Here is a 72,089-nt window from a genome sequence, read left to right as displayed (position 1 = left end):
TTTCAATTGGAAACTTTATATTTGATGTTAATTCTCTCCTATTTACTTCAATGGAAATTTTGGGCAAAATCCATCATCTTCTTACATGTAAAGCTGATCAAAGGATGCTTAACAGGAATCCTATACAGTGTAATGAGTGGATGTGCATGCAATAGTTCCAGTTATTCCCTTTGGTCAAATCCATTCCTTTGGATACTTGTTCCTCTCTATTTCCCAATCTATTGCATCTAGTTTTCCCTTTGTTTCCTTGGCATTTAGGAACATTATAGTTGATGTTAATTCTCTCTTATTTGCTTCAATGGAATATTTTGGGGAAACTCTATCGTCTTCTTTATATGTAAAGCTGATCAAAGGATTCTTACCAGGAATCGATACAGTGGAATGAGTGAATGTGCAGGCAATAGTTCCAGTTATTTCCTTTGGGAACATCCATTCCTTTGGATACTTGTTCCTCTCTATTTCCCATTCTATTGATTCTAGTGTTCCTGTTGTTTCCTTTTCAATTGGCAACTTGATATTTGATGTTAATTCTCTCATATTTGCTTCAATGGAAATTTTGGGCAAAATCCATCATCTTCTTTACATGTAAAGCTGATCAAAGGATTCTTAACAGGAATCCTATATAGTGGAATGAGTGAATGTGCAGGCTATGGTTCCATTTATTCACTTTAGTAAAATCCATTCCTTTGGATACCTGTTCCTCGCTATTTCCCATTCTATTGAGTCTAGTGTTCCTCTTGTTTCCAATTCAATTAAGAAATTTATAGTTGATGTTAATTCTCTCCTATTTGTTTGAATGGAACTTTTTGGTCAAAATCCTTCATCTTCTTAATATCTAAAGCTGATCAAAGGATTCTTTACATGAATCGATACAGTGGCATGAGTGAATGTACAGGCAATAGTTCCAGTTATTTCCTTTGAGAACATCCATTACTTTGGATACTTGTTCCTCTCTATTTCCCATTCTAATGAATTTAGTTTTCCCTTTGTTTCCTTGGCATTTACGAACATTATAGTTCATGACAATTCTCTCCTATTTGCTTCAAGGAACATTTTCGGCAATATCCATCATCTTCTTTATATCTATAGCTGATCAAAGGATGCTTAACAGGAATCCTATACAGTGGAATGAGTGGATGTGCATGCAATAGTTCCAGTTATTCCCTTTGGTCAAATCCATTCCTTTGGATACTTGTTCCTCTCTATTTCCCAGTCTATTGCATCTAGTTTTCCCTTTGTTTCCTTGGCATTTAGGAACATTATAGTTGATGTTAATTCTCTCTTATTTGCTTCAATGGAATATTTTGGGGAAACTCTATCGTCTTCTTTATATGTAAAGCTGATCAAAGGATTCTTAACAGGAATCCTATACAGTGGAATGAGTGAATGTGCAGGCAATAGTTCCAATTATTTCCTTTGGGAACATCCATTCTTCTGGATACTTGTTCCTCTCTATTTCCCAATCTATTGAATCTATTTTTCCCTTTGTTTCCTTTTCAATTGGCAACTTTATATTTGATGTTAATTCTCTCCTATTTGCTTCAATGGAAATTTTGGGCAAAATCCATCATCTTCTTTACATGTAAAGCTGATCAAAGGATTCTTTTTTTTTTTTTTTTTTTTAATTTTTTTATTATATATATATATATATATATATATATATATATATATATATTATAATATTATCCCTTGTATTCATTTTTCCAAATTACCCCCCCTCCCTTATTCCCTCCCCCCGACGACAGGCAATATCATACATTTTACATGTGTTACAATATAGTCTAAGTACAATACATATGTGTGAATATCATTTTCTTGTTGCACAATAAACATTAGAATCCGAAGGTACATGCAACCTGGGCAGACAGATATTAGTGCTAACAATTTACATTCCCCTCCCAGTGTTTCTTCTCTGGGTGTATCTACCTCTGTCCATCATTTGATCAAAGGATTCTTAACAGGAATCCTATACAGTGGAATGAGTGAAAGTGCAGGCAATGGTTCCAGTTATTTCCTTTGGAAACATCCATTCCTTTGGATACTTGTTCCTCGCTATTTCCCATTCTATTGAGTCTAGTGTTCCTCTTGTTTCCAATTCAATTAAGAAATTTATAGTTGATGTTAATTGTCTCCTATTTGCTTCAATGGAAATTTTGGGCAAAAGCCTTCATCTTCTTAAAATCTACAGCTGATCAAAGGATTCTTAACAGGAATCGATACAGTGGAATGAGTGAATGTGCAGGCAATAGTTCCAGTTATTTCCTTTGGGAACATCCATTCCTTTGGATACTTGTTCCTCTCTATTTCCCAATCTATTGAATCTAGTTTTCCCTTTGTTTCCTTGGCATTTAGGAACATTATAGTTGATGTTAATTCTCTCTTATTTGCTTCAATGGAATATTTTGGGGAAACTCTATCATCTTCTTTATATCTAAAGCTGATCAAAGGATTCTTAACAGGAATCCTATACAGTGGAATGAGTGAATGTTCAGGCAATAGTTCCAGTTATTTCTTTTGGGAAAATACATTACTTTGGATACTTTGGATACTTTCTAAAATTAGATTCAATAGATTGGGAAATAGAGAGGAACAAGTTTCCAAAGGAATGGATTTTCCCAAAGGAAATAAGTGGAACTATTGCCTGCACATTCACTCATTCCACTGTATCGATTCCTGTTAAGAATCCTTTGATAAGCATTAGATATAAAGAAGATGATGGATTTTGCCCAAAATTTCCATTGAAGAAAAGAGGAGAGAATTAACATCAAATATAAAGTTGCCAATTGAAAAGGAAACAACAGGAACACTAGACTCAATAGAATGGGAAATAGAGAGGAACAAGTATCCAAAGGAATGGATTTTACCAAAGGAAATAAGTGGAACTATTTTCTGCACATTCACTCATTCCACTGTATAGGATTCCTGTTAAGAATCCTTCGATCAGCTTTAGATATAGAGAAGAGGATGGATTTTGCCCAAAAAGTTCCATTGAAGCAAATAGGAGAGAATTGACATCAACTATATAGTTCCCAATCGAAAAGGAAACATCAGGAACACTAGACTCAATTGAATGGGAAATAGAGCGGAACAAGTATCCAAAGGCATGGATTTTCCCAAAGGAAATAACTGGAACTATTGCCTGCACATTCACTCATTCCACTGTATAGGAGTCCTGTTAAGAATCCTTTGATCAGCTTTAGATAAAAAAAAGATGATGATTTTGCCCAAAATGTTCCATTGAAGCAAATAGGAGAGGATTATCATCAACTCTAATGTTCCTATACCAAAGGAAACTTCAGGGACACAGACTCAATAGAATGGGAAATGGAGAGGAACAAGTATCCAAAGAAATTGATTTTCCCAAAGGAAATAACTGGAACTATTGCCTGCACATTCACTCATTCCACTGTATATGATAATTGTTAAGAATCCTTTCATCTCCTTTAGATATAAAGAACATGATGGATTTTGTCCAAAAAGTTCCATTTAAACAAATTGGAGAGAATTGATATCAACTATAAATTTCCCAAATGAAGTGGAAACAAGAGGAACACTAGACTCAATAGAATGGGAAATAGAGAGGAACAAGTATCCAAAGGAATGGATTTTACCAAAGGGAATAACTGTAACAATTGCCTGCACATTCACTCAATCCAATGTATAGGATTCCTGTTAAGAATCCTTTGATCAGCTTTAGATATAAAGAAGATGCTGGATTTTGCCCAAAATTTCCATTGAAGCAAATAGGAGAGAATTAACATCAAATATAGAGTTGCCAATTGAAAAGGAAACAACAGGAACACTAGAATCAACAGAATGGGAAATAGAGAGGAACAAGTCCCCAAAAAAATGGATTTTGCCAAAGGAAATAACTGGAACTATTGCCTGCACGTTCACTCATTCCATTGTATAGGATTCCTGTTAAGAATCCTTTGATCAGATTTAGATATAGAGAAGAGGATGGATTTTGCCCAAAAAGTTCCATTGAAGCAAATAGGAGAGAATTAACATCAACTATATAGTTCCCAATCGAAAAGGAAACATCAGGAACACTAGACTCAATTGAATGGGAAATAGAGCGGAACAAGTATCCAAAGGAATGGATTTTCCCAAAGGAAATAACTGGAACTATTTCCTGCACATTCACTCATTCCACTGTATAGTATTCCAGTTAAGAATCCTTTGATCTGCTTTAGATATATAGAAGATAATGCATCTTCTAAAGAGGGTCCAGTTGAAGCCAATAGGAGAGAATTATCATCAAGTATAATGTTCCTAAATGCAAATGTAACAAAGGGAAAACTAGACTCAATAGAATGGGAAATAGAGAGGAACAAGTATCCAAAGGAATGGATTTTCCCGAAAGGGAATAACTAGAACTATTGCCTGCACATTCACTCATTCCACTTTATTGATTCCTGTTAAGAATCCTTTGATCAGCTTTAGATATTAAGAAGATGAAGGATTTTGACCAAAAAGTTCCATAGAAACCAATAGGAGAGAATTAACATCAACTATAAATTTCCCAATTGAAGTGGAAATAAGAAGAACACTAGACTCAATAGAATGGGAAATAGAGAGGAACAAGTATCCAAAGGAATGGATTTTACCAAAGGGAATAACTGGAACCATTGCCTGCAGATTCACTCATTCCACTGTATACGATTCCTGTTAAGAATCCTTTGATCAGCTTTAGGTATAAAGAAGATGATGATTTTGCCCAAAATGTTCCATTGAAGCAAATAGGAGAGAATTATCATCAACTATAATGTTCCTAAATGCCAAGGAAACAAAGGGAAAACTAGATTCAATAGATTGGGAAATAGAGAGGAACAAGTATCCAAAGGAATGGATTTTCCCAAAGGAAATAACTGGAACTATTGCATGCACATTCACTCATTCCACTGTATACTATTCCTGTTAAGAATCCTTTGATCTGCTTTAGATATAGAGAAGAGGATGGATTTTGCCTAAAATGTTCCATTGAAGCAAATAGGAGAGAATTGACATCAACTATATAGTTCCCAATCGAAAAGGAAACATCAGGAACACTAGACTCAATTGAATGGGAAATAGAGCGGAACAAGTATCCAAAGGAATGGATTTTCCCAAAGGAAATAACTGGAACTATTGCCTGCACATTCACTCATTCCACTGTATAGGAGTCCTGTTAAGAATCCTTTGATCAGCTTTAGATAAAAATAAGATGATGATTTTGCCCAAAATGTTCCATTGAAGCAAATAGGACAGGATTATCATCAACTATAATGTTCCTATACCAAAGGAAACATCAGGGACACAGACTCAATAGAATGGGAAATGAAGAGGAACAAGTATCCAAAGGAATTGATTTTCCCAAAGGAAATAACTGGAACTATTGCCTGCACGTTCACTCATTCCACTGTTTAGGATTCCTGTTAAGAATCCTTTGATCACAAATCACTATTGATCAGAGAAATGCAAATTAAGACAACTCTGAGGTATCGTTACACACCTGTCAGATTGGCTAAGATGACAGGAACAAATAACGATGAATGTTGGAGGGTCTGTGGGAAAACTGGGACACTGATGCATTGTTGGTGGAGTTGTGAAAGAATCCAACCATTCTGGAGAGCAATCTGGAATTATGCCCAAAAAGTTATCAAAATGTGCATACCCTTTGACCCAGCCATACTACTACTGGGCTTATACCCCAAGGAACTACTAAAGAAGGGAAAGGGACTTGTATGTGCCAAAATGTTTGTGGCAGCCCTTTTCATAGTGGCTAGAAGCTGGAAGATGAATGGATGTCCATCAATTGGAGAATGGTTGGGTAAACTATGGTATATGAATTTTATGGAATATTATTGTTCTATAAGAAATGACCAACAGGAGAAATACAGAGAGGCCTGGAGAGACTTACATCAACTGATGCTAAGTGAAACGAGCAGAACCAGAAGATCATTATACACTTCAACAATGATACTGTACGAGGATGTATGCTGATGGAAGTGGATTTCTTCAACATAGAGAAGAGCTAATCCAATTACAATTGATTAATGATGGACAGAACCAGCTACATCCAGAAAAGGAACACTGGGAAATGAATGTAAACTGTTATTTTTACCTTCTGAATCCAATTCTTCCTGTGCAACAAAAATTCGGTTCTACACACATATATTGTATCTAGAATATACTGTAATATATTTAACATATATAAGACTGCTTGCCATCTGGGGGAGGGGGATGGGGGAGGAAGGGAAAAAATCTGAATAGAAGTAAGTGCAAGGGATAATGTTGTAAAAAATTACCCATGCATATGTACTGTCAAAAAAAATGTTATAATTATAAAATAAAATTAAAATTAAAAAAAAAAAAAGAATCCTTTGATCAGCTTTAGATATAGAGAAGAGGATGGATTTTGCCCAAAAAGTTCCATTGAAGCAAATAGGAGAGAATTAACATCAACTATATAGTTCCCAATCGAAAAGGAAACATCAGGAACACTAGACTCAATTGAATGGGAAAGAGAGCAGAACAAGTATCCAAAGGAATGGATTTTCCCAAAGGAAATAACTGGAACTATTTCCTGCACATTCACTCATTCCACTGTATAGTATTCCAGTTAAGAATCCTTTGATCTGCTTTAGATATATAGAAGATAATGCATCTTCTAAAGAGGGTCCAGTTGAAGCCAATAGGAGAGAATTATCATCAAGTATAATGTTCCTAAATGCAAATGTAACAAAGGGAAAACTAGACTCAATAGAATGGGAAATAGAGAGGAACAAGTATCCAAAGGAATGGATTTTCCCGAAAGGGAATAACTAGAACTATTGCCTGCACATTCACTCATTCCACTGTATACGATTCCTGTTAAGAATCCTTTGATCAGCTTTAGATATTAAGAAGATGAAGGATTTTGACCAAAAAGTTCCATAGAAACCAATAGGAGAGAATTAACATCAACTATAAATTTCCCAATTGAAGTGGAAATAAGAAGAACACTAGACTCAATAGAATGGGAAATAGAGAGGAACAAGTATCCAAAGGAATGGATTTTACCAACGGGAATAACTGGAACCATTGCCTGCACATTCACTCATTCCACTGTATACGATTCCTGTTAAGAATCCTTTGATCAGCTTTAGATATAAAGAAGATGATGATTTTGCCCAAAATGTTCCATTGAAGCAAATAGGAGAGAATTATCATCAACTATAATGTTCCTAAATGCCAAGGAAACAAAGGGAAAACTAGATTCAATAGATTGGGAAATAGAGAGGAACAAGTATCCAAAGGAATGGATTTTCCCAAAGGAAATAACTGGAACTATTGCATGCACATTCACTCATTCCACTGTATACTATTCCTGTTAAGAATCCTTTGATCAGCTTTAGATATAGAGAAGAGGATGGATTTTGCCTAAAATGTTCCATTGAAGCAAATAGGAGAGAATTGACATCAACTATATAGTTCCCAATCGAAAAGGAAACATCAGGAACACTAGACTCAATTGAATGGGAAATAGAGCGGAACAAGTATCCAAAGGAATGGATTTTCCCAAAGGAAATAACTGGAACTATTGCCTGCACATTCACTCATTCCACTGTATAGGAGTCCTGTTAAGAATCCTTTTATCAGCTTTAGATAAAAATAAGATGATGATTTTGCCCAAAATGTTCCATTGAAGCAAATAGGACAGGATTATCATCAACTATAATGTTCCTATACCAAAGGAAACATCAGGGACACAGACTCAATAGAATGGGAAATGGAGAGGAACAAGTATCCAAAGGAATTTATTTTCCCCAAGGAAATAACTGGAACTATTGCCTGCACATTCACTCATTCCACTGTATATGATAATTGTTAAGAATCCTTTCATCTCCTTTAGATATATAGAAGATAATGCATCTTGTAAAGAAAGTCCAGGTGAAGCCAATAGGAGAGAATTATCATCAAGTATAATGTTCCTAAATGCAAATGAAACAAAGGGAAAACTAGACTCAATAGAGTGGGAAATGGAGAGGAACAAGTATCCAAAGGAATGGATTTTCCGAAAGGGAATAACTAGAACTATTGCCTGCACATTCACTCATTCCACTTTATCGATTCCTGTTAAGAATCCTTTGATTAGCTTTAGATATTAAGAAGATGAAGGATTTTTACCAAAAAGTTCCATAGAAACAAATAGGAGAGAATTAACATCAACTATAAATTTCCCTATTGAAGTGGAAACAAGAAGAACACTAGATTCAATAGAATGGGAAATAGAGAGGAACAAGTATCCAAAGGAATGGATTTTACCAAAGGGAATAACTGGAACCATTGCCTGCACATTCACTCATTCCACTGTATACGATTCCTGTTAAGAATCCTTTGATCAGCTTTAGATGTAAAGAAGATGATGGAGTTTGCCTAAAATGTTCCATTGAAGCAAATAGCAGAGAATTAACAACAACAAAAAGTTCCCAATTGAAAAGGAAACATCAGGCACACTAGACTCAATAGAATGGGAAACAGACAGGAACAAGTATCCAAAGGAATTGATTTTACCAAAGGGAATAACTGGAACCATTGCCTGCACATTCACTCATTCCACTGTATCGATTCCTGTTAAGAATCCTTTGATCAGCTTTAGATATACAGAAGATAATGCATCTTGTACAGAAAGTCCAGTTGATAAGATGACAGGAACAAATAATGATAAATGTTGGAGGGGATGTGGGGAAATTGGGACACTAATACATTGCTGGTGGAGTTGTGAAAGAATCCAGCCATTCTGGAGAGCAATCTGGAATTATGCCCAAAAAGTTATCAAAATGTGCATACCATTTGACCCAGCAGCGCTACTACTGGGATTATATCCCAAAGAAATACTAAAGAGCGGAAAGAGACATATATGTGCCAAAATGTTTGTGGCAGCTCTTTTTGTTGTAGCTAGAAACTGGAAGATGAATGGATGTCCATCAGTTGGAGAATGGTTGGGTAAATTGTGGTATATGAATGTTATGGAATATTATTGCTCTGTAAGAAATGACCAGCAGGAGGAATACAGAGAGGCCTGGAGAGACTTAAATCAACTGATGCTGAGTGAAATGAGCAGAACCAGAAGATCACTGTACACTTCAACAACAATACTGTATGAGGATGTATTCTGATGGAAGTGGAAATCTTCAACATAAAGAAGATCCAACTCACTTCCAGTTGATCAATGATGCACAGAGGTAGCTACACCCAGAGAAGAAACACTGGGAAGTGAATGTAAATTGTTAGCACTAATATCTGTCTGCCCAGGTTGCATGTACTTTCGGATTCTAATGTTTATTGTGCAACAAGAAAATTATATTCACACACATGTATTGTACCTAGACTATATTGTAACACATGTAAAATGTATGGGATTGCCTGTCATCGGGGGGAGGGAATAGAGGAAGTGGGGGTAATTTGGAAAAATGAATACAAGGGATAATATTATAAAAATATATATATATATATAATAAAAAAAATTAAAAAAAAAAAAAGAAAGTTCAGTTGAAGCAAATAGGAGAGAATTAACATCAACTATAAAGTTGCCAATTGAAAAGGAAACAACAGGAACACTAGACTCAATAGAATGGGAAATAGAGAGGAAAAAGTATCCAAAGGAATGGATTTTACCAAAGGGAATAACTGGAACCATTGCCTGCATATTCAGTCATTCCACTGTATACGATTCCTGTTAAGAATCCTTTGATCAGCTTTAGTTATAAAGAAGATGATGATTTTGCCCAAAATGTTCCATTGGAGTAAATAGGAGAGGATTATCATCAACTATAATGTTCCTATATCAAAGGAAACATCAGGGACATAGACTCAATTGAATGGGAAATGGAGAGGAACAAGTATCAAAGGAATTGATTTTCCCAAAGGAAATAACTGGAACTATTGCCTGCACATTCACTCATTCCACTGTATAGGAGTCCTGTTAAGAATCCTTTGATCTGCTTTAGATATAGAGAAGAGGATGGATTTTGCCCAAAAAATTCCATTGAAGAAAATAGGAGAGAATTAACATCAAGTATATAGTTTCCAAAATCCATCATACGGTGGAATGAGTGAATGTTGATTATTTTTTGCACTATTGTGTCAAGGATTTTTTTTTTCATATCTTTCAGGTAGTCCAATTGTTGTGTCACAGTTCTGTTTTAATATCCTGACACAGTTTCCCTAATTGTTCTATTCAGTTACTCTGCCTCAGGCAATAATCATTCCCTCTTAATATTTGATGGGATAAAGGTCTTTATCTCTTTTAGACATTATTAGAATATCAGGAGCCTCTCCAGTACTTCCCATTATGTCATCCTCAGTACTTCCCCCCATTAGGTCATCCCCATCCAGGCACCTCTCCCACTATGTCGTCCTTGTTATCCTATAAAACAATCTTGTATCTGACATTCACTGCTGGATTCTTGGAGATGATAGTCTCATTCAGCCCTGGGACAAAACCATGGATCCATTTGGTCCCAATATATCTCTCTATTAAATAAATTATTAAATACTCTTTAATCTCTATCTTGCTCAGTTTCTCCAGGATTGCATTTTGGAGGCCTCAGCGAGATGTTAGAAAATAAGCAGGTTTAGAGACAAGAGACTTTCTGGTCTCTGCTTAGGCCTCAGGGTGGCGGGGGATCTGAATTCTTGGCCTGGAGAGGCTGGCCCTCTGGATTTTTTTTTCCAGAGCCTCTGGGAAAGAGAGCAGTTTCCAGCCACAATAGCCTGATGGTGGATACCCCAATTTTGGCCAAAGGAGAGTAAGTGTGTCTGATTACCTTTTGGAGTACCATCTGGTTCTGGTTAAGTCTTAAGACCTGTTCTGTTTTTGTCTGTATGCTAGCATCTAAATTCCCAGAATAATAAAATGCTGACGGGCACAAATTCTGGGTGTGGTGTCTTCTGGACACAGGGGGCACTACCTGGATGTCTAAGACACATCTGGTTCTGTGTGCCAGTTGGCACAACTCTGGGCATTCTTTTTTTAAAGACGCATCTGGCAAAAAAAAAAAAAAGGCTCCATTTCCATTATGGGAGGGAAGACTCTAGAGCTGACAACTTCCCTCAGCACTATTCTTTCTAGATAGCCCTTGGTCTGTGTTAAATGTTTTGATTGTGCAGTCTGTGTGTGTTCTGTGCTTTGTGTTCTGTGTGATTTATTCGTCTGTTTTGTTAATGTAAGAGTTCTGTTAAGTTTAAGAACAATGATCAAGAAGTTTGGGAATTGGCTATTTCAATGTTGCAACTGTACTTAGTATAATTACTTCTGAACTCCAGCTGAAGAAAACATTTGATTAGAAATTTTAGGATGATTTTAAATTTGGAAAATTTAAATTTGTTCTGAGCATTCTTTTGGGCAGTTTTTAAATTGTGGGAAATAATTTTACTGTTGCCTATGCAAGGTAGATTTAGTTATCTTTAAGTAAGATCTTAAAAGAATAATAGCTTGTTAAAGAAATTCTGTTAACTTGCCTGAAATGGATCACCTGCCTCTAATTAGGCAAAGTATGTAGCAAAAAGGATCTGACTTTTCTGAAGGCTTCAACTCTGGCCAAGTTGGAACTTAGGAGAAGTCCATTGGGAATAATGGCCATGTGAGGCCAGAGGGAGAGAAAGAAAAACTATGCTGTTTCATTATTTGAAATATGATAGGAAAAGCAGTTTTATATTATTGGGAATTTAAAACTGTAATTGATTGGATTTTAATTAAAATATAGGTTATTAAAACAAAATAGCTTCATTGGAAGGTCGTGTTACTTAGATGGTATGTTGCTTTCTAGAAGTATTGGGTAATTTGTAAACTATAAGTTATGCTTTAAATCCAACTCTGCTGGACATGTGGGTTTTATGGAATATTGCCCCCCCCCCCCCGCCCCCAACTGATTTCTGCTACTTTAAAGTTTGGGTGGGGTAAGGATCTTTTGTCTTCAAAGGTGAAGATTAAACTCACCTTCCACTGCTCTCTGCCACTCCCACCCTGCCTCTTTGGAGGTGGAGTGCAGGGAAGGGCAGCCACCTGGAATCCTCTCCATCCCCTCTCCCTCTAAACTGTGTTCTAGCCGGTTTTGTTTTGTTTTTTTTTTTTTGTTTTTTTTTTTGTTTTTTGTTTTTTTTTTTAATCAAGTTGTAGCCACTTGGTTCTTGGCTAAAAGAAGCAAACTGATTTGTATAAATAAAAGGTTATGGCAAATATCTGTTTAGGATTTATCCAAAACTGGTAAATGGGATTTGTTATTGGAGGTAAAATTTTTTGGGCTTGTAATTATATCCCTGCATTTTTTTCCTCCTGTAACTGATTTCTATAATATGAGCAATAGTCAATAAGAAACTGTTAATGCAATTCAATTATGTCATACCTTGCCATTTCCAATCTGGTTATCTGTAGTCATTATAAGTTTCTAACTAATGAGAGGCCACATCTTGTAGCAGTCCTTGTGGATCATCAGCCTTTCTATCTCAGACTGTTCTAACCTTTGTCAGATTTGTAGGGTTTTTTTTGTTTGTATATTTGGTCAAATTACAGATATATTGACTTGCTTCTAGGACCTCAATGAGCTTTGATTGTCAGCACATCACACCACACCCATCACTCTCCCTGGACTGAGCATCTCCGTCCATCTTCAGCAGAAAGCAGTTTTTGAAAAGACCATTGCTCCTGTTCCTGATGTAATTTGGAGAGTGGGAAAGTGGTTGAACTATTGTTAAAATTCTAACTGTATTACTATGTAATAAGACTTGAGAATTTTGGTTTTGTAAGGTTCGATGTTGAAAAAATCAGCCATGCATATGTTTTGCTTTAATTATTAAAAAAAACAAAACAAACAAAAAAAAAAAAAAACAGGAGCAAGGAAGTAAATTTATAGGGAAAAAGTAGAGAGACCAAGTTTAGTGTCACTGATATACTAATTTTATGACTTAAGAGATAGAGTTGAAGAATGGTCTGGTTCTAACATTGTGATGTAATATATCTTCTAGAGGAAACAACAATGATTTTGAAGTCCCCCTGACTTAGGGGGGGCTTCTGTTCTAACAATAAATCAGTAATCCTAAATCTTCTAGCTTTTGAGTCTCCTCAATTCATTGCACTTCTGACCTCAGGGTAGTGATAATCTATTGGCCACTGAGAACTAAATTTCAGAGACTACTTCCTAGCCCTATCTTTGGGCCATACAATTAGCATGCCAATGATAGAAAACTGGATAAAGGTGTCTTCTCTCTTTGTATTTTACTAATTCCTGTGGAGCCTAGTCCCCTGTTTTCAGCATAAATCTTTTGCCCCTTAATTTGGAGACCGAATTTTGCGAATTCTTTCACCATAGCTGTGACACCCCAAAATATTGTTGGGGTGCTTTATCCCTCAACAGATGCATGACCTATAATTCTCTGGGCAGAGGTCAGGGAAAGAAGAGAGGATACCTTCAGGAGGTGTTTTTAAGGCATGAAACATCATTAGATTTAGTGGTGTGTGGTACGGAAATGGTAAGGGGTCACCATTTAATAAAAAAGCTGGAGAGAGCTCTAGAGAAAAGCAAAGTTTATTGTACATTCTCGCGAGAAGGGCGTCCCACTCTTCGAGTAGACTATCGAAGAGAGGAAGCGCCTCCTGTGGGCAGGACAGCACCTTTAATCCCTAACGCAAAACGCCCCTTCCCACCACTGACCCTCATCCTCATTGGCTGAGAGTCTTACATTCTAAAAGCGAGATCTACCCATGAAATTGAACTTGACCAATAAGTACATAGTTGCCCATATTTGGATGAAATAGGGAGATGTCATAGGAGGGGAAGGCAATGCCCTTCAGAGTTCTTCAGGCCTACTCGAACTCTGAAGTAGATGAAGCCTTACTCGATTTTCACAACTGTCTTGAAAGATCTCACCTCATCTCATTCAGTCCCTCCTCTTATTTTATACACTGAGATCTCTTCAAATTTTTGTAACATAATTTCACATTCCCTATGAATTCCTCACTTCCTTCTGGTTTCTGTTGGCCTTGGGCCACCGGCTCCACCCTTACCCTTTTAACAGCATCTATTTAACAGACCCTTCAGCTTTCTCTTCCAACCTGATCAGTCCAGATGATGAGTTTTGGACAATTCTGGTTATTAATCTGATCAAACAAGGGATGTAGATAGGGAATAATATAACACCACTAAAAGCTATAAGGCCCAACCAAAGGAGCTGCTTCCACCAGCTTCCCAAACCAGGACCATCTAGAAGTATTGAACAGTGAGGTCCAAGTCTGTACAGGAACATGAGCAAGTTTCCTAATGTTCTTAGTGATTTCCTTCACTAGATTACCATTGTTATCAATCTTTATACAACATGTGGATAAATTTAGTCTAGCACAAACTCTCCCTTCCTCAGCCAACAAATAATCCAGCACAAGTCTATGTTGTAAAACAGCCTCTCTGGTTTGAGTAGCTTCATCAGCCAAAAGATGTAGTGCCTCAGCTGTCTGATTGGTGATAATCTCTACAACTGCCTGAAGCCTAATTATCCTGTTCAACATGTATATTGGAGTTCTATATCCCCAACTTCCATCTTGAGCCCAGGTCGCTGGCCCATACTCTTTGACTATTCTTTCTGGAGGCCAGGCCTCACCCCAACCATTTGCATCTCCAGTCCAAGTGATGAAGGTATCTAAACTCCGTTTCTCCCTTCCCAAATTATCATACAACTGAATCCCTAAATATTGGTTTGCCTGTTCGGGAAGAAAGAAAACTTTTGGCCTTATTAGTCCAATATAACAATTCCCTGTCCAATTGAGAGGCAGATGAGTATAGGCAGTTAAACCACAGATCCAATAATGACCCTTTAGAGCAGGTTGTTCCCTTGGAAATGTCTGAGCTATTCCTTGTAAAAGGGTAATATTGTTGGTCTCTCGTCCCTAGGGGGCTTCCCCCACAAAGGGGTCATACTGGCATTTTCATAAACCTTGCTCTTTTCTCCAACTACAATTGGCAACTGGCCACTGGCCTGTTAGATTAGAGGTACTCCAAAATGTGGAAAACAGAGTCCCATGTTGCCCGGGTGTCCCTGGGGTGACATTATACCAACCCCATTGGTAACTGTACCCAATGTATATGTTCCCTTTCCTCTTATTCTCTTTTATACATCTCAATACATCCCATTCTACTTCACTACACTCAGCAGTAGTGACTTGTTGATAGCAATATCCCTGCTCTCCTATTTCTGGGAGAACATCCAAGGTACAGTCTTTCTAGTCCTTCCTCAATTGAGGATTCCTCCCCGTATCCCGCCAATATTTAGACATTTTTGTACAGTCAATTGTCTTTGGCCTCAGGTCTGTTCTCGAATAGGTCCACTCACAAACACTATTTCCCAGCTTCAAACCTCGTCCTGTCTGATTTAAGCAGTATTTCCCTTTCCTATCTTCGGTCACTGATCACTGATGTTTCTCTTCTAAGTTCCAGAAACCGGTCCCATTATGAATTTGGGATCTGTTGCTAAGGATCCAGGCTGGGCTTAGGGGGACAGGTACCCATGGCCATTGGTTCAATTGTTGGGATCCACCACAGATCCAACAATTTGATAAGTTAAATGTCCTCCCTATATTCTGCATGAGCAGGAGAAATTGGTTCTCATCTCTAGAAGGTAAAGGTCTAGTTTCTATGGCTATCATAAGGAAATAGATAAACCCAACGCTAAGGGGGAGCTTCATAATGTTCAACTATTATAACACCGTGTTGTTAAGGTGAACTTCCCAAAGGAAAATATATCAAATCACAAACAGGCAAAGAGACCCAAAGTAAGAAAAGAGAAGTCATACAGTTACAATGCACTGGATTCAGAATCAGTGTTCCCATTCAGTGGAGGTCCCCTCCTCTTATGTAATTGGAGGTCTTCCCTGTCTTCAACTGTCCACTCTGATAAAGGTGGCGCCACAGGTCCTTTTGTCCTGGTGTGGTGTGTCCAGCCTCGTTCCTGGGTGCGAATCACAGTATCTGAAGTCAGTATCACTTGGTAGGGTCCGTCCCAGCACGGAGTCAGCTTCTCGTCCTTCCAGGAACGGATCAGCACCCAATCACCAACCTGAATTCTATGAACAGGGAAACCTAGAGGAGGAGTCTGAGCTATTAGCCCTTTTTGTTGAAGTCCTTGCAAATGTTCCAGCAATGATTTAACATATCTCTTAACAAACAAATCCTTAGTTTCTAAAATAGGGTCCCAGTCTCCCTTAGGATAAGCCTGGAAAGGATGACCATACAATAATTCATAAGGTGAAAGCCCAATATCTCTACGCGGCTTGGTCCTGATTCTGACCAGAGTGAGAGGAAGGCATGGTAGTTGGGTCTCTAAAGAAAACTTAGTCAACTGCCGTTTTATTTCTTGGTTCATCCTTTCTACGTTCCCAGAAGAGGGAGGATGCCAAGGGGTATGGAGATCCCAAGTGATTTCTAAGGCCCTAATCAGATTCTGCAATACCTGGGCAGAAAAATGTGTTCCCTGATCCGAGTCTATCCTCTCCACCATTCCGTACCTAGGAATAATTTGTTCTAATAAGACCTTACTTACTGTCGAGGCAGTTGCTCGGCTGGACGGGAATGCCTCCACCCATGAGGTCAGATGGTCCACTATGACCAGCAAGAACTTAAGGCGACCCACTGGTGGCAGCTCAGTAAAGTCCACCTGGATGCTTTGGAATGGTCTGATTCCAGGAGGTCGTCCCCCTTTTGGAAGCTGGCGTTGGGCAACCCTGTTAGTCCTTCGACAAACAAGACAACCATCCACCAGTTGTCGAGCCATAGTATATAGGCCGGGGGAAACATACCTTGTCAGTATAGCATCACACAGGTTTTGGACATCCCAATGACTGCCCTGGTGCAGTTGCTGAAGGACTTGCCTCATACTTGCTTTGGTCAGTACCTCTCTGCCATCAGGTAAGAGCCATCGTCCTTCCGAGTTCTCAACTGCTCCGAGAGTTGAGGCTTTCTCTTTTTCCTCCTGAGTAAAACTAGGAGAGGGTAGACTAGGGGAAAGTACAGGTATCAAAGCCATTATATGAGAGATTTCCTGATCTCCGGCTCCCTTGGCCTCCCGGTCTGCTAATCTATTTCCCTTTACCTCAAAAGAATTTCCCATCTGATGTCACTTTACATGTATTACTGCTATATTCCTAGGAGTCAGAATGTTTTCCAGTATCTCTCTGACTAGTGTATGATGAACCAGTTCTTTACCTTTACTGTTTACAAATCCTCTTTCCTCCCAAATCCTCCCAAATACATGCACCACACCCCAGGCATATTTAGAATCAGTATATATATTCCCATCTTGGTCACACAATAATTTTAACGCTTGATTTAAAGCATACAATTCACAGCAATTCACAAGTTTGAGCAGACCAATGGGCAGGTAGACTGCCCTTGGTAACAGTGTAAGTTCTAACAAACCCATTTCTTTTCCCATTTACCATCCTAGAAGAACCATACATAAATTCTAAACAAATATTTATCATAACCTTGTGTTGATAACAATAAGGAATTTGTCCCAATGAGTTTATATCCAAGTAGATCTTTCATAAGTGAACATTATTCATACAAATCAGTTTGTTTTTAAAAACATCCAATACAAATACAATCATATACAGAATGTCTAATGACACACAAGAGAATTCAAGAAGTTTTGATTAGAGATTCCCATTAACTTGTAATGGGAGAGACATTCTGCTATTCTGAAACATAAGGTCTTATCAAGTATTCTGATAGAGGCAGGGGGGGTTTTTGCAGAACTAAGAGGCAAGGAAATTGAGGCAGGACTGAGTCAGGACAATAATTCAAAGTTAAAACATAAGCTAGCCAATCATAGTCTAGCAAATTTTCAGCTAGAGTCCCCTGTAAAGGCCTTTTGTCTCCGCAGCCTTCTCCAAACCCCGCATCTGCTAAAATCAGGTGTGTCTAGCTATGGACAGGTAAAGAGCTTTTTCAACTTTTTGCAGCCTCTCCCTTATCTGTAGAGACAAGAGAGCGAGACAAAAGGAGACCTTTTGTCAATCGCAGCAATTCTTAAAAGAATTGTGCCAAGCATAGAGCTCTAACAACGATCCAGGCCAGAAGCAGCCTGGATGTCCGCTGCAAAAAAAGAAAAAAAATCTTTTACCTTTTCCAGAGTTCCATTCAGTACCCAAATTATGTCTATTTTTCGAGGTCCTTCATCAGGGAACCAAAATGATGAGGTAAGCAAAGAGTAAGTAGTTTCCAATTAGGCCTGAACTGAAATAAGACATCAGTTTTTCCCAATTTTCTGACCAGTTGAAATCTCAGTTTCCCTCCCCCCCTGTTTACAGAAATTATCATATTATACACAACAGACTAGTAAATTTCCCAAAATAACAATAGTCATACAGTTTTATACAGCAATAGTTCTGTTCTCCAGGGGACAAAAAGGAAGCAGGATTAAAATTTTTGCAAATAACCCTATCAAATTATCAGATCAGATTAAAATAATCTTTAAACAAGGAGACTATCACGCATGTAAATAAATATTGAATAACTTGTTTTCAGAAAACTTCAGTTCCAACTCCTTAGAACAGTTATAGACTTGAAAAATAAAAATAAAACATTCAGTTATCAACACCATATAAATGTAGGCTTTTCCTTTAAACAGTAGAAATAATTAATATCTAAATCAGCAAGGAGGTGCAGTTATTAAAAACAAAAAACCCCACTATACTTAATGGGAGGAGGGACCTCTCCACGTGGTCACCCTTCCCCCACACCACCATGCTTCCCGACCCAATATATCATAGCTCCATTTAAACTATTACTTTTACAAATCAATCTTTCCTGTCCCGTCTTTAAGTAAATATATATGTATATATTTTTAAACTTTACACTTCAATGTTTGCATGTAACTGACCCAAATTTCATAAAAGTTAATACATGCCCAACACAGCTGACAAATACTTAAGGCATAGCTCAGTTACAAATTACCCAATACCTCTAGCAAACATAACATCTAAGTAGGGAGATACAACCACAACCTCCCCTAAGTAAGCTACCAGCATTTTGTTTTAAAAACCTATGTTTTAACTTAAAATCCCAATCACAGCTTTAAATTCCCAATAATATAAAACTACTTTGCTATCAGATTTAAAACAATGAACTTCACCAAATAGCGGTTTCTTTCCCCCCGGCCCACGTGGCCCTGCTGCAGTCAGGACACGTGGGAGGAAGAGGAAGGAAGCCACCATCTTCACTGGCTCAATCCCACATACTTCCCCGTGTACAGGGTTTCTGATCCCAATTGGGATCTACTAACAGCTATTTCTGGTCAGCTGAAACGACCCCTGCTTCAAAAGACCTCGTTCTCCTCCCCGCCCGAAGGCCCCTGGAAGGGCTAATGGAATTAAATCCTCTCAGGTCCTTCCTTTCAGGTACCATTTAATCCTTTTGGCACCACCAGTCTGCAACAAAACAACAATACCTTATCCACTTTTTCTTGCTTTTTATTTTTCCTCATATTTTGGCAGTTTGTTCCAATTACTTAATTTATCTCCCAAGGGACTATCTACCGGTATTTTCTGATATTTTTCTCATTTCTCTCTGAGAGGGCTGGCTGGGACTAGGCCACACCCATTGAATTTGGAAGGAGTTTAACAGACTCCTAAACGCCCAAACACGCTAACCGTCACCGGTTAACTCAGTCACCCAGGAAGGCCTAGCTCTCTTCCTGTCTACCGTCTACAGCCCCCTCCAGAATCTATAACTAGACTCAAGGGGCTTCACAGGACGCTTACCTCCACTGGGTTGCTGCGCAGCAAATTTCTTGACTGATCTGTCCTCCACCAACCGGTTGGGATTTTCACCGCGGAGTTTCCGTTGCTTTTCTCTGAGTTTCTCCACTTCGGGTCCACTCTACGTCAGGGAGCAAGGAGAAGCCCCTGGATGCTGGCGGGCTGCCTAAATCAAGGCAGGGCGCCACCCCACTAGCACCCAGGAGTTCACTTACTCACCAAGTAAAGGATCCGGACTAGCCCCCAAACTGTGTGGTACGGAAATGGTGAAGGGTCACCATTTAATAAAAAAAGCTGGAGAGAGCTCTAGAGAAAAGCAAAGTTTATTGTACATTCTCGCGAGAAGGGCGTCCCACTCTTCGAGTAGACTATCGAAGAGAGGAAGCGCCTCCTGTGGGCAGGACAGCACCTTTAATCCCTAACGCAAAACGCCCCCTCCCACCACTGACCCTCATCCTCATTGGCTGAGAGTCTTACATTCTAAAAGCGAGATCTACCCATGAAATTGAACTTGACCAATAAGTACATAGTTGCCCATATTTGGATGAAATAGGGAGATGTCATAGGAGGGGAAGGCAATGTCCTTCAGAGTCCTTCAGGCCTACTCGAACTCTGAAGTAGATGAAGCCTTACTCGATTTTCACAACTGTCTTGAAAGATCTCACCTCATCTCATTCAGTGGTGAAAACCCAAATTTGTTCTATGACCATGTTAACTTTAAGCACCTCGTTATTGTTGCTCATTAGTCTCAAAAATAGGCCAGGAATATTTATGGCCTCAGCATCCCAATCAAATAGAGTAAATTGGGATAGAATATCCTCATGGAAAAAACATATCATTTCTAACTATACTCCCAAGGCCAGGTGCCCTTAAAATTATTGCTACATCCTCCCTAAGAGCTGCATCACATCAAGGTTACCCCAATTTTTTTGAGTCCTACTCTAAATTTCAAGGTGCTCTAGAAAACCCAGACTTTCTGTGAGGTACTCGGGAATCAATTAGCACACTGGGTTCCATTTCTGAGGATGTTACTTGTTCCCAAATTCAGGCTACAAAAATGGGAATTTAGGGTATGTTAAAATCTGCAAAATTAAAAACTGATTTCAGCACACTTTGTAAGATTAGAAAATGACTCATCCCTGAATCTGTCAATTAAGGAATTAAAATGACTTTTATCTTGTCCAAAAGACACTGTTTGTGTCTGTCTCTGCTTGTTGCATTTGTAAAATTTCTGTTCCTTTTGTGCTTTGAACTAGTCTTTATTCTGTAGAAAAAGAAAACTTTTGGGAGCTCTACTTACAAAAGAAAAGACTTAGCTAAAATAGCCAGGTAGAAGACAAAAAGCTTTTAGAAGCTGTACATGAGGATCCATTAGCATAACTAAATAAGTTCTTGAGATAACATTTTAGCAGATTCTGGAGGATTTGAGATTAATCCTTTTAAGACTTCAGGAAACAATACCTCTTCTGGGTTTGGGAGTACCATTCTGTATATCCTTCTATGGAATTCTTTTGAGAATGGCTCATATCCTCCTGCATAACCTCACTTTCATAAAAAAGTCCTGGCTAAGTCAGTGCTCTCTCTAGATGGAAGAATCTCTCCTCTTACCATAGCTCAGGGGAGATGCAAGTGGCAGTGAGGTGTTTTTGGCAAAGAACACTAGCCAGCCTGTCTTTGATAAGCCCACCTGATGAGGTCCTAAGTAACTAGGTGGGAGAAAGACTGAAGTACTGATAAGATTACTCCCTGAGGCAAGCAGGATAGGGCATGAATGGGGATCAGTTTAATCTTATAGTCCATGTGGAAGTCATGGATAGTCCCACCTTATTGGGTCTATTCAGAAATCCAAGTTATGTCAATCACCATGCCCCCTCCCCCCAGGTTAAATTTCCCTATCAATCTGTCCATGGCTCATGCCATCTTTGCCTTTTGGGGTTAGCCTGCAACCGCATTTTGCTTCATGTTATCTTTCCTTTTTATTCCCCCCACCATACCTCCTGATGTCTTTATTATTCTCCTCCTTCTCCTTCTCCTCCTTCTCCTTCTCCTTCTCCTTCTCCTTCTCCTTCTCCTTCTCCTCCTTCTCCTTCTCCTTCTCCTTCTCCTTCTCCTTCTCCTTCTCCTTCTCCTTCTTCATCTACTTCTCCTAACTAACTCTAAGGATTTAAAAGCCTGCAAGTCAATGGAGTACTCCCACTTCATTCATATTCCTTCAATGACTTCTTCTAAATTCCTTTCCTTGGTAATCCTATTGCTCTCCCAAATATTTACCATTTCCAGTATCTATGGCATTTGTTCATTTTGCCCATAGTTTCTTCTCCTAACTAAACCTACCTTTTGCCAAAGAGAATGGCCTCTGTGAATTCTTCATATTGATGAGAGTAAAACTCTGATGACCTGAGTGTAAAATCACCTAAAAAAAAAAAAAAAAAAAAAAGTTCTCTTTGCTCTACAAACCCAAATTGTATCTTATATCCTCTCGGAGCAAAATAAGCTTTCTTGGGGGAAGTCACAACTCTAGGCAAGATTTCACATTCACCTGAGATTTCCCTTAGACTCCAGCAATGGGTCTTTAGAAAATGACTCTTTGTAGATCACTTCTTTCTTGAGAATGATATGCCCGCCAAGAAAATCTCTCTTGGTGTTTCTTTAACAATAAAGCTTTTGGTTTAGCAAATTTCTCTGCTCCAAACTCACGCCTTGGAAAATGGAACCCCACCATTCCTGCCTAACTATACATCGGTACTCTCATCCCTCATCATTTGGTGGCCCATCTATGAGATTTTCGTCCATGAGGGTTTTTCCAGTTGAGGTAAGCCTATGGTGCCACCCTTTTATAGCGGGGGACAGCTTGAATTTTTCAGGCTCGCATAGAGTTGTCCAGAGCCTTGCGCATTCGTGCAGATTTGTCTCTCTCAGGACGCTTAGATAGCCTTCTGCAGGGTGACACATAGCCCTCTTACTGAGGAGAGCTTTTGTCACATCTTTCTCTCTTTGGGAATGTCTAGAGCAGATAAGAGCTATAGAGTTGGGAAAGCTTGGGGCTTGTAGCAGGATGGGTCATCTTCTTTCCTCCATTCCTAAAGATTCTCACTTAGGATGTCTCTTAAAAACTAGGGGCACATTCGGCTTGAGAGATTTAAAATAAAAAAAAGCTCATCTATTTTTGCAATACTATCTGGCCACAATATAGCCATAGACAATGACTCAATCAATTTCACTATTATTAGGAAACTAGACTTGTTTTGCAGGAGACACAGTAGATGGACTGAGATTCCCTATGCTCAGACCTTCATGGGTCTCTCTCAGGATCCTAAATTAAGATTAAATTGCAGAATGTTGCTAGTTAAGTTTACTGCAGGGAAACTAGAGATACTGATTTCCTGAATGATCCTCTCTTTTCCACTCCTTTGGGGGATTCAAGGAACGTCTGCCCTCCCACCCCTCCCCCAATGCAGCCCCTAGCAGGACACTCCCAAATCGCCTCCAGAGCTTCCCCCTTATCAGATGTGTGACCTCAGATCCCATGCATTCATGCCCCTCTTCCCCAGAGTTGTACCCTGGGACTATCCTACTCCTTAGTCCTCCCGCCTCCTTCTGAGACCACCCTGCACCCAAGCCTCTATCATTTTCTTACTCCTCCTCATATGCCTGATTCAGCAGCTGCTGCTCAGGACCTTGATTTAGCTATCTCCTCTAAACTCTGCCCCTTGAAGGAAGTGGCCAACCCTAGGAGGGAGGTGGGGGGGGGGGGACTTTTAGAGTGCAAATGCCTTTTCCATGTCAGATCTTTCCCAAATTAAGGAGAAACTGGGCAGATACTCTGAGGATCCCACCAAATATATTGAGGCATTTAAAGTCCAATACAATCTGTCCTGTGAGATACATAGGAGGAGAAAAGGAGGATCTGGGACCTGGCCTAGAAGTTTGGAGATGACTTGGCTGCCTCTTCCCCTGGTAGATATCAAGAAGGGGCCATATAGCCCTTTTTGTAGTGGCTAGAAACTGGAAAACGAACGGATGCCCATCGATTGGAGAATGGTTGGGTAAATTATGGTATATGAATGTTATGGAATATTATTGTTCTGTAAGAAATGACCAACAGGATGAATACACAGAGGCTTGGAGAGACTTACATGAACTGATGCTGAGTGAAACGAGCAGAACTAGGAGATCATTATACACTTCAACAATGATACTGTATGAGGATGTATTCTGATGGAAGTGGATATCTTCAACATAGAGAAGAGCTAATCCAATTCCAATTGATCAATGATGGACAGAATCAGCTATACCCACAAAAGGAAAACTGGGAAATGAGTGTAAACCGTTAGCATTTTTTTGTTTTTCTCCCCAGGTTATTTTTACCAATTCTTCCTTTGCAACAACAACAACAAAATTCGTTTCTGCACATATATATTTTACCTAGGATATACTATAACATATTTAATATGTATGGGAATGCCTGCCATCTAGGGGAGGGGGTGGAGGGAAGTAGGGGAAAATTCAGAACAGAAGGGAGTACTAGGGATAATGTTGTAAAAAATGTTATAATTATAAAATTAATTTTTAAAAGTCTATTTGGAAAAAAAAAAAAAAAAAAGGGCCACAGTCGTGCTCGTCTCAGACCCTGAGTGGAACTATCAGGAGGGGAGCAGGGACAGAGAGAAGAAGGATCATCTCCTAACCTGCTTCATTGAGGGCATGAAAAAGGGGATTAAGAAGGAGGTTAATTATGACAAGTTTAGAGAGATCACCTAAGCAGCTGAGGAAAACCCTGCCCTCTTTTAGGGTTGCTTTGTAGAGGCCATGAGGAAATACATTAATCTAGACCCTATTTCTCAGAGAGGACCACTGTCCTTAGTATACATTTTATCAATTAGTCTTCCCCAGACATAAGATGGAAGGTACAGAAATTGGCTCTAGGGCCCCAGACTCCCATGACTAAGTTATTGGAAGTCACCTTTGGGGTATTCAATAATAGGGATCGAGAGGAGGATCTGAAAGGCCAGAGCAAAGAACAAAGAGCAGGCTCAGATCCTGGCTGCTGCTTTTTCCAAAGAGCCCCAGGGCTCATGCTTTAGGTGCAAAAGGCACTGCCACTGGGCAAGAAATTGCCCTCTGAAAAGTCAGCCTGTAGGTGATTGCCCTAGGTGCAAACAGGAAGGTCACTGGAAGAGCAATTGCCTGGAGAAGGAGAGAGCTGTGGCCCCCAGTCTCACCCTTCAGGTTTCTCAGGTCCTAGACTGATGGGGCTTGGGGTTCGGCCAGGGCTCCCCTTGTTCCGTCACCATTGCCGAACCCAGGGTCACTTTGGACATATCAGGTATGCTCATCTTGTTTCTCTTTGATACCAGGACCTCACTTTCTGTTTTGCTCTTGCAACCTGGTCCCACTTGCCCCTCCCCTCATAAGGTGATGGGAATTGACAGGAGACACCAGAACTGCTTGGAAACCTTTTCCCTCCCTTGTTGGTTGTGGGACCTATTGTTTCCACATACATTTTTAATTATCACTTCCTGTCCCACCCCATTAATGGAGAGAGACTTGATGGTGAAGCTGGGAGCCCAATTCTCTCTATTCAAACCTCTAAATAATCTCTTTATACTCCTTTCAAGACCCTCCCATATTCCATATGAAATCTGGGAGGACATAGACTCTTCTGTGTGGGATCAAGGCATCCCTGGAAGAACTACCCATATTACCCCAGCTCTGATTAAGCTGGGGGATCCTAGTGTATTTCCTTGTAGATGCAATCCAATTAAACAGGAAGACAGGATAGGATTACAACCTCTGATTGAAAAGTTCCTTAAATTTAAACTCCTGATTCCCTGCTAATCTTCCTGCAATACTTTGATTCTTTCTGTCAGGAAGGCAAACAGAGACTACCACATGGTGCAGGATCTCAGGGCAATTAATGAAGCAGTCATTCCAATCTATCCTATAGTGCCCAATTCATAAACGATTCTCACCCAGATTCCTGGGAATATACAATGGTTTTCTACCCTGGACCTTAAAAATGCCTTTTTCTGCATTTCTTTGCATAAAAACTCAAGGTTTCTCTTTGCCTTTGAATGGGCTAAGCCAGGGAAACTTCCCCATCAGTACCTGGATTGTTCTACCTCAAGATTTTTGAGATAATCTCCATCTATTCGGACAAGCATTAGCTAAAGAATTAAGGGAACTGGAGCTGCCCAGCAGTAACCTTATCCAATATGTGGATGATATTTTATTCTGCAGCACCATGAGAGAGGAGTCCCTAAAAGCAGCCACAAAGACCCTAAATTTTCTAGCCTAAAGAGGCTACAAGATCTTCCTACCAAAGGCCCACAAGCTTGCCGGTCTGTCAAATATTTGGGCCACAATCTCACCTCTCTGAGGAGAGGAAACAGGATATCCGAAGCCTGCCAGACCCTGCCTTAAAGAAGCAATTGCATACCTTTTTAGGCATGGCCGGCTTCTGCAGGATCTGGATTCCCAATTTTGGGATTATTGCCAAACCCCTCTATGATTCTATTCAAGGTCTTGATAACCTTCCTCTTGAATGGGGACCTGATCAGGTCAAGGCTTTTAAAACCCTGAAAGCCAAACTGACCTCTGCCCCTGCCCTTGCCTTCCTTGACTTACAGAAACCTTTCAACCTGTAATGAGAGGTGTGGGCAGGTGTTGGGAGTCCTTACTCAGCCTTTAGGACCTGATCACAGACCTGTGTCTTATTTCTCAAAGAAGTTGGATTCAGTTTCCCTAGGATGGCCTTCCTGTCTGAGAGCAGTAGCTGCCACAGCCCTTTTAATTGAGGAAGCTTTCAAATTCACCTTAGATCAGCCATTAGAGGTTCTAACCCCCCACCCACCCACCCAGAGTCCAAAGCATTCTAGAAGCCAAAGGGCATCAATGGCTCTCAAATGGGAGGCTTACTTAGGTACCAAGCCCTCCTGCTAGATACCCCTGACCTGATTCTACAAGTCTGTTGCACTTTAAATTCTGCTACCCTTCTCCCTGACGTCTCTCAAAGGTGAGAGATTATCCATAATTGCAAGGAAGCTATAGATTCTGTCTATTCCAACAGGTCTGACTTAAGGGACACCCCCCCTTGAGAACCCAGATGGGGAGGGGTTCAAAGATGAATCTAGCTTTTTTGAGAATGGGGAGAGAAAAGCAGATTATTCTGTGGTAACCCTTCATACCACCCTTGAGGTTAAGCCGTTACCTCCTGGGACTTCTGCTCAGAAGGCTGAGCTCATAGCCCTAACCCAGAGCTTTAGAATTGGGGAAGGGGATGAGAATCAACCTCTACACTGACTCCAAATATGCTTTTCATATTTTGCATGCTCACAGACCTATTTGGAAAGAAAGGCTTTTGACAGTGAAATGCTCTCCCATTAAACATGCAGGAGAAATTCTGCCTCTATTGCAAGCTGTCCGTAAACCCAAAGAGGTCTCAATTATGTTCTGTTAAAGGACATTAGAAGGAAGATTCACTTCAGGCCAGAGGATATTACAGATTCAGCGGCTAAAGCTGCTGCCTTTTCACCATTGACTCTGGCACCTTTAATTCCCCAACGGCCTGAGTCTTTTGTTCCTTCCTATAGCATACAGGAAAAAGCTCTTGCAGAGGAAAGGGGGTACACCCTTTTTCCCTCTGGTTGGTTTCAAATGCCCTCAGCCCACCTCTTAATCCCAGAGGCAAGTCAGTGGAAACTGTTCTCTGGTCTTCATCAGGCTACACACCTGGGGAGAAATGCTCTCCATTCCCTGGTGAAATGCCATTTTCACTGGCTACAAGCTGGGAGAAACAATCAAACAGGTCTGCTAGGCCTGCCCAATTTGTGCTTAGGTGAATCCTGAGGGAGCTGTTAAGCCCCCACCTCTCCTGAAGCCAGTCCAGAGGAGAGGCATGTACCCTGGTGAGGATTTGCAACTAGACTTCACACATATGCCTCCCCGCCCCATAGACGTTTTAAGTTGCTTCTGGTGTTTGTTGACACATTCATTAACTGGGTTCTCTCCAACCTAAGGGCCACAATCAACCAACTTGCCAATAAAACATCTCGTTCTTTGAGAGAGATCCAGGAATCTCTTAACTCGATGGCCAACATGGTTTTAGATAATTGAATGGCCTTAAAATTATCTCCTTGCCTCTAGCAGAGGTCTGGTCAACATCTCTTGCTGCATGTACATTAACAACTCAAAGAAAATCAAGCTATGCACTGAGAGAATCCTGCAGAAAGCTGCCTGGATGCAAAACATCCGTGAGCAATTTCTCATGCCTCTCCAGTCTTCCTCTGGGTGGAATTCCTAGGCATGGTCCTTACTGGCCCCTATACTAACTCCTCTTCTGATTATTATTCGTTGCTCATATTTGGCCCCTGCATTTTCAGCTTGCTTGTGAGATTTGTTTCCTCTAAGCTTTGAGCTGCAAACTTCTAACTTCTGTGACCTGGGGATCATGAGACAATTGATGGGCAAATTCAACATCCACTGGATGCTGCAGCTGCTGCTTGCAGATCTCGTTTCTCTCCTCCAAGTACAACTCCCCATTAGGGTCAGCTCTACAACCATCTTCAGGGGAAAGTAGCTACAGAAGACCTGAGACCCTCTGAGCCTTTTCCCAAAAGAATTTGTGCTTATTGCTTGAGAGGAGAGATGATGACAGTAAAATTATGTATTACCTGAGTGAGCTCTGTAAAATTATGTAAAATCACCAAAAAATGTCTCAACAAACTCAAATGGTCTTGCATCCTCTTGGAGCAAGATTAGCTTTCTTGGGGGAAAGTCACAACTCCAGGCAAGATTTCACATTCACCTGAGATTTCCTTTAGGCTCATGCATAAAATGGGTCTTCAGAAAATGACTTTTTGCAGATCACTTATTTCTTGAGAATGATATGCCCACCAAGAGAATCCCTCTTGGTGTTTTTTTTTTAACAATAAAGCTTTTTATCATAGCCTTTGGAAATTTTTTTGCTCCCAAACTTGCGCTTTGTAGAACAGAACCTCACCCATTCCTGCCTCTGCATCAGTACCCTCATTCCTCCTCAATATGATGACACCCTAACATTTGTTGCCTGTATCAATCTCATCATTTGATGCTGTATCTTAAACACCACACTTTCTTTCTTTCCCCTTCATGTAGCTTTGGGGAGATCTGAACAACTGCTATTTCAGCCTGCAGAAGCTGCCAGGGGCCCTGAATAACAAAACTAATCCTTTTATATTTGGGGATAAATAAGATTCCCCCTTCTTGTGTCTCAACGAGCTCGTAGTGAGGGGTGAGAGAAACTGTTCCCTTTAAAATTAAATTTTGTCCCCTTTTTGATTTGAGAGATCAGAATCTCCCAGGCTTCAAGGAATCTAGAGAGAGGGCCCATCCTCCCACGATGAGAGAAGCAACACTATTCAAGGGCAAATCAACTCCTATTGATCTTTTTGAAATTCTAAATTCTCATTCAATTGAGAAATCCTGGTCTGATCAGCTCAGACTGTCCCAGCCCCCCACCAAGAGCTACCCATATAACCAGTTTCCTTAAACTGCTCCTTGCAGAGGCCCAAGCAGTTTGCTAGGACCCTGAACGTTGAGAGGGCATTCTCTTCTCAGTACTAGACTCCATTTCTGTCAGTCTCTTAGCAAACTGGTTTCTATCGAACAATAAATTTTCATTTTTGCCAATTAATAATTCTGGGTTTCATGAATTCTTTCATGAAAAACCTTAGCACCAATCATAAGGGGATTTTAACAACTCTCAGACTGCCACTAACCTCATCACCACTGGGAATCGAGAGAATACAAACCTCATCAATAGCATATGAGCCCTTTGATCTCAGAGGTAAGATGAATGAAGTGGGAGGGTCATAGAGTGTGAAAAGACCTCCAGTTTATTATGCCATACAGCCTTGTTGATATACATTTTTGCAAGCATGAACAGCGCATAAACACTAAGTAATCCCCAATCACCATTCAGAGAAGCAGCTTGTGGGCTTTGTATGGTATCTGCCTATGGGAGAACAGCTGCTCCAGCAATTTAGCAAGTCACTCACAGATGAGAGGCCCTGTCAAGGCATCTCTGTTCATAAGCAACTAGTTGTGACCCTCTAGCTCAACACTTGTTCCCATGATCACAAATCATTGCTCCTTGGTTAAAGGCTATTGGATGTTGGTCAATGCCCTAGTTTCTGACACACTATTTTTCAGTTTTTTGTTGTTGTTGTTGTTGTTGTTGTTGTTGTTGTTGTTGTTTTATCAAATGGTGAGTTCTTATCCCAGAAGCTGAAGTCTTCTGATTTGTGAAACACTAGATTACTATAGTTATTGATTATTGTGTCTTGTGAACCTAATCTATTCCATTTGAAATAGGTTCATGATTTATACATAAAAACTGATACTATACTCAAATTAGGAGAATAAAGAATAATCTCTTAGATTTGTGGAGAAGGGAGGAATTTATGGCCAAAAAAGAACTAGAGAATTATGAAATACAAAATGGATAATTTTGATTACATTAAAAAAAGTTGTTTTTTAACAAAATGAATGCAGCCAAGTTCCGAAGGGAAGGAGAAAGTAGGGGAAGTAGGAAAATTGTTGGTGGAGTTGCGAACTCCTCCACTACTCTATTTCTCAACCAGTACCAAATTGTTTTGATGACTGCTGTTTTATAATATAGTTTTCAAGTTACCTCTTGAAAGCTCTTTGCCATACTATTGAAAGCCATTCACTTGAAGGCTAAACTTTCTATATCAAACGTCCTGTTTTTTGACAAGATTATTTCCTTGCTTAGAAATCAAGTTTCACAGTCACTGAAGAAAGCAAGATCCCCATTAAGAAAGGTGGGCCAAGCCAAGATGGCAAAGAATAGACAGATCTTTGTCTGAATTCTTCCTGGCTTCCCTCAGAGCAACAACAGATCCAGCCTCTGAAACAGGTTTTGGAGTGACAGAATCCACAACTATTTGGAGTGTAACAAATTTTCAGCAGAAGACATTCTGGAAGAACTTCAGAAAACTTCAGAAAAAGTTTGGAAAACTTCAATCAGGCACTGGAGAGGAGGGAGAGGGGGAAATGGCCAAGCCCAGAGGCAGTACAGATCTACCAAGAGGCTCTTATCCAAAATACAGCACCCTTGGCTACTGGCCAGTGAATCAGCAGACTAGCTATGAGACATCCAACACAACTATTAAAGGCAAATAGTGAGGCTCTGAATCCCAGAATAACTCAAGCCTTAGCCACACTCACCCACCACAAGAAGAAAGTCTTGCACTGACCCCAGGGCAAACCAAAATGCCTCTAGAGGAAGCTTGGGACAATCTCCCCTTTGCCCTAAGAGCAGACCTCAACCTTGCACATGCAACTAAAAATGATATGAAGTTGTGCATTATTTATAATAAAAAATTAGAAAAAGAACAAATTAAAAATCCCCAATTAAATTCCATATTTGAAATTCTGAAAGTAAAGGTGGAGATTAATAAAACTGAAAGTAAGAAAATCATTGAATTAATAAATATAACTAAGAATTAGTTTTATGAAAAAACCAACAAAACGGATAAATCTTTAGTTAATTTGATTAGAAAGAGTAAAGAAGAAAATGAAATTGTTAGTATCAAAAATGAAAAGAGTGAACTTTCCACCAGTGAAGAGGAAATTAGAGCAATAATTAGGAGCTATTTTGCCCAACTATATGCCAATAAATCTGATAATCTAAGTGAAATGATTGAATAATTACAATATAGATTGCCCACAATAACAGGAGGAAATAAAGTACTTAAATAGTTCCATTTTAGAAAGAGAAATTGAACAAGCTATTAATCAACTCCCTAAGAAAAAGTTGTAGACCAATTTCCCTAAAGAATATTGATGCTAAAATCTTAAAATATTAGCAATGAGATACAGAAAGTCTTCCCCAGGATAATATATTATGACCAAGTAGGATTTTTATTAGGAATGGAGGGCTGGTTAGGAAAACTATCAGTATAATCAACTATATCAATAACTAAACTAACAAAAATTATATGATTTTCTCACTAGATGCAGAAAAAGCATTTGATAAATTCCAACACCCATTTCTATGACAAAAATAGAGTATAGAAATAAATGGATTTTTCCTTAAAATGATCAATAGCATCTATTTAAAACCATCAGTAAGCATCATATGTAATGGGGATAAACTGGAATCATTCCCAATAAGATCAGGAGTCAAACAAGGTTGTCCACTATTACCATTATCATTCAGTATTGTATTAGAAAGGCTAGCTTTGGCAATAAGAGAAGAAAAAGAGATTAAAGGAATTAGAGTAGATAATGAGGAAACCAAATTATCACTCTTTGCAGATGATATAAGGGTATATTTAGAGAACCCTAGAGAATCAATTAAAAAACTATCAGAAATAATCCACAACTTTAGCAAAGTTGTAGGATATAAAATAAATAAAAAATAAAATGTATATATATATATACATCACTAACAAAATCCAGCAAGAGATACAAAGAGAAATTCCATTTAAAATAGCTGTCCAAAATATAGAATATTTGGGAATCTGTATAAAATGGGCAAGTCAGGAACTATATGAGCAAAACTATAAAACACTTTCCACACTAATAAAGTCAGATCTAGTCAAGTAAAAGGATATCAAGTGCTCATGGATAGATTGAGTGAATATAATAAAGATCACAATATTACCTAAATTAATCTACTTATTTAGTTAGTGCCATATCAATCAAATTCCCAAGAAATTATTTCACAGATCTAGAAAAAATAACAAAGTTAATTTGAAAGAACAAAATAGCAAAAATTTCAAAGGAATTAATGAAAAAAGGCAAATTAAAGTGGTTTAGCTATATCAGATCTAAAACTGTATTATAAAGCAGCAGTCATCTAAACCATTTGGTACTGGCTAAGAAACAGAGTACTTGATCAGTGAAATATGTTAGGTTCTTAAGACACTATAATCAATATTTAGTGTTTGATAAACCCAAAGACCCCAGCTTCTGGGATAAAAATTCACTATTTGACAAAAATAGTTGGGAAAATTGGAAATTAGAATGGCAGAAATGAGAGTTGATACTATGAGCAAATTAAAAGAGCCATTGATAGTCAACCTCTCAGATCTGTGGAGAAGGAAAGAATTTGTGGTCAAAAAAGAACTAGAGTACATTATGGAATGAAAAATGGATAATTTTGATTACATTAAGTTTAAAAGTTTTTGTACAAACAAAACCAATATAGACAATAACAAGGGAAGCAATAACCTGGGGAAACATTTTTACATCCAAAGCTTCTGATAAAGGCCTCATTTCTAAAATACATAGAGAAATGATTCAAATTTATGAAAATTCAAGGCATTCTCCACTTGATAAATAGTCAAAGCATATGAATAATTTTCAGATGAAGAAATTAAAACCATTTCAGATGACTAAGATGACAGGAAAAGATAATGATGAATGTTAGAAAAGATGTGGGAAAACTGGGACATTAATATATTGTTGGTGGAGTTGTGAACTGATTCAACTATTCTGGAGAGCAATTTGCCCAAAGGGCTATCAAACTGTGCATACCCTTTGATCCAACAGTATTTCTACTGAGTTTGTATCCCAAAGGGATAATAATGGAGCAAAAGAGATTCAAACGTGCAAAAATGTTTGTGGCAGCCCTTTTTGTACTGGCAAGAAAGTGGAAACTGAGTGAAGAATGGCTGAATAAGTTATGGTATATGAATGTTATGGAATATTTTGCTCTGTAAGAAACTTTCAGTGAAGTGATTTCAGAGAGACCTGGAGAGAGTTGCATGAACTGATGCTTAGTGAAATGAGTAGAACTAAGAAAATATTGTACACAGCAACAGAAAAATTAAATGATCAATTCTGATGGATATGGCTCTTTTCAACTGCAAAATGTTTCAGGCCATTTCCAATTGTCTTGTGATAAAGAAAGCCATCTGCACCCAGAAAGAAGACTGGGGTTTGAGTATGGATCACAACATAGTATTTTTTAAATTGTTGTTTGCTTGCATTTTGTTTTCTGAGAATATCCTGCTCATTATTTCTTATAAAACAATAATATTCCATCATAATCAAATTTAGCCATTCCCCAATTGATCAGCATCCCCTTAATTTCTAATTCTTTGCCCTGAGAAAGGAGCTGCTATAAACATTTTTTTTTTTTTTTACATATAGGTTCTTTTTTTAAATTTTATTTTAATCTCTTTTGAGATGTATGACTAGTAGTGGCATTGTTAGGTCAAAGAATATGCATGATTTTATAGTTCTTTGGGTATGGGGCACATGTGATCATTTATTATTTGAGATATAGCTTCTTTTTTTGTTTGTTTTCACAAATTTGATTCAGTTCCCTATACATATGAAAAAATGAGGCCTTCATCAGAGAAACTTGCTTCAAAATTCTTTTCATAATTACTATAGATAACTACATTTCTCCCATTTATTCTGTTCTCTTTTTTCCTTTCACCTTATCCCTCTTCAAGTGTTTTGCTTCTGACCACTCATTCCCCCAATGTGAAGTTCTCTGTTGTCTCTAGATTTGCAATCGTTCTCTGGGAGATCTCTTGGGGAGCTTCTTGGGAGGCAGCCTTGGCTTTAGTTCTGTATTGTGTCTTTCAAAGTCTTGAATCTTTTCCTGTCAGAATCTCTTTAGTTCCCTCTGAAGCATGAAGGTAGAATTTCAACTCCCCTTCTTCCTGAATCCTGGTTCTGAATGTCTTCCACCTTCCCTGAAGTTCTCCTGAGAAGTCTTGTCCTTGACTCATTTCAGACTGCCTTCTTCCAGACTGCTTCTAGACTCGATGTTGGCTCCTTGTTCTCCTCCCAGAGAATGGCTTGTGGGTATTCCCATGGGCTTGTGGGAACTTCTTACAGACCAATGAGCAAGCTCCTTTTAAAGGTATAAACTCCTTTAAAGGTTTGAACTAAAGGTGTGAACTCTGAGCTAGAGAATTGTTAATTACCATACTAAATTAGACAACCAAGTTAGCACCTAGTAATCCTAACACCCCAATGTGTCCCCCAATATGTTATTTCTTTTTTGAGCCAATTCTGTTGACAATAAGGTTCACTCCCTCCTTTTTACCTTCTGTTAGGACTCTTACAAGGTGCTAAGTGGTATTGAGAAGTTAAAGGTTAAATTTAGTTTAGCATTGATTTAATCCTACAACAAATAATGGTTTCCTAGTGATATAATGATTGGTGTATACTCAGTATGGGGTATATAAGGAGGAGGTCTCAGGGCCAGGAAGGAAAAACCCACTAGAAGCTAGTTCAGAGGAAGCTACAGGCAGAAGCTGACAGTGGCAGGAGCTCTCAGAACCAAGGAGAGAGAAAGGCCTCTAAGAAAGCTAACCAGGCCCCAGGAAAAAAGACTTTGAAGGAAACAATAAAGGATTTGGAACTTAACTCCTGGCTGCATTTGAGGTGATTATTGAATCTGAACTGAATTATTGAACTGAAAAGAAAAAAAAGAGAAAAGAGAACATTACACTTTAGAGAAGAATATTACACCCTTACACTGTAAAATTCTATTTATTTATTTATTTATTTATTTTTTTCCTTTTTATGGCCAAGAAGCATTTATGAAGCACCTATTGTGGACTGAGCACTTTGCTAAAAAGAGACAAAAATGAAGCAGTTTCCACTTACAAAGAGCTCATATGTTAGGCTGTGGGGGACCGTAATATGCACAGTAAAAATACATGGAATGCAAGTTAGTTTGGAGGAAAGGCTGGGGGATGGCAGTAGCAGCTGAAAGGAATTTAGAAAGGTCTGCTGAAAGAAGTGGCCTTTGAATTGTACTTTGAAGAAAACTAAGTGCAATGAATTTCATTCCTTCCTCATCACAAACCCTTTGAGTTAGGTAATATTACCAACCCCGTTTTACAAATGAGGAAAGTGAGGCTCAAGGAAATGAAGGTGACAAAGTATATATGACATCGTCATATAAACAGCATTTTAGTCTGGACAAAAAACCCAAAAACTGTTAACTGTGTAGCCATACTTGCAAGAAGATCAAAAGGTACCCTTGAAGTGAGGAATTTCTGCATCTTGAAGTTTTAAAGAACCTCAGCGATCTAATTCAAGTAATTCAAATCAAAGCGTCTTGTTTTTTAAACCACTTAGCATTCACTATCATTATTATCATTCACTACCTTAGCTCTACCTGAGAAAAAGACAGTCACGTCCCTTAATTTTCTCTATTTGATTTATCGGGCTTATACAGGAGCAAAACATAGAAAGCTCTCATAGGCTATGCCACAAGCTTCTAGAGCTACGCCACAGCTTACGCCATCTCGCACAGGACAGACGATGTGTGATGTAACGCGTCAATCTCCTCCCTTCCTTCTCCCTAGTCAGCTCCGATTTCAGTAATTGGATTTTGGGATACTCCCTCCTTCTCTCCCTCCCAGTGTTGCCAGAAGTTCCGCCCCACCCCATCAAAATAGGAAGAGAGTAGACTACAAATTCCGCCCATAGTCACGATGGCGTATTAAGTTCTCCTTCTCCTCCAACCCTTTCTCTTCTCTCGGCCGGCAAGGGATTAGGAGGCGACTGAGCAACACCTCACTTACTCTGGACTAGTGCCAGGCCGGAAATCCTCCGAGCTCGTTAAGGTATTCACTAGAGAATAAACGTTTGTTGATAAAGCTTATTGACTGAGTCACAAAGAGAAGTAGAAAATGGGGGCCAGGAGCGGGCAGTGGGCTGATAACTTTCAGTTTTTGGCCAATCGGTGCAGCACTAAGCTGGACGAGTAGAGAAAGGTTGGTAAAAGAAAGGAGGGGGTGGGTCCAGGGCGGGTTCCATGCAGGGAAGGGGCGGTCCTACGGTTTGCTGGAGATAGCTGCTGTAGCTGTGGGTGAGTGAGGAAAGTGGAGGGGCGGCCTGCGACTTGATTGGAAGAAACATTATGTGGTGTGAGACTTCGCTCCCTCCAGAATTCAATCTCTTTTAGTCCGACTTTATCTATGAGAAACCAAGTGACCAGTTCTGGGAGAATCCGCTACTCTCCCACCTCAGGCGAGGTGGGGAGCTATGCTTGGCTGGATCGGTTGGGATCAGTTTCGTTCCTTTGTAGTCGCCGCCCCCGCCCAGGGGATTCTGGGATGGGGACTCCTAGAGTAGCTGCTCTTTGACTCGGCGCTTTCCTCTGATATGGGAATGGGACGTGCCTGCTCTGTGCCACCCCCTTTGCCCTGTAGGGTTGAAAGATAATGCACTTGCTGCAGAAATGCTTCTGAGAGCTAGTGTGCTGGTAATCTGTTTCCTATTCTGCATCTGTCCCCTCCGGGGCAATTGTTAACTCCATCTAGACCACCCGATTGTCTGGAGTGGCGGACAAAAACTAAGATCTGCGTGGGACGAGCAGGACTGACGGCAGAGTCGAATCCCGGCCTAAGGTGAAATTTTGTGTTTGAGATCCCCGACGCTTTAGGGCTCCTCCTCCTGACACATTAAAGGTAAAGAGGAAGTTAAAAGAAAATGAGGTGGAATGGTTTCTAAATTTGTCCTCCTTTTGCTGATGAGGAAACTGTGGCAAACAGATTAAGTGTTTTGTCCAGGGTCACACACTACTTGTGTCTAAGACCTGATTTGATTCATGTCCCTGACTCCAACTCTTACCTATTTTTGAATCATTATTTGGAGGAGACTAATTTTACTAGACCTTGAAGGAGGGGTCCAGGACATTAAAAAACGGATAAAAATCCTTGTGTTTAAGGGCTCATTGTGATGATCACATCTGATTAATTTTTGTCCTCTTTTTGTACTTTTGTGTGAAAAGTACTTTAACTTTATAAGTTAATTTATCCAAAGAAAATAGTGTGTATGGGAGCATCAAAAATTGTACTGCTTCTGGCTTTATTAAACACATAGAGGAAAACCTTTGCAAGCAAAGCCAAACTTAGCATATTTTATTGAAAAAAAATTCCTTCTCTTGCTTTTGAAAACATGTCCCTAATGATATGTTTCAAGGATAAGGTGATTCAGGCCAATTCCATTAGACTTGTGCTGGAGAGGACTATGGAGACTGAATATGGATGCCAACATAGTATTTTCACTTCTCATGTTTTTGTTTTTGTTTTTTTTTTTTTCATTTCTGTTTTTGATCTTTTTCTTGTGCAGCATGGTAAACATGGAAATATATGTAGAAGAATTGCACATGTTTAATTTGATTACTTGCTGTCTAACGGAGGGGATGGGGGAAAGGAAAGGAGAAAAATTTAGAACACAAGGTTTTGTAAGGATGAATGTTGAAAATTATCTTTGCATATATTTTGAAAACAAAAAGCTGTTACTTAAAAAAGATGTCCCCTTTTCAGAACTGAGTATCAGACTTTTGCATTCTAATAAATGTAGTGTCAAGAGTTGGTAGAATTTTTAAGACATTTTCCATTTTTCAAAACTACATGCAAAATAAGCCTTTAAAAAATGAAAAGTTGGCTGAAGATTCAACAGCTGGGGATATGTTATATTTAGAAGCCGATGGTAGAAATGTGGAAGTGGTGCAAACTGCAAAGAATTCTAAACAATATGGCTGAAATCCTTGTGGAATATTAAGTAGGTACTTTGAGGATAACTTTACTCAAACCTGACTCAAGAGCATGTATTTAGGAGCTACTTGATTTCATGTGCATATCAGAGCTCTTAAATGAAATGAAATGAATGAAAATCTCATTTTTTAAACAGTGGTTGTTGCTAAACTGGATATTAAGCCCTGGTACAGATTAAGAATTGACAATTTCTGGCCTGAGGAAGCTTACAATTTAATGTGGGTGAAACTGCACAAAGAAGGAAGTTTGGATCTGGGAAGTCCCTGGGATATTTAAGCACATCTCAGTGCTACTTGAGAGCCTTTTCCAGAAATAGTGCTGGTGATTTGGTAGCTGTTGCCACAAGTTTTAGAAAAGGGGGAAGAGGGTGCTTAGGTTGTAGCAGGACAGACAATGAAATGCCCAGATTGGGTAGCTGTGGAATATGCTTCACACAAAAATATATAAAACTGGCAAAGTAACATAATTAGACTTAGAAAACCATTTCCTAAGGAATATACATATCACATTACTAGCTTGAAATAAAATGAAGTCATGTACATTAGTTAAAAATTTCACTGGGCTTTAAAGAAATGAAAATTGTTACTATGTTTGCACACTTGAGCAGTTATATGCTGTATGTACTTTCTAAATAAGTAAAACCATAGGAAAAAGAGCAACACATCTTAAAGAAACAGATCTAATATAAATTGGTAAAACTAAAGGTGTTACTTATCACCACTTTCATAGGAAAGTTGAATGAAACAGAATTTGCAGTAAAGAGATACAGATTCTAAAACACACTTTAACTAAGCAGAAAGCAGTCTTGCTTTTGCAGCTAAGTGCAAAATTGGTGTAAAATACAGCCTAAATTGAAAAATTGGAAGAAAATTAGAAGCAGAATATCTCATAATACAATGTAAAACAATGTAGAAAATGGTCTGGAGTCTATTCTTTTGTTCTAATTGATGATAATGGAACTACTAGAATTTCTCAACTATCTTAGGACTGATATCCTTATATTAGGAACTTAGTACATTTAAGAAGAAATCTAGATTAATGAGTGGACTTGACTTTATAGTTTAAAAATCCTTTAAAATAGAGATCTTTTCCCCACCATGATAAATTTTTAGGGGGGAAAACCAGTGATCAGAAAAGGAATAGGCATCTATTCTTTTATAATTATTCTGTGTTCATGTCAAAGATATTATTCTTAATGAAGTCAGAAGAGTAATAGATAATAGATAAATGGTCAAAGGACATAAACAAATTCCATATCACACCCGTTAGATTTGCAAAGATGATAAGAGAAAATGACAATTCCTGTTCTGGATATAAGCCAGTTGGCAGAAGTAAATTGGTCTAGCCATTTTGAAAAACAATTTGGGAACTGTGCCCCCAAAAGTTACTAACCTGTGCATATCTCTTGACCCAGTGGTACTCATTGTAAGAATATATCTCAAAGAGATCACACAGAAGAAACAAGACCTATATTTCAAAAATATACACGACAGTACTTTTTGTGGTAGTAAAAACCCCTGAAACTTAAGAGAATTGCCCATCAATTGAGAATTAACTGAACAATTATCTTAATGTTTTAGAATATTAATGTACCACAAGAAATTGCAAAAAGGACAGATTTAGAAAAATCAGAGAAGAACTAATGTAAAATGAGCAGAACCAGAATAATTTATACATAGACTTACATTATAAAAATCCTGAGAACTTCTGATAAGTGAAAAATGTAAAGAAATAAAGAAATGTAAAAACTCAGGACCAGTGAAGTATGGTTCCTCCCTTTTTATGGAGATGATAGGTTAAAGGTTCAGAAGGAATTGTTTTGTTTTTTGAATATGGCTTATTAATGAATGGATTTGATTTGCTTGGCTATGTGATCCTTTTTTATTTTATTTTATTTTTTTTTGCTTGTTACAAGTGAGGGATTTCTATTTATGAAGAGTAGGAAAAGAGAGCTCAACACTATAATCCCCCCCCCTCCAAAAAAAAGTATTAAGGCGTTTAAAAAAAAAATACTTGGAATATAAGGTGGGGGAGGGGTAGTCAGAAAAATGAGGTGGTATGGAATTAGCATGCTGAATTATATCTGAATTATATATTTTTTAAATATCTGTTTCTTACCAGTCTGTGTAAAGGGAATAGGCATGTTTTAATAACTGATTTTATAGAGCAAACCATATCTTTATAATCAGAGAATAGAGAAAATATAAGGTCTTATGCTAGGTAATTTTTTTAAAAGGCTGATCTATTGGCTTTCCCTTTCTCCCCCTGCTTTCTTTGTATAACCATGATTTCCAGTCTCTTGGCTTCTCAGTACTCTCACTGACCATCTATTGTCCCATGCTAGCCACATTTAAACCCATCTTAACCCCTTGAGATGTCTATTCACTTCTATATTGTACTGTTTTCCTGTTTTTACAGATCCTTTATCATTTTGGTGGTTGTGCTCTGCTAGGCTTCAGCCTTAGATCATTCCCACCACCCTCAGCTTTCTTACACATATAATGTAACTGCTTTTATTGGATCTACTACAACATTGTTACACAGCTTCAACTAGGCCCTCAAGCAATCCTAACTTAATTACTCACTATCCCATTTTCCACAGTAACTCTTCTAAATCTTTTCATTCTTCACTAAATTTCCCATGATTCCTCTTTCCCTCACCTTATCAGCTGAGAACCTTTCCTCATTTTATAGAAGAAAATTGAGGGTATTTGTAATGAGCTTCCTCCTCCCTTTTTTCTTATACCCATCACTCAAATATTTTCTACAACTTTCTCTCCTTCACCACTGTTTCATATGATACAATTGTCTTACTCTTTACTAAGACTAACACTGCTAAGAGCTCAAGCAGTCTTGTTCCATCTTATTTTCCCTTGCAATGGGAGAACAGAGCAGATTCAATAAGTAATAATTTTGAAGAGACCTGGACTAGTTTTTCAAAGGAAGTTTTATTGTCACAAAAGTAGAATAGAACCAAATAGCATCAAGGGACTGGTTGATCAGAGGGAGGTATTTATGTATAGAGTAAGGTAAGGGCTATCTCCTCCCAAGGGAGGATATTTACTTTTCAACAATTGGTCAGAACTTGTCAAAACAAATTTTTAGAAATGGATCCAAGTTTCCTGCAATCTGTTTCCCTGATGTGGCTGGGAGGGCAACCTATGCTGTTTATCACAACCGAAGTCTCTTGCACCTGGCCATGTGGTCAACACAGCCTGTTTTTCTGCCCCCTGCTGTTAGCTATCCATGCAGGAACTAACAAAGGCTTTGTTGGGACCTGTTCTATCCTGAGAGAATGCCATTCTTTTACTTATTTTCAATCTCTCCCAGTTCATTTCTTGCAAACATGCTCATGTTTACTCCATCCTCCAAAAAATCCCCAAACTCTTCATTTGTGATCTTTACACCCCCACTGTCCCTACTAAACTTTTATCAAATATCTCTTCTGCCTTTTATGGATAAACCCCTTTAAAAAGCTGTCTAAAAAAGGAGCCTCCACTTTCCTCTTACTTTTTTTTCCATTGGTCTGACTTTTGACCAATTTCACCAAAACTGGTATCTCCAAAGATTTTTCTTGTCAGTCATTTTATTATTTTTTTTGTTTTGTTTTTGTTTTTGTTTTTGTTTTTTTAATTTTAATTTTATTTTATAATTATAACATTTTTTTGACAGTACATATGCATGGGTAATTTTTTACAACATTATCCCTTGCACTCACTTCTATTCAGATTTTTTCCCTTCCTCCCCCAACCCCCTCCCCCAGATGGCAAGCAGTCTTATATATGTTAAATATATTACAGTATATTCTAGATACAATATATGTGTGTAGAACCGAATTTTTTGTTGCACAGGAAGAATTGGATTCAGAAGGTAAAAATAACAGTTTACATTCATTTCCCAGTGTTCCTTTTCTGGATGTAGCTGGTTCTGTCCATCATTAATCAATTGGAATTGGATTAGCTCTTCTCTATGTTGAAGAAATCCACTTCCATCAGCATACATCCTCGTACAGTATCATTGTTGAAGTGTATAATGATCTTCTGGTTCTGCTCGTTTCACTCAGCATCAGTTGATGTAAGTCTCTCCAAGCTTCTCTGTATTTCTCCTGTTGGTCATTTCTTATAGAACAATAATATTCCATAACATTCATATACCATAGTTTACCCAACCATTCTCCAATTGATGGACATCCATTCATCTTCCAGCTTCTAGCCACTATGAAAAGGGCTGCCACAAACATTTTGGCACATACAGGTCCCTTTCCCTTTTTTAGTAGTTCCTTGGGGTATAAGCCCAGTAATAGTATGGCTGGGTCAAAGGGTATGCACATTTTGATAACTTTTTGGGCATAATTCCAGATTGCTCTCCAGAATGGTTGGATTCTTTCACAACTCCACCAACAATGCATCAGTGTCCCAGTTTTCCCACAGCCCCTCCAACATTCATCGTTATTTGTTCCTGTCATCTTAGCCAATCTGACAGGTGTGTAATGATACCTCAGAGTTGTCTTAATTTGCATTTCTCTGATCAATAGTGATTTGGAACACTCTTTCATATGAGTGGAAATAGTTTTAATTTCATCATCTGAAAATTGTCTGTTCATATCCTTTGACCATTTATCAATTGGAGAATGGCTTGATTTCTTATAAATTAAAGTCAATTCTCTGTATATTTTGGAGATGAGGCCTTTATCAGAACCTTTAACTGTAAAACTGTTTTCCCAATTTGTTACTTCCCTTCTAATCTTGTTTGCATTAGTTTTGTTTGTGCAGAAACTTTTTAATTTGGTGTAATCAAAATGTACTATTTTGTGATCAATAATGGTCTCTAGTTCTCCCTTGGACACAAACTCCATCCTCCTCCACAAGTCTGAGAGGTAAACCATCCCATGTTCCTCCAATTTATTTATGATTTCGTTCTTTATGCCTAAATCTTGGACCCATTTTGATCTAATCTTAGTATGTGGTGTTAAATGTGGGTCCATTCCTAGTTTCTGCCATACTAATTTCCAGTTTTCCCAGCAGTTTTTGTCAAATAATGAATTCTTATCCCAAAATTTGGGATCTTTGGGTTTGTCAAAGATTAGATTGCTATTTTTATTCACTATCTTGCCCTGTGAACCTAACCTATGCCACTGATCAACTAGTCTATTTCTTAGCCAATACCAAATGGTTTTGGTGACTGTTGCTTTATAATATAGCTTTAAATCAGGTACACTTAGACCACCTTCCTCTGACTTTTTTTTTCATTAGTTCCCTTGCAATTCTCGACCTTTTATTCTTCCATATGAATTTTGTTGTTATTTTTTCTAGGTCATTAAAATAGTTTCTTGGGAGTCTGATTGGTATAGCACTAAATAAATAGATTAGTTTGGGGTCTTGTCAGTCATTTTAAAAAAAAAAAATTGTGTCCAATTAGACGTGACCACATTTCAGGTTTTCTTGGCAAAAATACTGGAGTGATTTGCCATATTCCCTTTTCCACCTCCTTTTACAGATAAGGAAATTGAGGTAAACAGAGTTGTGACAAAATAAATGTCTGAGGCCAGATTTGAATTTGGGTCTTCCTAATTCTGGACCCTGTGCTCTATTTAGTGGGTTACATACATAGCTGCCCCCAAATCCAAAGGCTTTTTCTCAGGCACATTCTGTTTGATCTCTCTGTAGCCTTGGGCTTTGTTAATCACACTCTTATCATCCTAATCTATCAGTATCCAAATGGAAGGCACACTTAAAAAATCTTTTTGCTTTTAAGTAAAAAAAATTTGAAGGCTGAGTCAAAACTAGCTATTACTATGGTGTTTTAAATTTTGAAGATATTGATATTTAACAACCATTTTTTCCTTTTTTTTAGATTGTCACCTGAATATTGTGATAATGTGACAATTAGAATGCAATCATGTCTACTCTCTGTCCACCACCATCTCCAGCTGTTGCCAAGACTGAGATTGCTTTAAGCGGTGATTCACCCTTATTAGCAGCTACTTTTGCATACTGGGACAACATTCTTGGCCCTAGAGTGAGGCACATTTGGGCTCCTAAGAAACAACAATTGCTTCTCAGTGATGGAGAAATAACTTTTCTTGCCAACCATACTCTAAATGGAGAAATCCTTCGGAATGCAGAGAGTGGAGCCATAGATGTGAAGTTTTTTGTGTTGTCTGAAAAAGGAGTGATTATTGTGTCATTAATCTTTGATGGAAACTGGAATGGGGATAGGAGTACATATGGTTTGTCGATAATACTTCCACAAACTGAACTCAGTTTCTATCTTCCCCTTCATAGAGTATGTGTTGATAGATTAACACATATTATCCGGAAAGGAAGGATATGGATGCATAAGGTAAGTAGGTTCTTGAGTCCATCATTTACTTTATTATTGTAATAAATATTACTGTATTCTATTTATTCTTGACCAATGTGTAATTCCCTCTTCCAATGCAGATAAGCATTTACTTTGTATTTTTACAGTCTTGATTGCCTGAATCACTGAGAGAGAAAGTAAGTTGCCCAGGGTTCAATAGCTGCTACTTAAATTCAGGGGTCCTGACGTTAAGGAATCTTAGCTTGCTGCAAAATTGCTTAAAAGAAATAAGGTCAATATTTCACAAATAATGATAACAAAATGTAATGTTCTTGAATTGTGAGGGTCTTGTCGTCTCTCAGTTGTAATCCTTCTCTGGGAGGAGGTTTCTTTTCTGTATAATCTTATCCTCTATGAGCAGGTTTCTTGGGAGGCTTCTGGAGCCTCCAGCCAGCCTCTTCTTCTTCCTGAATCCTGGCTCTGAATCTCCTCCAGCTCTTGTCCTTCCCCAGTCCAGACTACTCTCCAAGCTCAATGTTGCCTCTTTTTAACCTCCCAGAGAATGGGCGTGGGATCATACAAAGGCTTCTGAGAAGAACCACTTCAACCAATGAGCTTGCTCCTCCTAGAATTCCTAAGGTGTAAACTCCCTTTTAAAGGCCCAAATCAAAGGTCTGAGCCAGAGAACTGTCAAGTCAACCTGAGTTCTCACCTTGTAATTGTCCAGACAACCTGAATTCTCACCTTGTCACTGTCCAGACAACCTGAGTTCTCACCTAGTAATCCTAACATCTCCCCCTTTCTTTTGATTTAGAACATAGGATAGTCATGACCTTGAAACATAAATCCATCAATATGGGAGGTATTACACATAATTACATAAATTACATAAGCACATAGTAACATAATACATGCTAGAAGTATATAACAAATAACATGATCAAATAATCATAAATTGAAAATTTATAAATGTCCATAAGTCCATTGTCCATTAGTCTCATCTTGTGTTAGGAATTCCAATGATTGCTGCTGGTTTTAAAGTTCTTTAACAGTCTTTTTATTAGCCATGCTCTTTCAGTGTCAGATGTTTCTTAGATCTTCTCCTTTGTTTTGAGGTTTTTCTCTTTTTCTGTCTCTCCATCTATTTCCTTCGTCTGTTTTCTTCTGTCTGTTAAAATACAAGCAAACCCTCTCTCCCAGGCAGTTAACCTATCTAATTTTCTTCTATTTACCACTTTCTAAATCTCTTCTCATCATCTGACAATTACATTGGAGTTGTTTGCACTGGACACAGCCCTGTTGGTTTAAAAGGCCTGTATTCTCCCCAGGTGTAATCCATTTTTGCAATCTGATTGCCTTTTGGCTGATTTATCAGGTAATCCCTTTCTGCCATGTGATTGCTTTTCTGCTGGTTGATCAAATCAGAGTCCTGATCTTCTAAAGGCTCTTTGGGTGTAACATCAGCTGCCATCATGCCCCAAGTCTTTTTTGCTGGGGCCCTGGACCTGGGCCTCTCATCCCGTTTCCCTGAATAAGTTTACACTCTGATGCCCAATGGAATCCTCTGTTGCATTTTGGACATGGGGGTTTTAGGTCTTCTCTCACCCTGTCTTCTCACTGTATCTCCATATCTAAACTGAGCTCTTAGATGCCCAATTTTTCCACATTGAAAACATCGCCGAGTTTCTCTAGAAGGCCCTTGCCAGGAGGGACCACATCCATCATTGTCCGGGTGTAAAAAGTATTTGTTCCCACTATGGAACATCGTCTTATGATCTCCTCTAGAGGAGCATCTTTGTCTAATCCCCCTATAATTCTTTTGCAAATCTCATTGGCATTTTCCTTAGCCAGATGTCTGGTCATTATTTCTGTAGCTGCATTTTCTCCAATAGTTCTTTTGACAGCAGTTTGCAAATGTCCCACAAAATCTGCAAAAGGTTCATTGGGACCTTGCTCTATTTTAGTGAAAGCCTCTCCCCAATCTTTCTGTCCAGGGAGGACACCCCAAGCTTTTATTGCAGCCTTAGCAATTTGTTCATATATTGTCATGGTATAATTAGTCTGTTCTGAATTCTCTCCATACCGACCTTCACCAGCCAAGTGCTCAAAAGTGAATTGTGTGTTAACTCCTATTTCCAAATTGCATCTGACTTGAATTTTACATAATTGATGAAATTCCGCAAGCCATAATAAATTTTCTCCAGGTTCCAGGCATATCCTTGCTATGGATTTCCAATCATTTGGGGTTAGGACTTCATAAGACAAACCATCTAGTAACCTTTTAACATAAGCTGATGTAGCCCCATAAAGGGTACAACCTTTTTTCAAATCTTTAATTTTATTCAAATCTAAAGGTGCATATCTTCTCCTTTTATGGCCTACAGAATCAATCTCTTCAATCACAGGATATGCATGTATAAAATCACTTATATCCTGTCCTTCTCTCTTACCTTTAACCAATGCTTTTTCTAATCTAGCCATAGGCTTAGGCTGCTTCACAGGCAATTCTGTTTGTGTTTCTGCCTCTTCCCCTCCTTCTTCTTCCTCCACCTCTGAAGGTGGGGTTGATGTGGGCCTGTCAATAATCTGTTCTCTAGGCAAGGTTGAAGTTTCTTCAAGAGAATCATACCCTAATTCCTCATTTAAATCCTCTTGCTCTTGGACAAGATCTTGATCTTTCCTTTTTTCCTCACACTTCCTCCTTTGTTCATTTTTAAAACTTTTCCTTCTACAACTTGCTTGATAGTTTAAGGCTAATTGAACTATGTTGTAGATATAAAATACTTCTGCAGAAATTGAACGAGGCCCATTTTTTGCATGAAATTCTTTCATTTCAAATCCCACTAGCTTCCATTTATCTACATCTATCTTTTCTTCCTCTAAGAACCAAGGGGATGTGCGTCTTAATGCAGCCAAGAGTTTAGCAATCTGTACCCAGGTTATAAGTAAACTCTGCTCCTCAATTATCTTGATTATACTCTCTATAGTACCACTCCTGAATGGGGCTGGAGCTGAGGCTGCCTCTGGGGCTGGGGTTGAGTCGGCTGAGGTCAAGGGATTGTATTTAGCTAACATCTGCCCCATTTCATCTATAAGAGATTGCTGGTTTAGCCCTTAACAAGTTAAGTTCCTTATTTATTTATTAGCATGCTCACTTAATCTTTAACAAAGTTTCCTCGTTACTCACGGTTCTGGGTCAGAGAGACTGAGATCTGGATGGGAGGCTTTTCCACTGGAATCAGGACCGTGTCTGTCACTGTTTGGGCACCAAATTGCTATGGTCCTGTCTAGCTCCTCTGAAGGGCTCAGAAAAGTCCTTGTCAGGATTAAGCAAAAGTCCTTGCCCCACATGTGGATGCCAATTTTAATGTTCTTGAATTGTGAGGGTCTGGTCGTCTCTCAGTTGTAATCCTTCTCTGGGAGGAGGTTTCTTTTCTGTATAATCTTTTCCTCTATGAGCAGGTTTCATGGGAGGCTTCTGGAGCCTCCAGCCAGCCTCTTCTTCTTCCTGAATCCTGGCTCTGAATCTCCTCCAGCTCTTGTCCTTCCCCAGTCCAGACTGCTCTCCAAGCTCAATGTTGCCTCTTTTTATCCTCCCAGAGAATGGGCGTGGGATCATACAAGGGCTTCTGGGAAGAACCACTTCAACCAATGAGCTTGCTCCTCCTAGAATTCCTAAGGTGTAAACTCCCTTTAAAGGCCCAAACCAAAGGTCTGAGCCAGAGAACTGTCAAGTCAACCTGAGTTCTCACCTTGTAATTGTCCAGACAACCTGAATTCTCACCTTGTCACTGTCCAGACAACCTGAGTTCTCACCTAGTAATCCTAACAACAAAATAGTTTTCAGGGATGAAAATGGGACTATATATGCTTTTCTTCAAGTTAAATGAGATAAGAGGAAATAGAAAAATATAACTCTAATATTTTTTAAATCATTTGATCCTTTTGTAATTCTAAACTGCAGATGCTACTCGACAGTTTATGCTGCATCATTAGTATTGTATTGTGATATTACACCTAACTTTTTGGTATTCAATATTACTTTGTTTTTCACAGAGATGTTTTCTCAAACTATCGTCATGTTCTATTCCCCTCTATACCTGCTATAATCTTACTTGGTATAAATATTTTTTTTTGTCATCATGATAGTATTTGTATGTATTGGGTATAATTTTTGTCATTATTAAAATATAGAGTTCAAACGAACACTATTTGATGTCATGATGAAATACCATAGTGTTTTTTGCTTGTGTTCATGAACTAAATCTTGAGCTAGAATTAGGTACACAAATGAAAATATAGGTTTGAATAAGCATTATTTTTTAATAGAACTTAAGTAAAAACAGCCTATTTGAAAATTCTAAAGATTGTGCCCAATGAGAAGGATGTGCTTTTTTATTTTTACAAAGAATTAACTGGCAGAATATTTGATACTGCAGTATTTAGAATATTTCACTATTACCAGCTTTTTCGTAATTCCCACTCCTACATTCAGTTACTTGACTTCATAGGAGATAAAGATCCACAGCTTTGGTCTAGAAACACTAATGAATGATCATGACACAGGAAAGAAATTTGTCAAAATAAATCAGAACTCTGGTCTTCCTCACTAATTCTAAGACCTGCTCTCCATTACAGTTCACCCATTCAGTCAATTATATTGAAATACAGTTATCAAAATGTTTTTTGAAATGAAAAAGTTAATGGGCTTCCAGACTCTTACTGTGATCTTGGGCAAATCATTTAACTCTATTCTTCCTGTTTTTAAAAAATAAAAGAGCTGGAGAAAGAAATGGCAAATCACTCCAGTATCTTTGCCAAGAAGACACCAAAATGGGCTTCACAAATAGGAGGACATAACTGAAATGACTGAATAACCACAAATGTGTCAGGCACTGCAAATACAGAGAAAGGTATACCACAATCTCTGTTCTCAAGAAGTTCACAATGTAAGGGGGAGAAGACAACACATAAAATTGGGGTGGGGAGAGAATAATGAGGAAGACTTATCCAACCAGGGGGCTTTGTAAAGTCATGTTGTTGGGTTAGGAAATGATCTGAGAAATTGTGAGTTTTGATCTATCTATAGGATATTCTCCTTCCTTTATCCCTTAGTGTCTGCTGGAGTCCTAATTCTCTTATTTCCACTCCTGTCCTCAATTCTTCAGTGTTGATCTAATCTGAGGGAGAAAGGGCCACAATGATAGGGAATATGCTGGGAAGGCATAAGTTTCTAAATTGATTTATCTTGCAGAAAAATGAGAGGAGAAAAAAAAAGGAGGGAAGGAGGATCAATCTATTGGAGAAGAGAAGAATGGGAACCAAGATGCATTTAGAGGAGTTTACATACATGTGGAGTAAGATCACTTTCATATGATATGGGTAAAGGAGGAAATAGTGGGGGAAAAGTAACTAACTGATAAGGTTTGATGAGGAAGGGAAAAGATGGAGATCTTAGCAAATGGCCTCAATATTTTGATCAAGAATGTAGTGAAAATATACGTAACTGGGAGGTGCATTGGAAGCTTGAAGAAACAGAATGTTTAGAAAATCCACGGTGAGATTGCAAATTGATTAAGAAGATATAAAAATTACTTTGCCACATTGAAGACTGAGATGAGATTATATAACATAAATTTGTAGTAAAGTAGGCAGTAGGATTTTATAATAGTCTGCACCTCTATCTCAGCAACACATTAGGAGCAATTGAAATAGTGAAAATAATCCATGTTTAGGGTTTAGCAAGGCATGATTGGTTAAGAGGTTTGATGGTATTGTGGAGTTGAACATGTCAGAATAGGGGAGAGTGGACAATGAAACTAGTTTTAAGATTGGGAGATTAGAAGATTGGAGGTCACAGTGAGGATGAGGAAGGTTAGTTATAAACATGGGGAAAATGGAATGACTAAAGATTATAATTTCAGAGTTTATGAACTTGAAATGGGATGCATATGTGTAATAAGTTCAAGTTGACTATGTGTAACAAGTTAAGAATGGAGGAGGAGGAGGAAGTAATGGGAAAAGGAGTATATATTCAACAACTTGGAAGTTAAGGGATTTTACAGGGCATCAACAATATATACATTTAAGGCGCCTAATCTGAGGACAGGAGTTGAAATAAGAAGAGAATTGGGAGCCCAGCAGACATTGAGGGATGAAGGAAGGAGAATATCCCATAAATAGATAATATCCTGGGCACACACCAGGTCCTTCTGTCCTCCACTATCTTAAAGTCTGGCCAAGTTCATGTCAAGTTTAAGTGTCACAATTTGAAAGCATTGATTGTTCAGCACTCAGCTTTCCTTATATTCCAACTCATAGCTAGCTATACATTATTTCTTGGAAAACCCAGAACTTTGACTACATGGAATTTTGTCAACAAAGTGATATTTCTGTATGTTGGCCAAATTTACCATAGCTCTTCTTTCATTGCCATCTGTGATGATCTTTGAGTTTCAATAATATAAAATCTCATACTGCATCCATTTCTTTAATTTTCTTGCCAGGCAGTGGTAGGACCAGTTGCTATGATTGTTTTTGACTCCTTTTTTGGTTTGTTTTTTTAAATGTTAAGCTTCAAACCATCCTTTACACTCTTCTTTTCACCCTCACTTTCTTAATTCTAATTCATTTTCTGTTATCAGAGTGACATCATTCAGCATTTCTGAGATTAACATTTTTCTTTATTTTATTTTTACAATCTTATGTAAAAGTATATTTTAACATTCATTTCCAAATTTTCTCCTTCCCTCTTTCACCATTCCCTTCCTAAGATGGTAAGTAATTTGATACAATTATATGTATATATGCAGTCATATAAAACATATTTCCACTGTAGTCATCTGCCAAAAAAAGAAACCGATCAAGAGAAAAGAACCACAAAAAGTAAAATAAAATGAAAATAGTATGCTTTGATATGCATTCAGACTTACGTAGTTTTCTGTCATAAATCCTTTGGAGTTGCCCTTATATCACTGTATTGCTGAAAAGCGTTAAGTTGTTCAGCTGATCATTGTACCATATTGCTATTACAGTTGTACAATGTTTTTCTGTTTCTGCTCACTTTACTTTGCCTCCGATCACAACAGCCTTTCTAGGTTTTTCTGAAATCTGTTCCATCTGCTTGTCATTTCTTACAGCAAAATAGTATTCCTTATATATTGCACAAGTTGTTCAGCCATTTCTCAATTGATGACCATTTCCTCAATTTCTAATTCTTTGGCTCCACAAAAAGAGTTGCTATAAGTATTTTTGTACATGTAGATCCTTTTTCATTTTTTAATGATCTCTTTGGGTTACAGATCTACTAGTAGTATTGCTAGATTATGCACAGTTTGATTGTCCTTTGGGCATAGTTCCAAATTGTTCTCCAGAATGATTAAATCAGTTTACAACTTCAACAGTCTAGTAGTGTCTTTTTTTTCCCCACATATTTTCCAAGATTTATCATTTTCCTTTTCTGTCAAATTAACTTCCAAGTCCAGCTTTTGGTTCATCTAGCTTAGCATTTATTTCACTTGATATATTTTCACTTGATTTTATTTCACTGCATGTAAATTAAATAAGTGAGATAGCAATATACAATTTTGACCTTTTTTAATATTCTAATTGTTCTGGGTCCACATACTGGTTTCTCCAGGAGACAATTAAGATGATCTGTGACTTCTAGCTCATTGACGACTTGCTACATTTTGTTGTGATCCACTCAATCAAAGACTTTGATGTAGTCAGTGATACAGAGGTAGATGTTTTTTTGGAATCCTTTTTCTTTCTCCATATTCTAGTGAATGTTGGCAATTTGATCTTCCATTTGAAAACTGGCTTGCTCTTCTGGTACTTCTTGGTTCACATATTGCTGAAACCTAACTTGCAAAATCTTGAGCATAATATGTGGAAATGAGTGCAGTTGTTAGGTAATTTGAACATTTCTTGGTATTGCCATTCTTTGGGATAAGAATATAAATTTTATCTTTTCCAATCCAACGGTCACTGTTGAGTTTTACAAATTTGCTGGCAACACTTTAACAGCATGATCTTTAAGAATTTTAAATGACACATCTGGATTTCTATCTACACATCTCTATTTCTATCACCTCCACAGTGCTTGATTGACTCACTTGTCATAGATACCTGACTGTAGATGATAATCACACCATATGATAATTAGTGATATTAAATTCTTTTTTACCTAGTTTTTTGTACATTCTTGCCACCTCTTCTATAATCTCTGATATTTCAGTTAGACAATGAATTTGACTATTATGGATCTTAAAGGGGAGGAGAGAGTGCTAAATTATAATGGTAGAGAAGGAGAATCTAAAAGTGGCAGCAGAAAGTAATGAGTATTCCAATTTTCTCACCACAGCTAGTGACTTTGTAAAATTTAGTTTTATTAAATCTTGGGAAGACTTGCTAGATGACAAAGGAAAAAAAAAATTTTTTTCTTGAGTTTTTGCTATTCTGCCATAGCTTTTAGATATACTATCTTGTTCATTTAGGAAGGTATAAGTCACTGTTTTATGAATAAAGTTCAACTTTACATTTTGCCAAAGTGACTTGGTTTTTTATTTTTATTTTTTTCCCTAGAAAATTTTGTTTTTGTTTTTTACCAATTGACTTTTGCTGCTATGAACATATAGTTAAATTATAGTACCACTATCGATTAAGCTTTTTTTTTCCCCCAGGAGAGGCAAGAGAATGTCCAGAAGATTGTGTTAGAAGGAACAGAAAGAATGGAAGATCAGGTAAAAAGAATGCATATGCCATCAAATGCTACTGTTACTAAAGATAATTATTAAAGAGTTCATATTTTCATGTATGTATATATACACACAATCACATATATAGATGTTTATGTGCACATGCATGTGTAACATGTTTGTAAGGTCTGGTGGTTCTTTTGGTTGACCTAATTACTATTATATTGAATTATTGAGCTGCTAGCAATCTTAAATCTTTGTGAAAAAAAATTTAAAAATTACTGAACAAAACTAAAGAAATTTATCCAATTTTTTCCCCCATAAAGTAGAATCCAAGACATAGATGAGGGGGGAGTGGTGGGACAATCAGTGCAGGAATAATATCAATCTCAGTTTGCCCTGTTTGTTCTCCTTTTCTGTAGGGTAAGTTTTGGATAATTTGTTTAATTGTAGGATCCATATCTGAGACCACCATATATGTTAAATGCCTGAATTACAGTGAAGAATAAATGTTTCCCTTTGGTTCAAGAAGTATATTTGAAAACTTTATCTTTAACCTGTACTAATGAAAAATATAATCTGGAGATCAGAGGATAGTTTTTTATTCTAAAATTAATGTGATTATGCATAAGCTTCCTTTGTTTATAGAAAAAATATTTTATTAGCAGTCATAAGGCCAGGCTTCACTACTTGAAATTATTTGATAAAAAGATTTCTCAATTATGTTGCCTTTTTAGATTCCCTAGTTGCAAAATGTTAAAGTGCAATAGAATATCTTTTTAATTATTTTTATATCTCCAATATTAAATTAGAAATATTAATTTTTTAAACCAGGGTGCTCACATAATCATTGTCAGGGTGTAACAAATTCAATAATGGAAAAGACTTTCTGGAAAAATTTAAATAATCTTTGATTATCACATAAACCCTTAGAAACCTAGAATGGGAAATTTGTTTTAGTTGGTCCTTTTTAATGTTAGTAAGCATTTCTACCAAATGAAGCTGTTGGTTTTTATATTCCTGTTATCTCACCGTCCAAAAAGAACTTATTTATTTCCTTGTTTTCATTGTTAGTAGTTTCCTTACCAAGATCTTCCTGTTTTGCATAATCTTTTTAAATCTAATTTTATTTTATTGCATAGGGTCAGAGCATTATTCCAATGCTCACTGGAGAGGTTATTCTTGTAATGGAACTCCTTTCATCTATGAAATCACACTGCGTTCCTGAGGAAATAGATGTAAGTTCATTTTTATATGAAGTTAAAGCAATGGTACATAGCAAACCAATTAATTAATATTAATGATAGGCTATTAATGTAAAGCAGTAATTTTTTAGAGAAAAAATGTCTAGTAATTGAACAGAAATAATTTATGTAATTTAGCCAGTGCCAATTAATCACTTTTGAATCATGTTAGCTATATTAACTTTGCCACTAATATACTTTCTGGGAACATAAAAGTTCTAATAATCTAATACATATGATACTGTACAATTAAGACATTACATTAGAATTCATTTATGGAATTTATGGTGACTTTATGGTATGAATATATGGAATTTATTAAGGTCTTTAGTCATCACAATATGGTGATTGTGCCAGAATTTTGTTTATTGTTATTGTTTAGAGTTTGCATTGCTTTTCAGTTTGAACTTGTGCAGATAATTGTTATCTGAATCTTTTTATTTGAAGTTTTTTGTTCTCAAATTTTGGAGTATCTTTTAAGCTTTTAAAGACTAGTAATACAGAATCTTTGATTGGTTAGAATCACAGCACTATTAAGCCAAACAGAACAGTGTAAGAACTGCCATTGTTATTCTTGTTGCTCTAACTCTGTATTTTAAGAGACATCAGACTGTCTTTGGATGTGATTAGGAACTCAGTCATCTGTTATTTAACCTTCATGACCAGATTTCACAAATTCTATATTTACTATTAAATGTAGACACAATTATTTCATTTGATGTAAAGCAATGACAATATTACTATTTTTTTCAAAACTTCATGCCACAAAATTCAAATCAGGAGGATTTAAAAATTATTTACATACTATGCAATCTACTGCTAGATTTAAATCTTAGGGACAAAAAATTTTTCGGTATTGTATTCTAACCTACTTTTTTCTTTGCACTTTAGATTAGTGATACAATACTAAATGATGATGACATTGGAGATAGTTGCCATGAAGGTTTCCTTCTCAAGTAAGAATTTTATTCCATTTCATAAAAGCCAATTAAAATAACTTTTAATATATAATGTGAAGCTATAGATCTTGGTGATTTAAAAAAATAGAACAGAAAAACCACTTTTATTTCTCTAGAAGTGACAACAGCCATCTGTTTATGATATCTTTATTTGATCCTTATTAGATCTTTTGAAAAGTTATTTTATCCATAGTTTGATAAAAGAAACTGAAAGCAATTAAATAAGATTAAATAAGATTAAATAACCTTAGAGGTTCAATTCTTAATTTAATAGTTGTGTAAGTACTTTGTGGCCCCTTTCTTTGTTATGTTATATAAATTAATAATCTCATTAAGTGACCTTTAACATAAATTTCAAAAGTGTAAATCCATGATGGCAAAAGTGAACTTGAAAGTGATAGGTTACCAGATTTTGCACATAGTTTGGGGTTTTATCATGATTTAAAGATGTAACTATAAAATAATTTTATGGTTTGCTTGTTTGATTTTTCAGTCTGTAAAATCGTCTTATTTTGCTAGTAAATCTTCATTTAACTTGCAGTGCCATCAGCTCCCACTTGCAGACCTGTGGTTGTTCTATAGTGGTAGGTAGCAGTGCAGATAAAGTAAATAAGGTAAGTCACATTTAGTGGCTTATTTTAGAATCATTGGTATTATCACTAAATTGTTTACAGTAATTTAAAGGTAGGAATTAAAATGCTGTGAAAACATCTGGAAATGGGAATGTGACAAAATTGCTACATGACAAAAAATGCAAAGTTATTTATCATTTGCAATTTGACATTTCTTGTGAATTACATAAATGGAATTAAAACTTTTTTTTAAAGTCAAAGACATTTTACTGTAACTGTTCCATACTTTCTTCTGCTTTATTCTTTACATTTTCACCCTTCATATTGGATTCTTCTTTCTCCCTAGAATGGGAATTAGAATATTCTCTTCATTTTCCCCTTCTACCTCCTACTTTATTCTTGATTTTAAAAATTTTTTCCCTATTCTTTCCCAGTTCTATCTCATCCTTTTTTTTTTTCTACTTCTTTGAGCCCAAAATTAATCTATTCTGTCCATTCTCAGAGGAGATTTGGGGTATACATAACATTATTAGAGTTAATGATTGCCTTCATTCTCTCTTGTTCTAATAAGGTAACCAAAAGAATGAGACTTAGTCATTTTAATCAGATTAGTCAGATTTTAGTCAGATTTGTCATTTTCAGAATTGCTTATTTGTAATAATGAAAGAAGAAACTTATATTAGAAATTCAAGTTTTTAATTTTGGTTTAGAAAGATGACATTTTTAGTAGCATATAATTTCCTACTTATTAAAAAAAGTGATTATTTTGGATTTTCTGATTCACATAGGGATTGATGGCAGAAGTAATCTAAAAGTATATTCTGGTGGCCAAAAGAATCCAATTCAAGATAAAAACTATCTGCAAGTAACATGTAAAGTAAATAATTTATATTTGAATGATTCAGTTTTAGTTTCATTTCAAATGCTATTTATAGTAATGATAATAATATAATATCCCCAGAAAAAATGAATACTTCTGTTTCTGTTTCACATTGTTATATTCTAGTGGGATGAGATTATCTTCAGTTTCTGATACTAGTGGTCTCTAAATTTTTTTGATTGTACCATTCTCAGCAAAAAATATTGGAAATAGATTTATATGTTTATATACATGCTCTAATGTAATAATTCTATATATTATACAACTCAAAAATATAAATTTTTATGAAAATGAAAAAAATATTTGCTCCTAGAGTAATGAATCATTGTCAACTAATTGGACATGTGAGATGAAAGAAAAAGTTCAATAATAAGGCCATTGTTGAGAGCCTACATAATTGGAGGGATGATTGTATTCTTTTTTTTTTTTTTAAATTAAAGTTTTTTATTTACAAAACATGCATGGGTAACTTTTTAACATTGACCCTTGCAAAGCCTTCTGTTCCAAATTATCTCCTCCTTCCCCCCATCCCTTCCCCTACATGGCAGGTAGTCCAATACATGTTAAATATATTAAAATATAAATCCAATGTATGTATACATATTTATACAGTTATCTTGCTGCACAAGAAACACCTTATCAATAAAGAACAAAAAAAGTGGGAAAGAAAACAAAATGAAAGCAAACAGCATAAAAAGTGAGAATGCTATTTGTGGTCCACACTTAGTTCCTAGGTCCTCTCTTTGGGTGTAGATGGCTCTCTTTATCTTTGAACAATTGGAATTGGTTTGAATCATTTCATTGTTGAAAAGGACCATGTCTGATTGTATTCTTAAGCACAACAGGGGAGTTTGCAAGAGGAATTGGAGCAAATATTTTGAGTTCTGCTCAATAGAGCAAATTGAGTTTTAAATGCATATGGGATACCCAGCTTAAAAAGTTTTGTAGGCATTAAGGGGTGTGATATGGATGACGAATCATCAAAAAATATTGAAGAATGGTCAGATAGGTAAGATGATAAATAAAGCAGTGCCAGTCTTGATTAGGAAGCTAGCCAAAAGATAACCATATCCTGAAAACCCAAGAAAGAAAGAGCATCTCAGAGGAAAGGGTAACCAGCAGTGTCAGATGCTGCTGAATGGTCAAGGTGCAAAGACTGAGAACAGATTGTGAAGTTTGGTAATACAGCGATTATATTTAATCTTTAAAAAGAACATTTTCAGGTCAATCAAGTATTTATGAAGGGGTACTGGAAATTCAAATACAGTGAATAGCACAAGGAGCCTATCTTTTAATACGAGACTTAGATAAGTCTATATAGAATACTTAAAAAGAGAATAAATGCAAAGTAATGTTGTATGATTTCCTGTTGGGAATAATTAAATATAAGGTGATCTGAGAGAGACTGTACCATCAGCGATCAATCAGGAAGTATTTATTAAGTTCTTGCTATGTGCCAGGCACTGTTAATCTAGGTCAAGAAATTTTCAATTTTGTAGATTTTCAGCAAGAACACAACCTTTCCTTGCTCAGAAGAGAGTTTCCAGAAAATTTAGAACAAATCCAGATGACAAGGACTCTCACATACTTTCATGATTTGGGCAAGTCCGTGGAAATGGAAGATAATGGAACTATCACAACTCTGTAGTACCAATTAAAAACCAAAATAAAGGCATATTAATAACCCATTGAGTTACTGTTGATAGCTAATAAAGCCATCCAGAAATAGCACCTCCCAGTGCTGCCTAAGACATACTCCAATAACTCTTTCACAACAAAATTCTTTATGTAACAAAAATGTCCTAATCCTCACCAGTGGTCCATTTTTCCCCCCATCTTTCAATATGTTTGAACAAAATTTCATCTTTACACAAAGCTTTGGACCAGGATAACCTCTTTGTGGTTTTTTATTTGGATTTTGTTTGCACAATATTGCTGAATATTTATAGAAAATTTTTGTCTGAAAAAATTTGTGATGGCAAGTGAGGTAACAAGTGTACTTAACTATTGGAAACATGCTACTCTTTGGATTTATCAGTAAATGAAATTTTAAGTTTCTAATCAGGATTTCCTTCTTTAGTAAACTATTGACTCTTTTATTATATTTTTTCCCTACTGAAATACTCTTTTATTTTACAGATAGTGAGGACATTGTGCCTTTTTCTTACTCCTTCAGAACGAAAGTGCTCCAGACTTTGTAGAAATGAGTCTTCTTTTAAGTATGAATCTGGATTATTTGTACAAGGTCTTCTCAAGGTATAGTTTGTGCCTTTTTCTACAAAATGATATCTCAAATCATTTTGAAAGCTCACTGAAAATATTTACTATTTTATGTGTTAGGGTTTGAAGTTTACATCTAGTCTTTACAGAAATAAAAAATATATGCATTTCATTCTGGAATGAATTCCAGGAAATATAATTTTCTACAAAATCACTGTTCCCAGGCTAAAATATATGTTTGGGGGTATTGACTATACAGTCAGTACGATACCACAGTATGCTCCCTCTACTATCAGTACTCCATATGTAACTACTTACAGCTACTTGATATTTTTGTTATATCAAGTATTCAAAAACCACTACAAATATATATTCATTTTTGTGTCTTTGACTTGAGAGAAACTTTCTATTAATTTACATAGTTCAAATTGGAACATTTTAGTTTTTTTCTGAACAAACTTAGTAGTTTTAAGTATTTTTAAGCTTATACCACCTTGGATATAGAGAGGAAAACTATTTCCTACATAAATTTTAATTTGTATTTGCATTTTAAAAAATATTCCGTTTTCTCTTTTTCTACATTTTAAGGATAGAATGAACAGTAAAGGACTAAGGATATAAACTTTTAAGTAATTATTCAGATGCTAAATTATACTAAAATAAACAAAGATGCAGTATCATTGTTTATTTCTTGGAATTGTTTTTTACTGTGATGCAATTAATCAGGCATAAAGTAATAACTTGCATATTGTTCTGAGACCTTCATTCTTGAGGATGCAAACAAGAAAAAAGGGGTAGGAAGGGAAGACATAAAATGAATGCATATAGAATATTGTACCCCTAACCCTCTTAGAGTCTGTTAGAAGCATTACATTGGATACTCAAAATAACAAAATTTCAATGTTACTATTCCTTGGAAATAAAACATTTGTGCAGATGTATTAAAATATAAGAATGCACTATATTTGGAAAGTAATCAGTTGAAGAATATAATGCACTTCAGTAGCCTTTCCTGATCATAAAATGTATTTGCAGAGCTGTAAGAAACCTTAGAAATATTTAGTCCATTTTCTTTCCTATGTATCTCTGCCTGCTTAATTCCTGCTCATTCTTTAAGGTCAGAGCAATTGCTATTTTTCCCTTGGTCCATATCCAACTTACCCCTACCCATACCTCATTTTCTATCTCACTTTACACTTTTCCCCTTTTGTTGCATTATGGTTAGTTACATAACCAGGCTAGCCCTCCTCCCAGATTATAGAGCATAAGAAACAACATGGTGTGATGAAAAGACCACCACATTTGGAGATAGACATCTCGGGTATAAATCCTTTTTCTGCTACTTACTAGTTTTATGATCTTGATAAAGAATTTTAAAACTCTTAGGGATTCAGTGGGTTTATCTGTCAAATGAAGGGATTGGTCCAAATGATTCTTCTGATCCAAGAAAAAGATTCTTTCCTACTTTAAATCCTCTAATCAATAACATCTTCACCCTCTAATGTTTACTATATGAATTCAGTAACGAATGAATGAAGGACTAAATGTTTACAGATCACAGCCTGATTCATAAAGAAGTGAAGTGATTTTTCCATAGTCACATAGACAGTGCACCTAGGCCTCCTGAGGTGCAGCATAGTGCTCATATTTTCTATATTCCAGTTTCCCTCATAAGAAAAAAATGTTTCACATATCAATAAGTTAAATATCTATATTAAGGATTTGTATTGTAATGGATAGAATTGATATAGAAAAAGTGTAGTAGGAATTATCTGGAAAAAAATAATTTTTCAAAAATGGGAGTCATAATTGCTTTTGACAGCTCTGAAAATTTTGTCATCGTGCTTATTTATAAATAGTGTATAGAACAGAAAAATCCAAAACCTAAAAAAAAAAAAAAAACCTGAAAGAAGAAAAAATTATTTTAAATTTTCATAATATATTTAATTTGTCTTTTACCATGACAGGATTCAACTGGAAGTTTTGTGTTGCCCTTCCGACAAGTCATGTATGCCCCATATCCCACTACACATATAGATGTGGATGTTAATACAGTGAAACAGATGCCACCCTGTCACGAACATATCTATAACCAGCGTCGTTATATGAGATCAGAACTGACTGCATTTTGGAGAGCCACTTCAGAAGAAGATGTGGCTCAGGATACAATTATCTATACAGATGAAAGCTTCACTCCTGATTTGTATGTAATGGCTTCCAAATTATTCTTAATATTGCTCTATTTCCACAAAAGTAGTTATTAAAACTTGTGTTCTAGAATACCTACCAATATCATCTAAATGCATAAACTTCAAATAACCAAAAAAAGGAACATGATTAAAGATAATGTTTGAAGAAACATTTTTCTAAGTTAAATGAAGCTTTTTTTTTCCTGTTATCACTGTCTTTCTCCCCCAAATTGTTTAAATTCGCTCTTTGATAACAACATCAACATTAATTTAATTAGCCTGGGAACTAAATAAAAGAAATTAATTCTGGCTTGAAGAAAGCATGAATTATACCCTGGGCATGGTGCAAAATACATTGCAATAAATGAATATAGCACTGGTGTTCTTTTTTGTATTTTACAGTGAATTATTTTTTAAATACCATTTTATTCATTTATAGGAGGATATAGCTTTTAAATTAAATGAAATGAAAATCCATGGTTATAAAATTATAGATTCTGTATAGCTTTTTCCCAAAAAGAAAAATGATAACTATGAAAATAGAAGGTAATAACATCATAGGAAAAAAAATCTAAACAACACTGAAAATAAGAGAATTACAGTACCACTTTCACTTCGTAATATTTCAGATGTTATTTTCTTTTAAGACTGCAATTTTTCATCAGAATAAGTTGTTTAGACCAGGAAAGATTAAAAAGGAAAGTTTAAATTCATATTATGTGAAAGCAAAAATCCAGAAAAATGATTTCTCCATTTATTCCTGTCAAAAAATGTAGGGCTACAAGAATGTTATTCCATGTCACTTTGATTCACCTGGTAAAATAGAGCGTTAATGTCTGAGATGTAGACATAGAAAGTGAAGAACTTAATCATTCCTTCCATTTAGACCAACAGACAAATAGAGTTTGATTCAGCTGTTTCTTGCACTTTCTCTAAAATAGCATCAATAATTCATTCAGGTTATCAGGTTGCTTTAAGACAGCCAACTAAGATAATATTCAACTAGTGCTGTCTAGTGTTTTAGAAATGGAGATATTAGTATCTTGAGTTAACCAGCAATCTGTATAGCCAATCATGAGTAGTACTGATTTTGCTCCTCAGGTACTTTTTTTCTGCCAGCATCTTTGCAAACTTCATTTCTCTTTTTTCTAGTTTTCTAAGCTATAGGGAATTTGATGTATTTTCCCATTATTCTGCTATGGTTATATTTTTCCCTGCCATTGATATCCCATTCTGTTACTGCTTTTCTTTTCTGTTAGTTCCTTATTCTTTATTAAATACTGACTTTCTTTCTGGCCTGAGTCTAACTTTTGATTCTGATAAACTATTTGAAAAAGAGTACAGTTTTTTCCCGATTTTTCAGCCTGGTATAAGCCAAGGTAGAAGATATTTTATTCTCTAATATTCATAATATGCACCATAGTTCCCAATATATTCGAATAGAAATGCAAGGATAATTGAAGTTAGGTTATATAAACAAACAAAAAAAAAAAGTTGCCTGTCCTATAGTACCATGTCAATCTTCCTTTGCACTATTTATTTCCCATTATTTTCCTCCCAAACCCGATTGTAAAAAGTTACTAGTTTATAAGAGCAAATTTATGTTAGAACCAATTATTACTTTAATTGACGACACTTTAGTATTAATTTCTGTTTTCACAGACAAGTAATAGTAATCCATATAGAAAGTTTACTTTATTAGAAATACTAGATTACTATATCAGGAACTAACCTGAAGGTTTCCATTAGAAATAAGCCCTTAAATTGTGGAGTTATAATTCAAATTAAGTTCCTAAAAACTATGTTTCTTTTCTCTTCCTACCATCCATAAACATTTCTCTTTGTTACTATTTTTTAATAGTCTTGACTTATATTCTGTCTTTATGTTTACTGTCTTCCCAGGAATGTTTTTCAAGATGTCCTACACAGAGACACATTAGTAAAAGCCTTCTTGGATCAGGTAATTGAATTGGAAGTCAACAAGAGTAAAATACTTTCTTATCTAATACAGGTTTCCATTATCCTCATTATATCATCCATTATAAACCGAAACATTTTTAATGCTATTCTTTCTCAGTACTATCAAACTAATTTTTTTCTTCATTACTAATAGAAAACTCATAATTTAAAACAAAACTATTGTCCACATATCTACCGCAGTACATTTTAATTACTGTCTTCTGCATTTTTGCTCACTATTTTGAACCAAGCATTGTAATAGGTCCTTTAGATATAAAGACAACAAATGAATTGTTCCTTCCTTCAAAAGTGTATGTATTTGGAAGAGAAATAACATGTACATACATAAGTATATATAGGAGAAGGCATGAGATAGAAGTGTTCTGTTTGAAGAATATCAAGATCAGCTTAGATGAACTTATTTAGTGCATAAAGGGTGGGGAGAAAAGTTTGAGTCATAATAAAGGCATTTAAATGCCTTTGAATAATGTCTTTAGAGATAATAGGGAACATCTGGAGTTTATTAAATAACCAAATGACTTGATTAGATCTATACTTTAGGAAATTCACTTTTACAGCTCTCTGAAAGATGGATTGGAAAGGGAAAGACTTGGAACAAGAGGATCCACCAAAGCTGTCATGGTAATCCAGGCAAAAAGGTTTAAATTAGGTTGAGAGAGATAGAAGACAGATTTGTAAAGGGAGAAGCATTAAGAATTGGCAGATAGTTGTCATTAAACAAACACTAATTACCCACTATGTGCCAAGCATTATTCTTAATATTAGGGATCAAAGAAAGATAAAAGAATCTTGTTCAATTGTAATATATGCATCCGAAATTTTGAAAATATCTTGAAGTCTCAGTCCTTTCCATTAGTGTAAGACTTTATAGGATCTGCTGTAAAAAACAGTTTTTAAAAGCTTCCTGTTCCATTTTATATTTTCAAAGATTCCTAGTACATATATAAACCATCCTCACAAAAAGAGAAAGGCATGTTATTTGGCAGTTATTTAAAGTCCTTTTAATTAAATTCATTAAGTAGTAATATAGACTTTCTCACTACCTCCCATCCTTCTATTTCTTTAATATTTTCTTTTTAAAACTGTTAACTTAATGCTTTCAGGATTACATCTCCTCTGGTACATTTCCTTGGTGTATATACTTAGTCTGGCCTGGTCCAGCCATTCTTTCTGATTTCATTGTCTTCAGCACCCATTTCACTTTCTTCATATAACACAGTGGAATTGAAGATAAGAAAGTAGATCATTATGAAAATGTTTACAGAGTTATTTATTTATTTTTTTTGTTATGGCAGTTGAGGTTAAATGACATTGCCCAGAGTCACACAGCCAGGAAGTGTTGTATCAGAGGCCAAATTTGAACTCAGTTCCTCCTGACTTCAGGGCTGATGCTCTGTCAACTACACCAACTACACCAACTAGCTAGCCCCTACATAGTTATCTTAAATCAGTCTATTTGTTGTCCTTTTGACAGCTTTTACCGCTTTAGAAATTTATGACTTTCAGGTATCTATGGACTTACAAATTGTAGTGATTTTAGAGGTGAAAAAAGAAATAATCATCTCAGCAGAATTATAAACATAATTTCACTGCATTAATTTGCTAACTCTTCTATGCTATGGAAGAGTTATCTTTATTAAGTTTATCTTTATTAAATGAAAAACAGGAGTTTATTTTTCCCAATCCATTAGATGATTCTTGTACTCTACTTTCCCTAAGTGAAATAGGGCAAATTCTTGAGTGATAAAGCTTTGCACAGTGTCAGTTCAATGTCAAATGTAAATCAAAACTATCTTGAGGACCTAGTTACAGGAACTGCTTCTTCCATTTAGATATTTTGCTTAGTGTTTCCATATTCTTGGCATTCTGAGGGTATATTTGGCAAAAATGTCTCCTTGCCTTATTCCTTGTTTTTGCTATTCTGTCATTTAAGGATTCTTGAATGATTTTGACACATATGAGAGACATTTTTGGAAAAGATCTCTTAAAAAACTAATTTTTTTTTTATTTTTTTTTTTGTCAAATCAAGTGCTTTTGTTATAGTCCCCAAATAATGATCAAAATGAAAAGAATAGGCAAGAAAAACCAAAAGGATGGAAAATACCATTGCTGTTGACTAGTAGTCCCCAATGTACATATTGTGGTATGATCATCCAGTTAGAGGGTGGAATGATAAGCCACATCACATCCTTTTTGTAATAGTCAGTTGTAAGCTTTCCCCAGAGCTACATCACCTCCCTTTTACTTTTCAATCAAAGCCTATTACTTTCTTTACTATTTCCCTTCTCGGTGCTGGCCCAAGTCAGCAGTTGTGTAGTATACTAACCCCTAAATTATAGATAATCTTCACTCAGGTTTGTTGCAGTTGGGTAGGCAGTATGCTCCAGCAATCATCCCAATAACTATCCGTCCCCAGTTCCCCCAGTCTCTTTTTAGCTACTACAGACACGCTTACTGGCCAATGGGTAAGACACCCTATTTTTTTCTCCCGAAACCTCTTTTAGAATCTACTAATTAATTATTTGTTTTAGTGCACATAGCTTTATGAGTCATGTTGGGAGAGAAAAATCAGAACAAAAAAAAGGGAAAACCATGGGAGAGGGGGGAAAAAGACAGAAAAAAAAGGAAGTGAACATAGCATGTATTGAGTTACATGATCTGATATCATTCTTATTCTGGATTCAGATGACATTTTATATCCAAAATTTATTGGGACTGCCTTGGATCACTGAACCATTGTGAAGAACCCAGTCTTTCATAGCTGATCATCATACATTCTTGCTGTTACTATGTACAATATATTCCTGGTAGAATCAATTATTTTTGTGAAGGACATCAATATCATTCCTATCTCTCTGATTCTCAACCTTTTTCTCATTCACTACTTACTCAACTGAAACAAACAAAAATCTTTGCCTAATATGTTGACATGATTTAAAAACAAGAATTGGGATTTAGGCCTAGCTAATAAAGATGAATTTCCTTCATTTAGAACTATATCTCTTAAGAGATTTTTTCTTTCCAACCAAGACTTCATTATCATATGTTAAACCCAAATTTTCAAAAATAATATAGCAATTGCTTATTTTTTCTTTCTCATTCTCTTCCCCTTTTGATCTGATTTTTCTTGTTCAGAATGATAAATGTGGAAATATATTAAGAAGAATTGCACATGTTTAACTTATATTGCATTATTTGCTATCTAGGGTAGGGGGAAGAGGGAGGAAGAAAATTTGGAACACAGGGTTTTGAGAAGGTGAATGTTGAAAATTGTCTCTGCAGGCTAAATGTACACTATTTCAAAGTCCGATTCTTTTTGTTCAGCAAAACAACTGTTTGGACATGTATACATATGTTGTATTTAATTTATATTCTAAAATATTTAACATATATTGGTCGACCTGCCATCCGGGGTGGGGGGAAAGGAGGGGAAAAATTGGAACAAAAGGTTTGGCAATTGTCAACATTGTAAAATTACCTGTGCAAATTATCTGGTAAATAAAAACTATTAAAAAAAAAGAAAGAAAGAAAGGAAAAAATAATAATATAGCAATTTAGCAATTATGGTGTTTTAGTGAGCAAAAAAATGTGTTGAATACTGTTAAATGTTATTTTCAGTGTATTTCATTATGTCAGCTTTTAATTTCTATTTTTGGGGAGTTTTTATGATGCATTAGGGCTTTCTACAGTAGTACATATATGTGATTTATGAATACCCAAATACTTTTTATTGGTAGAGATATAATAGTTTTTTATAAAAGCTTGCATTGCTAGTCTAGTAACACATATACAAACAAACAAACACACACACACATAAACACTTACATGCATGGTACAGATGGACAATGAGCTTTCCTCCCAAGTTAAAGAGAACGTTTTGAATTACTTTAGGGACCTTTAGGCTCTTTTATCTTTTTACAGGTCATGTAACAATACAAGATCTTTCTCTCAAAAGTCAAGTATAGAAATACTCTGAACCTAGACATTCCAACATTCCAAATGAGGAATTATGTAGAAGTAGCATAAAGTATGTCATCTTCTAGTGACAGATTTTTTTTTAAGAAAAAAGAAGGAAGGGAACGTCTTTTCAAAAATAATATAGCAATTGCTTATTTTTTCTTTCTCATTCTCTTCCCCTTTTGATCTGATTTTTCTTGTTCAGAATGATAAATGTGGAAATATGTTAAGAAGAATTGCACATGTTTAACTTATATTGGATTATTTGCTGTCTAGGGTAGGGGGAAGAGGGAGGAAGAAAATTTGGAACACAGGGTTTTGCGAAGGTGAATGCTGAAAATTGTCTTTGCAGGCTAAATGTACACTATTTCAAAGTCTGTTGTGAACATCTTTCATGGTTTATTAGTAAGGCTATAATGTCACAACATTATATAATAAACTCCTCTGATAAAGACATTCACACTACATTGAATTGCTTTCTATGCTTTGGAGGAATTACACACATCATTGAGATTACACATCTGTCAAAGTGTTTGCTCAAGTGGTTAATCAGTGACTTTTTCATTGACTTTAGTAAACAAATAATGGCTATTGTTTGTTATAGTAGAATATGGCCTTTGTAATTTTTCTTACCAGAAGTAAAGTATATAGTTTTCCATAAAGCTTATCACTATAAAAAAGTAGCTTCTTTGATTATCATCAGTGCCAGACCTTGCCTATAAGTAATAAGACCAGAAATAATGGGAATTTCTAGGTTCTTTTGACTTCCTTCTTCTGGTGACGATTTTATAATCAATTAACCTTTTTGCAGTAAATGGTGTTTTTTTTTTCTTTAACATTTTTCATAATCATTTGAATATGTCAGGTTGCAAGCAACAGAAAACTGATTCTGGTAACTCAGATCAATAACCAGTAATTTGCTGCCCAAAATAACAACTTCATTTTTTGTGTGTGATGTTCTTAGGGTCATAGATATATAATTGGAAGGGAGGAAAGGACATCAGAGAGCAGTTAGGTGCATACCCTTTCTTTATTTTACTGATGAGGAAACAGGCATCATGAAGTTAAATGACTTGCCCAAAGTCACACAGAAGTTTTATTTTGTGTGTGTGTATGTGTGTATGTATTTTGTTTTTTTGTCCAGGCAACTGATATTAAAGTGACTTGCCCAGGGTCACACAATTGAGACATATTAAGTGTCTGAAGCCAGATTTGAACTCAGGTTCTCCTGACTTAAGGCTAGTGCTCTATCTAGCACCATCTAGCTGCCCTACACAATAAATATTGAGGCTGAATTTAGACCCAGGTCCTCTGAAGTCAGTCAATGTTTTTTTTTTCCATCTAGGGCTTGATACATTTTATATTTTATATCACTCTCTTTGGATAAAAGTATTGGTGATACTTTGGCTTGTTTCCTGAATAGTCTATATACATCTTTTTGGCTCCTGTATTTTTCTAAAGTGAGTGGTGTTTTCTAACATTTCTGCTTTGTACTCCCTTTCCCATCAAAGTCGCAAGATATAAAAGTTATCTTGAAGACCAACTAGGCCTTAGAAATTTATTTTTTATCTGTTCATCGTCTGTAACGATTGTTAGCACATATGCTGAAATTTTTCATCATGTTGTTTTGTTTATGTTTATCAAAAGCAGTGTAAGAAATGTTGATCTATGCCCCATTAAGTTGTGTTTCTTGTTGCCTTTGAGTACACAATGAAGCCAGCTTTAACTTTGTTTGCTTTGTCAAGGAAAATGTGAGGGCTATTAGCCACCTTTTATCTGCACCTACATTTTGCCTTATTGTAGCAAAAGAATGTCAATATTGATGTGTTTTAGTTTCAGTATATAAAATTTCTTGATTCTTGGACAAAAATCTCAAGCTTGGAGTACCAGTAGTAAAGTTAATGTTTGTAAATGGTCCAAAAAAATTTTTTTTAATTACCTTCTTTATTACTACTCCATTATAATCACTGCAAAAGCATAATGAAGGCACACTGGGTGATAGGAATGGATTTATGGAAAGAATTCTAAAAGGAACATGAATATGAAAGTGGTAGTTTTTTAAGAGAACTTTGTTTACTCATAAAATACCATTGTTTTTCTAATAGGTCTTTCATTTGAAACCTGGTTTGTCCCTGAGAAGTACTTTTCTTGCGCAATTTCTTCTTATCCTTCATAGAAAAGCCTTAACACTAATAAAATACATAGAGGATGATACGTAAGTAAAACCTGTGGTCGTATGAGGATAATTTTATGCTTTTTTCAGGTAAGCATTTTCAGCAATATGACAGTTTTTCCTTGCAATTTTCAGGCAGAAGGGGAAAAAGCCATTTAAATCTCTCCGAAACTTGAAGATAGATCTCGATTTAACAGCAGAAGGCGATCTTAATATAATAATGGCTTTGGCAGAGAAAATCAAACCAGGCCTACATTCATTTATCTTTGGAAGACCTTTCTATACTAGTGTGCAAGAACGGGATGTGCTCATGACATTTTAAAAGTGTAACATTTTAAGTATATTTCATAATACAATTGAGTGTTGCTCTCCCACACTGTGTTTTGTACTTGGAGCTAAAAATTATATACTTCAGTCTTTATTAGATAAAATACTAGGTGATTATATCATGTCCATCATTACAAATGAATCCCTTTTTGACATGCACATTTTTGGAATAGACTTTTGTTTACAGTTATAGTAAGTATTCTTTAATGTTAGGGTCATATATAAATTTGGCCATAGCTGCTATTTTCATTTGATTTATTTCAGAAGATTTTGTGTTAACTTTCCAAAAGCTCTTCAGTTTTTTTCCAAAATTATTTTACCTGGGTGGTGTTCTCAGTCATTTGAGAATCAGAGCAGTTTACTAGAATCATTTATAGAGGAAGTAGAAGCTGACTATAATTTAAACTTTAAAAATAAAAATATTGATCAAACTATTATTAAAACTATATAATTGTTAGATGCTATTTTAAAATTTTGTCCTTAAACTTTATTGAAAACTCGAATAATACTCAGACTCTTTAACTGGAGTGGAGTACCCTGTATTTCTCATTTTATCATCCACGCTAATTGAACTATGAACAAAATATGGATATTTGAAATTTATATATAAAACATTTTTCTTAGATAAGAGCCAGGGGGAAAATATTTATGTCTTTTTCTCCTTGAAAATAAAAATTTGAGGGAGAAGTTAAAATGTTCCTATATTTATACTAATCTGATTTTGCATTGTCATTCTGAAATTGTAAAAAGTTGTGCCAAAATGCATTAGAAAAAACCATTTTGATCACTGAGAGTTCTTACTTGCTTATACCATTGAACCCAAATTCATGAGTTTTCTATTTTCTGGATCAAAGCAAGAAATACTCTTACTGGTTTTTTTTTTGTTTGTTTAAAGAGATGACGTTTCTCTTTTTGTAAGAAGCATTCTGACTATCAACTTTAAATGCATGATGAAAGTGCTTTTGAAGACTTGGGGTTTTGCCAGTTTGTGATTTATATGGGAGTCATTGACATATTAGTTTTATGATGCTGTCATTTTCTTTGCCTTTGTCTTTATCCTTACTGCAGAGCCTAAAGATGTTATCCATATTTGTTTTGCTGTTTAGATCTCCAGTGATACTTTAATTTTATTCTTAGAAAGGTTTTTATTGAAATTTCTCTTAAAGGGCATTTTGGGAGTTTTTTTGTCTTACGATTTGTTTTTTCCCTTGAGACCATCTTGACACTTAATTTAAAAAATTGGAAAGTTTTAATTGAAAAGAAAATAGAGTATATAGGGGTGGAGCCAAGATGGTGGAGAAGCCAGATGGAACTTTTTAACCTCTCTAATTCCCTTTCTACCAACTATTTAATTCAACCTCAAAAACAGCGCTTGATGTAGTGGCTAGAAACTGGAAAATGAATGGATGCCCATCAATTGGAAAATGGTTGGGGAAAATATGGTATATGAATGTTATGGAATATTATTGTTCTGTAAGAAATGACCAACAGGAGGAATACAGAGAAGCTTGGAGAGACTTACATCAACTGATGCTGAGTGAAATGAGCAGAACTAGGAGATCATTATATACTTCAACAACAATACTATATGAGGATATATTCTGATGGAAGTGGCTATCTTCAACATAGAGAAGAGCTAATCCAATTCCAATTGATCAATGATGGACAGAATCAGCTACACCCAGAGAAGGAACTGAGTGTAAAACTCTTAGCATTTTTTTTGTTTTTCTCCCCAGGTTATTTTTACCTTCCGAATCCAATTCTTCCTTTGCAACAACAACAACAAAATTTGGTTCTGTGCATATATATTGTACCTAGGATATACTAAAACATATTTAATATATATGGGAATGCCTGCCATCTAGGGGAGGGGGGGGTGGAGGGAAGGAGGGGAAAAATTCAGAACAAAAGGAGTACAAGGGATAATGTTGTAAAAAATTACCTATACATATGTACTGTCAAAAAATGTTATAACTATAAAATTAAAAAAAACAAAAAACAAAAAAACAGCGCTTGACTGGTAAAACCCACTAAGATTGGAAATGCAAAAACTTACCAGTGGAAGAGAATCTGGAATATCGCCAGAAAAGGTTTGACCTGAAGTGGTGGGAGTAGACCAGCATAGAGCAGGGATAGAAATGGGAACAGGGTGGCCTCTGCGGTTGGAAGGTTTACATAGAGCTCTCTGCCATAGCCTAACTGCTTTGCTTCAGTGCTAGAGTAATGGACCAGTAGAGAAGTTGGAGTCTAGGGTAGTGGGTAATCTGAAGGAC

General features: G+C 36.5%; 1 protein-coding gene across 7 annotated transcripts; it reads left to right on the top strand.

The window, feature by feature from the left end:
• The first annotated feature begins 35,002 nt into the window (after positions 1–35,002).
• C9orf72 (C9orf72-SMCR8 complex subunit) lies at positions 35,003–71,081 on the top strand. Of its 7 annotated transcripts, none has more exons than XM_074280795.1 (12): positions 36,210–36,375; positions 37,075–37,221; positions 44,167–44,655; positions 53,301–53,360; positions 54,458–54,553; positions 55,451–55,515; positions 56,060–56,132; positions 59,110–59,226; positions 61,158–61,393; positions 63,282–63,339; positions 69,422–69,531; positions 69,625–71,081. In XM_074280795.1, the coding sequence occupies exons 3-12, from the start codon at positions 44,212–44,214 to the stop codon at positions 69,809–69,811; spliced, it is 1,446 nt and encodes a 481-aa protein (XP_074136896.1). In that variant the 5' UTR covers positions 36,210–36,375; positions 37,075–37,221; positions 44,167–44,211; the 3' UTR covers positions 69,812–71,081. The 7 variants fall into 7 exon arrangements, with proteins under 7 accessions (XP_074136899.1, XP_074136896.1, XP_074136898.1 ...); XM_074280799.1 differs by having other exon boundaries at positions 36,295–36,375; positions 37,075–37,161; XM_074280796.1 differs by lacking the exon at positions 36,210–36,375 and adding an exon at positions 36,404–36,525.
• Positions 71,082–72,089: the final 1,008 nt, after the last annotated feature.

The sequence above is a fragment of the Sminthopsis crassicaudata genome, chromosome 1 (assembly GCF_048593235.1).
Source record: "Sminthopsis crassicaudata isolate SCR6 chromosome 1, ASM4859323v1, whole genome shotgun sequence".
Lineage (NCBI taxonomy): Eukaryota > Metazoa > Chordata > Mammalia > Dasyuromorphia > Dasyuridae > Sminthopsis > Sminthopsis crassicaudata.
This window is presented reverse-complemented; position numbering and strand designations above follow the sequence as displayed.

Bases quoted from the DNA above. Each gene is read 5' to 3' on its own strand.
- C9orf72 (XM_074280798.1), top strand. From the start codon at position 44,212: ATGTCTACTCTCTGTCCACCACCATCTCCAGCTGTTGCCAAGACTGAG. The intron at 59,227-61,157 runs GTATAGTTTGTG...TTACCATGACAG, and splicing joins TTGTACAAGGTCTTCTCAAG to GATTCAACTGGAAGTTTTGT. The intron at 61,394-63,281 runs GTATGTAATGGC...CTGTCTTCCCAG, and splicing joins GAAAGCTTCACTCCTGATTT to GAATGTTTTTCAAGATGTCC.